The sequence below is a fragment of the Meles meles genome, chromosome 7 (assembly GCF_922984935.1).
Source record: "Meles meles chromosome 7, mMelMel3.1 paternal haplotype, whole genome shotgun sequence".
NCBI lineage: Eukaryota > Metazoa > Chordata > Mammalia > Carnivora > Mustelidae > Meles > Meles meles.
Window position 1 is genome coordinate 103,243,516 of NC_060072.1, and position 72,089 is coordinate 103,315,604.

Consider the following 72,089-nt stretch of genomic DNA (forward strand, 5'->3'; position numbering starts at 1 on the left):
GGGCTTCTTCACACTCCAATAAGCTTAAAGCACTAGATTACTTCTTATGAAAATTTCTGAGAATAGTAAATCAGATCGAAAATTTAATTTTTGAAACAACATTAAGTAAAGACCAAATATCCATGTTAATCAATTAAGCCCAGTTGTATTTGGCTCAGTGGTCAAGCAATAAATTGCTTTCTTTGCAACACTAACTCATTTGTGACAAGATAGCATTAAGTGTAAAGTAATTGATGAAAGCAAATTACAAAAAAGGGGGCCAAGAAAAAGAAAAAAAGAAGAAGAAGAAGAAAGATCCAACAGAATCAGAGCAGCAAATGTTCTTCCCTGAAAGGCACTACTATGGTTGTCTCTTCTGAGGATTGCACTTACCCCGGATCTTCCCAGTCAAACCTACTCTTTCACATCTCAGCTCCAAAGCCATGATTCCAGTAATTATTCCCTGATGTCTTACTTCCTCTTTGCTCCTTTAGTTAATAGATAACATTGTTTTTTCCCTTTAATTTTGTTTATGTTTATCAGCCCCACAATGTAGATGCATTGAGGATGTAATGGTGCACCTTAGAACTAGATGAAACCTTAAATATTCTTTGGCCCAATACTTTAGGAACAGGGTTCAGCAGATCCTAGACTAGAAATCAGGATTAGTGCAGAGTAATTGAACTGATGGTGGTGCTGAATGGAAAGAAGGCTGCTCTGCAGACCAAATTAAAAAGAACTGAACCATTCATAATTTGTATTTCTCCATAACTAGATAAAAAATTACATCTATATTCACATGGGGCTATGTCAAAAATCTCTGGTTTGTACCACTGTTTCCAACAGCCTTGGGGAAATGAAGTGACATCGTGGGTGGCTATTTTAATCATAGATAGTGAATGGTATAAAGGTCTGGGATGGGGGCGCCTGGGTGGCTCAGTGTGTTAAAGCCTCTGCCTTCAGCTCAGGTCATGACCTCAGGGTCCTGGGATCGAGCCCCACATCGGACTCTCTGCTCAGCGGGGACACTGCTTCCCTTCCTCTCTCTCTGGCTGCCTCTCTTCCTACCTGTGATCTCTGTCTGTCAAATAAATAAATTTTAAAAAAGGTCTGGGATGACTTAGATTATAGGATTGATGGGCACTATGTGATATGACACATATAGGATGTGAGGGGACCATGTTGGAATTAAGGATAATAGCAATCTTTTATTCTTTTACATATCCTAGAAATAACTAGACATAACTAGTGAAATCATTCCTTTACAAATTAGTGTTGACTATCTATATAACCTCCTTACTGAGCAGAGACTGCCTGCAATGATCAATTCTTTTTGAATCATCTGTGTGTCCATGAGTTCCTGGGTAAGTTTGGTTTTTGTCTTGGATGGGAGAGGTTATGAAAGAAGAATGAAAGGTGAGGTGAGAGACAGGAAGAGGTGAGAGACAGATGGTGAAGAAGGATGGAATAACAGCCAGCTGCTAGTGGTCTCGAGAGCTGGATTTGATCCTATGTGGGGGTAGATTCTTAAGAAGCTAATTTAATGAAAGGCTTCATGAGTCTAAGAGCATATGGAGAGTACATTTTGTGTTGTGTTAACAAAATGTTGAACAGCACTTGTAGAAGGCCATGACTGATCCTCACTCTACCTTGCATGGGCTTAGTGCAGTTTAGGGTACCCTGAGGACTCAAACATTACCAATGGATGGTCTGGGAATCATCCTTCTCAAGAAGGGCACTGGCAAAAGAAGCATTGTTAAAGCACCTTGGCAAGAAGAGATCATGGAAAACTAGAACAGAGTTGTTGAAGAGGACATCTGAGACGTCTTCCCACTTCACCACTTGGGGATATCAGAAATAATAGGCCACAGAGACTTTGCAGGGTTGCAGACTAGGATCCTGGAAGAGCAAGGGATGATAAGAGCCATCATAATTGGAGAATTCATGTGGCTTTGTTTGTGCTCTTGGGTCGGTAAGAGCATTTGGGTTATGTCCTTATTCAAAGTATAATAAGACAGTGGTCAAAAGATCTTAAATTGCCTGCCCAGAATTTCATAGCAAGCTAACAACAACTAGAACCAATTTCTCCCCTGATTTCCTGGGAAGCTATAGCCTTACTATGGGGTTGCCATATAGGGTACAATGATAATTTTTTCCTCTATAAGAGTGTTCATATTGTAAGGGCCTATTTAGCCAGAATGACCCCATCTCGGTAGAACAGCCATTTTGTTGTTTATGCAGTGAACTTAGATTGACCCTGCCCCCCCCCCCGGAACTTACTTAGAAACAAGTCTGGGAAACCAATAAAATATAGCCAACCACTCCCTGATAAAAGAGCCCAGATACCATGACATGTCAGGCAAGGCAGAGATAACAGAGCCCAGATGCAAGGACGGGCCAGGCCAGGTGGAGGCATTCAATCAGTAAAGCACACCTACTACCTCCCTAACCACCAAAGAATATAAACCCCACCTTTTGGGCACCAAACTAAGGCGCCAATTCTGACCAAAGTGATAGGCTAGTTCAAACAGCTACTATAGGGTAAATTGTAATCCAATTGGCCACCCATGTGTGACCTAGCATGACTGTGCAACTTTCTCTGTGTGTTACAATCTCATTGGCCAGGTTCAACCACATGGCCTTTGCTCTATAAAAGCTGGCCAGTGAGGCTGGGAGGGGTCGCTCTCTCTGAGGAGACACCCCAACTGGTCGGTTTGATTCTCAGTGCTGACACAAAATAAAGCTTTGCTTGACCTTGGCTTCATAGCATCTTGATCCTTTGTTCATGGACCCCATCAATATAAATCACTAAAGGCTAATAAATACTTTGCTTTTCTACTATGAAGAGCTAGAAGCCATTGTTCAAAATGGATTAGCAAATTAACATAACACTTCACGGTTGACATTCAGAAAACTTTAAAGATTTTTTTTTTTATTATTTGACAGAAAGAGATGGATCACAAGTAGGCAGAGAGGCAGACAGAGAGAGAGGAGAAAGCAGGCTCCCTGCTGAGCAGAGAGCCTGATACGGGGCTCAATCCCAGGACCCTGAGATCATGACCTGAGATGAAGGCAGAGGCTTAACCCACTGAGCCACCCAGACACCCCGAGATTCAGAAAACTTTAAATAGAATTCCTGACCTTACTGTTGACACAATATTTAAGTAAATCAACTAATATTCTGTTGATGACTCAGTAGCACACCATGATCAAGGAACAAACAATTCTTTACATTAATTTTAAGTGATATTGTCGTGTGTTTCTGTGTTCTTTTATCTGAATTTACAATCTTTCCTTCCCCTTTGGCACTGTGGACCCATAGCAGCTATTTGATGCTTTCAGCAGGCCTCCAGCTGCTAGCTTTCCTTAAATTGCTTCCTAGGACGCCGGGGTGGCTAAGTCAGTTAAGTGTCTGCCTTCTGCTCAGGTCATGAGTCCAGAGTCCTGGGACTGAGTCCCACATCCAGCTCCCTGCTCAGTGGGGAGTCTGCTTATCCGTCTCCCTTTGCCACTCTCCCTGCTTGTGCTTTCTCCCTCTCTGTCAAATAAATAAAATCTTTTTAAAAATTAAATAAGAAATTAAATCTCCTCCAAATTTCCCACTTTTTATTTCTTAAGAAACAAATAAGAAAAGTAGTTGAATTGCACACAAATGGAAAATGAATGGTGTCTGAGAAAGCACCTATACACTCAGAAGCTGAATATAGTAGCTTTGGTGCTTAGATTGAATGGTATCATCTTGGGCTGCTCAAAAATTTTACTGAGGAATTCCTACCCCTGGATTGCATTCCAGAAGGTTGAATTGCCAAAATAAGTGATTTTCACTTAAGAAAAGTAATTGCCCTAGGGACAGAGTACCGTACACATAAGGTATGGGTTTGGTTGCTAAACATTACAAGGATTCTAGATTAAGAATTAAGATAATTCTGATTTATACACATAGGCCACTATAATGTCATGTAAAACAAAATAAAATTTTGAAGATCATTTAAATATCAAAAAATAAAAAATGGTTAAATAAATTATATAACATTCACACGATGGATAGCCATACCTTAAAATACATTTATAAGGCATTAGTTATAACTTGAGGAAATATTTTTGTTATCAAATAAAGTTAAGAGAGAGGATTTAAAACAGCATATGGCAATAGCAATAGTTAATCATTACTGAATATCTATGTCATATCAAGTACTGTTCCAAGTGCTTTATATTCAGAAGTGTCTCAACTATAGGGGGGAAATGTACTTAGAAAAATGGAGCCAGACATTCACTGAAAATATTTTTTTTAATTTTTATTTATTTATTTGTCAGAGAGAGAGAGAGAGAGTGCACAGGCAGACAGAGTGGCCGGCAGAGACAGAGAGAGAAGCAGGCTCCCCGCCGAGCACGGAGCCTGATGTGGGAATCGATCCCAGGACGCTGGGATCATGACCTGAGCCGAAGGCAGCCACGTAACCAACTGAGCCACCCAGGCATCCCATTCACTGAAAATATTAAAAAGTAATTGTCTCCAGGTCACACAGTTATGAATAATCTTATTTGTTCTTTTTGCTTTTTAGAATTTTTCAATTGTAATACCTTTATTTAATGAGTATGCATTACTATACTAATGAGGAAAATATCTACATTTTATAGTTGATTACCATTCAAAAACATACGGACCATAAAAAACCCCAGAACAGATTTTTATCTCATCTCCCCTTAATATAGGACACAAGGCATAGAGAAGACAAGTTTGCAATTTCTTACATGTATTTTGGTACTCCCAGGGCAACTAATCAACAAAGGCATGTCCTTATTATATTTCCTTATATTATTTCCTCTACAAAACCTGGTGTAGTAATAATCCCAGAGATCTATTTCATATTATGAAAAATTATATGCCAACAGATTGGACAATCTAGAAGAAATGGACAAACTGCTAGAAACATTTAACTTCCTAAAACGGACCCAGAAATAAATAAAATTTGAACAGACCAATTCTTAGCAATGAAATTGAACCCATAATCAAAAAACTCCAAGCAAACTAAACTTCAGGACCAGGTGACTTCACAAATGAATTCTACCAAACATTTAAAGAAGAGTTAATACTTATTCTTCTCAAACTGCTCCAAAAAATTGAAGAGGAAACAAACCTTCCCAATTCATTCTATGCGGAAAGCATTACCCTGATATGAAAACCAGGTAAAGACATCACAAAAAAGAAAACCAGGTAAAGACACTGAAAAAAAGAAGAGAACTACAGGGTAATATCTATAATAAACAAAGATGTAAAAATCCTCAAAACAAAACAATAACAACCTGAATCCAACAATACATTTTAAAGGTCATTCATTTAGGGGGGAGGAGTCAAGATGGCGGGGAAATAGCAGGCTGAGACTACATCAGGTAGCAGGAGATCAGTTCAATAGCTTATCTAAACATTGCAAACACCTACAAATCCAATGGGAGATAGAAGAGAAGAAGAACAGCAATTCTAGAAACAGAAAATCAACCACTTTCTGAAAGGTAGGACTGGTGGAAAAGTGAATCTAAAATGACGGGAAGATAGACTGCGGGGGGAGGGGCCAGCTCCTGGCAAGCAGCGGAGCAATGGAGCACAAAATCAGGACTTTTAAAAGTCTGTTCCACTGAGGGACATTGCTTCAGAGGCTAAACCGGGTGAAGCCCACGCGGGGTCAGCGTGGCCCCAGGTCCCGCAGGGTCACAGAAGGATCGGGGGTGTCGGAGTGTGGCAGAGCTCGCAGGTGTTACAATGGAGAAGCAGGCTACAGAGACAGAGCCGAGGACTGAACTCTCAGCTCGGGGTTACCTTGAACTGGTCGCGGGCTGGATGAGCTTGGAGCGTGGCTGGAGGCTGGGGATACAGGAGTGATTGGGTGCTGTCCTCTGCGGGCACACTGAGGAGTGGAGCTCCAGGCTCTCGGCTCCTCCGGGCCGGAGAATAGGAGGCCTCCATTTTCATTCCCGTCCTCCAGAACTCTACAGAAAGCGTTCAGGGAACAGAAGCTCCCAAAAGCAAACCCGAGGGGATTACTTAGTCCGGCCCCTGGGAAGGGCGGTGCAATTGCACCTTGGGCAAAGACACTTGAGAGTCACTACAACAGGCCCCACCCCAGAAGATCAACAAAATATCCAGCCAGGACGAAGTTCATCTATCAAGGAAAGCAGGTTCAATACCTAGGACAGCAGCGGAATTCCAGAAGAGGAGAAAGCAAAGCACGGAACTCATGGCTTTCTCCCCATGATTCTTTAGTCTTGCAGTTAATTCAATTTTTTTTTCAATTTGTTTTCTTTCTTTTTTCTTCTTCTGCTAAATTTTTTAGAACTTTTACCCTTTTCTTTTTTAAGTTTTTTTGACTAGTTTATCTAAAATATATATTTTCTCTTTCTTTTCTATATTTTTTCTTTATTTGTTTTATTTTTTAAATTTTTTTCTTTTCTTTCTGAACCTCTTTTTGTCCCCTTTCTCCCCCCCCCCACAATTTGGGGTCTCTTCTGATTTGATTACAGTGCAATTTTCTGGGGTCTTTGCCACCCTTTTAGTATTTTATTTGATCCTTCATATCCTCTTATCTGGACAAAATGACAAGGCAGAAAAAACCACCACAAACAAAAGAACAAGAGGCAGTACCGAAGGATACAGACTTAATCAACACAGACATTGGTAATATGTCAGATCAAGACTTCAGAATGACGATTCTGAACGTTCTAGCCGGGCTCGAAAAAGGCATGGAAGATATTAGAGAAACCCTCTCTGGAGATATAAAAGCCCTTTCTGGAGAAATTAAAGAACTAAAATCTAACCAAGTTGAAATCAAAAAAGCTATTAATGAGGTGCAATCAAAAATGGAGGCTCTCGCTGCTAGGATAAATCAGGCAGAAGAAAGAATTAGTGATATAGAAGACCAAATGACAGAGAATAAAGAAGCCGAGCAAAAGAGGGACAAACAGCTACTGGACCACGAGGGAAGAATTGGAGAGATAAGTGACCCCATAAGATGAAACAACATTAGAATATTGGGATTCCAGAAGAAGAAGAATGAGAGAAGAGAGCAGAAGGTCTATTGGAGAGAATTATTGGAGAGAATTTTCCTAATATGGCAAAGGGAACAAGCATCAAAATCCAGGAGGTGCAGAGAACCCCCCTCAAAGTCAACAAGAATAGGTCCACACCCTGTCACCTAATAGTAAAATTTACATGTCTTAGTGACAAAGAGAAAATCCTGAAAGCAGCCCGGGAAAAGAAGTATGTAACATACAATGGTAAAAATATTAGATTGGCAGCAGACTTATCCACAGAGACCTGGCAGGCCAGAAAGAGCTGGCACGATATATTCAGAGCACTAAACGAGAAAAACATGCAGCCAAGAACACTCTATCCAGCTAGGCTATCATTGAAAATAGAAGGAGAGATAAAAAGCTTCCAGGACAAACAAAAACTGAAAGAATTTGCAAATACCAATCCAGCTCTACAGGAAATATTTAAAGGGGTCCTCTAAGCAAAGAGAGAGCCTAAAAGGAGTAGATCAGAAAGGTACAGAGACAATATACAGTAACAGTCACATTACAGGCAATACAATGTCACTAAATTCATATCTCTCAATAGTTACCCTGAATGTTAATGGGCTAAATGCCCCAATCAAAAGACACAGGGTATCAGAATGGATAAAAAAACAAAACCCATCAATATGTTGCCTACAAGAAACTCATTTTAGTTGCGAAGACACCTCCAGATTTAAAGTGAGGGGGTGGAAAACAATTTACCATGCTAATGGGCATCAGAAGAAAGCTGGGGTGGCAATGCTTATATCAGATCAATTAGACTTTAAGCCCAAGACTATAATAAGAGATGAGGAAGGACACTATATCATACTCAAAGGGTCTGTCCAACAAGAAGATCTAACAATTTTAAATATCTATGCCCCTAACGTGGGAGCAGCCAACTATATAAACCAATTAATAACAAAATCAAAGAAACACATCAATGATAATACAATAATAGTAGGGGACTTTAACACTCCCCTCACTGAAATGGACAGATCATCCAAGCAAAAGATCAACAAGGAAATAAAGGCCTTAAATGACACACTGGACCAGATGGACATCACAGATATATTCAGAACATTTCATCCCAAAGCAACAGAAGACACATTCTTCTCTAGTGCACATGGAACCTTCTCCAGAATAGATCACATCCTGGGTCACAAATCAGGTCTCAACTGGTATCAAAAGATTGGGATCATTCCCTGCATACTTTCAGACCACAATGCTCTGAAGCTAGAACTCAATCACAAGAGGAAAGCTGGAAAGAACTCAAATACATGGAGACGAAACAGCATCCTTCTAAAGAATGAATGGGTCAACCAGGAAATTAAAGAATCGAAAAAATTCATGGAAACAAATGATAATGAAAACACAACGGTTCAAAATCTGTGGGACACAGCAAAGGCAGTCCTGAGAGGAAAATATATAGCAGTACAAGCCTTTCTCAAGAAACAAGAAAGGTCTCAAGTACACAACCTAACCCGACACCTAAATGAGCTGGAGAAAGAACAAGAAAGAAACCCTAAACCCAGCAGGAGAAGAGAAATCATAAAGATCAGAGCAGAAATCAATGAAATAGAAACAAAAAAAAAAATAGAAAAAAATCAATGAAACTAGGAGCTGGTTCTTTGAAAGAATCAATAAGACTGATAAACCCCTGGCCAGACTCATCAAAAAGAAAAGAGAAAGGACCCAAATAAATAAAATCATGAATGAAAGAGGAGAGATCACAACCAACACCAAAGAAATACAGACAATTATAAGAACATACTATGAGTAACTCTACGCCAACAAATTTGACAATCTGGAAGAAATGGATGCATTCCTAGAGACATATAAACTACCATAACTGAACCAGGAAGAAAAAGAAAACCTGAACAGGCCCATAACCAGTAAGGAGATTGAAACAGTCCTCAAAAATCTCCAAACAAACAAAAGCCCAGGGCCAGACGGCTTCCCAGGGGAATTCTACCAAACATTTAAAGAAGAACTCATTCCTATTCTCCTGAAACTGTTCCAAAAAAAATAGAAATGGAAGGAAAACTTCCAAACTCATTTTATGAGGCCAGCATCACCTTGATCCCCAAACCAGACAAGGATCCCACCAAAAAAGAGAACTACAGACCAATATCCTTGATGAACACAGATGCAAAAATTCTCACCAAAATACTAGACAATAGGATTCAACAGTACATGAAAAGGATTATTCACCACGATCAAGTGGGATTTATTCCAGGGCTGCAGGGTTGGTTCAACATCCGCAAATCAATCAATGTGATAGAACACATTAATAAAAGAAAGAACAAGAACCATATGACACTCTCAATAGATGCTGAAAAAGCATTTGACAAAGTACAGCATCCCTTCCTGATCAAAACTCTTCAAAGTGTAGGGATAGAGTGCACATACCTCAGTATTATCAAAGCCATCTTTGAAAAACAAACTGCAAATATCATTCTCAATGGAGAAAAACTGAAAGCTTTTCCGTTAAGGTCAGGAACATGGCAGGGATGTCCATTATCACCACTGCTATTCAACATAGTACTAGAAGTCCTAGCCTCAGAAATCAGACAACAAAAAGAAATTAAAGGCATCCAAATTGGCAATGAAGAAGTCAAACTATCCCTCTTCGCAGATGATATGATACTATATGTGGAAAACCCAAAAGACTCCAATCCAAAACTGCTAGAACTTGTACAGGAATTCAGTAAAGTGTCAGGATATAAAATCAATGCACAGAAATCAGTTGCATTTCTCTACACCAACAACAAGACAGAAGAAAGAGAAATTAAGGAGTCAATCCCATTTACAATTGCACCCCAAACTAAAAGATACCTAGAAATAAACCTAACCAAAGAGGCTAAGAATCTATACGCAGAAAACTATAAAGTACTCATGAAAGAAATTGAGGAAGACACAAAGAAATGGAAAAATGTTCCATGCTCCTGGATTGGAAGAATAAATATTGTGAAAATGTCCATGCTATCTAAAGCAATCTACACATTTAATGCAATCCCCATCAAAATACCATCCATTTTTTTCAAAGGAATGGAACAAATAATCCTCAAATTTATATGGAACCAGAAAAGACCTCCAATAGCCAAAGGAATATTGAAAAAGAAAGCCAAAGTTGGTGGCATCACAATTCCGGACTTCTAACTCTATTACAAAGCTGTCATCATCAAGACAGCATGGTACTGGCACAAAAACAGACACATAGATCAAAGGAACAGAATAGAGAGCCCAGAAATAGACCCTCAACTCTATGGTCAATTAATCTTCGACAAAGCAGGAAAGAATGTCCAATGGAAAAAAGACAGCCTCTTCAATAAATGGTGCTGGGAAAATTGGACAGCCACATGCAGAAAAATGAAATTGGACCACTTCCTTACACCACACACGAAAATAGACTCCAAATGGATGAAGGACCTCAATGTGAGAAAGGAATTCATCAAAATCCTTGAGAACACAGGCAGCAACCTCTTCGACCTCAGCCACAGCAACATCTTCCTAGGAACATCGGCAAAGGCAAGGGAAGCAAGGGCAAAAATGAACTATTGGGATTTCATCAAGATCAAAAGCTTTTGCACAGCAAAGGAAACAGTTAACAAAACCAAAAGACAACTGACAGAATGGGAGAAGATATTTGCAAACGACATATCAGATAAAGGGCTAGTATCCAAAATCTATAAGGAAGTTAGCAAACTCAACACCCAAAGAACAAACAATCCAATCAAGAAATGGCCAGAGGACATGAACAGACATTTCTGCAAAGAAGACATCCAGATGGCCAACAGACACATGAAAAAGTGCTCCACGTCACTCGGCATCAGGGAAATACAAATCAAAACCACAATGAGATATCACCTCACACCAGTCAGAATGGTTAAAATTAACTAGTCAGGAAATGAGAGATGCTGGCGAGGATGCGGAGAAAGGGGAACCCTCCTACACTGTTGGTGGTAATGCAAGCTGGGGCAACCACTCTGGGAAACAGCATGGAGGTTCCTCAAAATGTTGAAATAGAACTACCCTATGACCCAGCAATTGCACTACTGGGTATTTACCCTAAAGATACAAACATAGTGATCCAAAGGGGCCCGTGCACCCGAATGTTTATAGCAGCAATGTTTACAATAGCCAAACTATGGAAAGAACCTAGATGTCCATCAACAGATGAATGGATAAAGAAGATGTGGTATATATACAGAATGGAATACTATGCAGCCATCAAAAGGAATGAAATCTTGCCATTTGCGACGGCGTGGATGGAACTAGAGGGTATCATGCTTAGTGAAATAAGTCAGTCGGAGGAAGACAACTATCATATGATCTCCCTGATATGAGGACGTGGAGATGCAACATGGGGGGTTAGGGGGATAGGAGAAGAATAAATGAAACAAGATGGGATTGGGGGGGAGACAAACCATAAATGACTCTTAATCTCACAAAACAAACTGGGGGTTGCTGGGGGGAGGTGGGGTTGGGAGAGGGGAAGGGGGTTATGGACATTGGGGAGGGTATGTGCTATCGTGACTGCTGTGAAGTGTGTAAACCTAGTGATTCATAGACCTGTACCCCTGGGGATAAAAATACATTGTATGTTTATAAAAAAAAAAAAAAAAGGATGAATACCCAACTTTTGTAACAACATGGACAGGACTGGAAGTGATTATGCTGAGTGAAATAAGTCAAGCAGAGAGAATCAAATATCATATGGTTTCACTTATTTGTGGAGCATAACAAATGACATGGAGGACATTGGGAGATGGAGAGGAGAAGGAAGTTGAGGGAAATTGGAAGGGGAGGTGAACCATAAGAGAATATGGACTCTGAAAAACAACCTGAGGGTTTTGAAGGGGCGGGGGTGGGAGGTTGGGGGAAACAGGTGGTGGTTAGTAGGGAGGGCACGTATTGCATGGAGCACTGGGTGTTGTGCAAAAACAATGAATACTGTTTTGCTGAAAAAATAAATAAATAAATTTTTTTAAAAAAAACGTCATTCATTTATCTACAATAGCCAAATTATGGAAACAGCCCAAGTGTGCATCAACTGATGAATGATGGATAAAGATGCTGTATATATATACACACACACACACACACACACACACACACACACACACACACTGATCCCAAGGGATTGATCTCACAGCCTTGAGATCATGACCTGAGCCAAAACCAAGAGCCTGATGCTTAACCAACTGAGCCGCCCAGGTGCCCTGGGCAGATTTCTAGGGCAGCCTGCTCAGTCTGACATTTGAAGGAGGAGTCATTTACAGCAAAGGACAACAGGCCACAACTTCTGAAGCCAAAGAGATGAAGGGAGTTGGCTCAGAAAAAAATATAACCAACAGATGTAAGTTGTTCCAGAAATCTGTCCTTGGATAACCTTAATTTCCTATTTATGCCACACCAACATTTAATGCCAACAAAGCTACCAGGAAAACAGCCAACTGGAACCCAACTCTAGACGGACCATGTTGACAACATCCGAACCCACTCAACTGAAACTGATCACTTTATGCCTCCTGATTTGTTGTGATTGGAAGTACCACCTATAAAGTATTCTTGCCAAAAGTCAAACCTGAATCTGATCTCTATTCTTGTATGTCTGAAATTTTCTGTAACGAAATGTTGGTAAAGAATTTTGGTGAGTTGACTGAGACATTGAGAGGACTTGAAGCAAAGCTGCCAACACAATGCACAAGCTCCCCAGAGCTGTCTGAGCAGGAAACAGCGCTGCCACCCCAACCCCAAGCTGCTCCCTTCACAGCACTCCAGCTTCTACACCGGCACTTGGTCCACTACCACCGCCATTTCCTGCAGCCTTGCTCTTGCTCCAAATGAAAGAGAGCTCCTGACCCTTCTTTTCTATGGCACTAGTTTCTGAGATAAGGTCTGATGTCGTGCAGTAGAGGGTGGGTCACATAACTGCGTACACTGTAAGAGAGACTGGAAAAGCAAATAATTAACATTTATATGAAGTATTTGCCCTTCACTAAGACCCATAAGGAAGAGCATTCCCCAAAGAGAAAAGGGTCCAAGTACTAGGCAGCCAAAATGAACAACAAATGCCAGCTACTTTTTTTTTTATTACTACTTCTCAGGTTATGTACAAACTCTTGTCTTATTATTCAAGTTCCTCCAAAATATGGCTCAAGCAAGTTTTTAAGACTTGTCTCCACTCTTCCTCCACCCATTCTCTGTAGTTCAACCAAGCTGGATGATCATGGCTGGTTTTAAAAACTGACTTTTTTTCTCTACTCATTCTTACTCTGGATCATCTGCAACATTATGCTCCTGGAAATCTGGCTCATTCTTGAAAGTCTGTCTTACTTATTATTTCCTTCATAAAAATTTCATGATTTGCACTCTAAAATATTAAATCTTGAAATATGAATCCTATTGCAATCCCACTTTACTTTATTTGGACTTTCTCCTAATGTTCATTATATCCTCTCTGGTGTTATAGTTACATTCTTGCTCAGAGTTCTCCACACTCTATGCATCTTTAAAAGGTATTTTTGTATATTTTATGATCTTTGTTGCTCTTGTGGTATTTAAAAGAGAATCTTGATCAAAAACTTCTGCACACAGATACACACACACACACACAAAAGCTTCTGCACAGCAAAGGAAACAGTCAACAAAACAAAGAAGCAACCCACGGAATGGGAGAAGATATTTGCAAATGACAGTACAGACAAAAGGCTGATATCCAGGATCTATAAAGAACTTCTCAAACTAAACACACACAAAACAGATAATCATGTCAAAAAAATGGGCAGAAGACATGAACAGATACTTCTCCAATGAAGACATACAAATGGTTAACAGACACATGAAAAAATTGTTCATCATCACTTGCCATCAGGGAGATTCAAATCAAAGCCACATTGAGATACCACCTTACACCAGTTGGAATGGCCAAAATTAACAAGACAGCAAACAACGTGTGTTGTAGAAAATGTGGAGAAAAGGGAACCCTCTTACACTGTTGGTGGGAATGCAAGTTGGTGCAGCTACTTTGGAAAAGTGTGGAGATTCCTTAAGAAATTAAAAATAGAGCTTCCCTATGACCCTGCAATTGCACTACTGGGTATTTAGCCCAAAGATACAGATGTAGTGAAAAGAAGGGCCATCTGTACCCCAATGTTTATAGCAGCAATGGCCATGGTCACCAAACTGTGGAAAGAACCAAGATGCCCTTCAACAGATGAATGGATAAGGAAGATGTGGTCCATATACACTTTGGAGTACTATGCCTCCATCAGAAAGGATGAATAACCAACTTTTGTGTCAACATGGACTGGACTGGAAGAGATTATGCTGAGTGAAATAAGACAAGCAGAGAGAATCAATTATCATATAGTTTCACTTATTTGTGGAGCATAAGAAATAACACGGAGGACCTGGGGAGATGGAGAGAAGGGAGTTGAGGGAAATTGGAGGGGGAGATGAACCATGAGAGACTACAAACTCTGAAAAACAATCTGAGGGTTTTGAAGGGGCAGGGGGGGTGGAAGGTTGGGTAGGCCTGGTAGTGGGCATTATGGAAGGCATGTATTGCATGGAGAATTGGGTGTGGTGCATAAACAATGAATTCTGGTACACTGAAAAGAAATTAAAAAAACAAAAAAATTTTAAAAAAGAATCTTGAACATAATTATAGTTTTATTAAATAGAATTGAAACATTTTTTTTAAAAAAGAATTGGGGCGCCTGGGTGGCTCAGTGGGTTAAAGCCTCTGCCTTCGGCTCGGGTCATGATCCCAGGGTTCTGGGATCGAGCCCCGCATCAGGCTCTCTGCTCTGCGGACAGCCTGCTTCCTCCTCTCTCTCTCTGCCTGCCTCTCTGCCTACTTGTGATCTCTGTCTGTCAAATAAATAAATAAAAATCTTTAAAAAAAGAATTGAACCATGCTTATGAATAAAAGATAATATTATTATTTTTAATTATTTCAAATATAAGGTCTTGGTAGAATGGATCAAGAATGGCCTGTATACTGGAAGGAAGGAAAGAGGGAAGGAGGCCCAGTATACAGTAAATTTGTACAGCTTTTTGTATGTCAGTTACATGGTTTTAAAAATCCAAATGGTTTAAAAAGAAGAGAATGGGAGCACCAGGGTGGCTCAGTTGGTTTGGCGGCTGACTTTTGGTTTTGGCTCAGGTCATGATCTCTTGGTCATGGATTGAGCCTCACATGTGGCTGTGTGCTCAGTGCATAGTCTGCTTCAGATTCTCTCTCTCTCTCCCTCTCCCTCCAGCTCATGCTCCCTCTTTCTCTCTCTCTATCAAATAAATAAAATCTTTTTTAAAAAGGCTGGGGGGAGAGAATGCCCAAAAGGCTTTAAAAATTTATCAGACTGGCAGTTTTCAGCCATGTAAGCCATACTCATTCCCATTTCTCTTGGCAGCATCCATACCTCATTTGATTTCTGTCTGTTCCATATCTAACCCCAACCTCCTCCATCCAGCTTTCTTTGTGGTAACAGCCTTTTCTCTAATGTTGTTATCTCAGGAATTATCACTACTATAAAATCCCAGAAGAGAAAACAATTTTATGTGTGGAGTTAAGGAAGGTTTTCCAGGAGAGAGGATATTTTGACTGTTTTTAGGGCTGAAGTAGTCATTCACTAACTAAAAAATTGGCAGAGGGAATTTTAGACTGAGAAAGAACTGAATGTATATTCCATAATCAAAATGCAGTATTTTCTGTGTGCTGAATCATTCACATGAGAAGATGAGACAGGAGAAAATATTTTTGGATCCAAGTAGGAAGGAATATTCCAGTTGCTTGGATTTTATGTTCTAGGACAGCTTTTCTACCCTTTCAGCATGCACTGATGGATTAATGAATCTGAGAAACTTTTTGAACTCTTACCCTAGAAAATTACTTGCCATAGACAGAAAATTCCAAAAAAACTCCAGGAGTTTCAAAAAACCCATAAAGCCCATTTGGGGGCATGGGTCCACAGACCCTTCGTTTAATGACCTAATTTTTAATTACAAAGAAGTTATCAAATACAAGAAAATTACTTATATTTTTTTTAAAGATTTTATTTATTTATTTGACAGAGAGAGAGATCACAAGTAGGCAGAGAGAGAGGAGGAAGCAGGCTCCCTGCGGAGCATAGAGCCCGATGCGGGGCTCGATCCCAGGACCCTGAGATCATGACCTGAGCGGAAGGCAGCGGCTTAATCCACTGAGCCACCCAGGCGCCCCTTACTTATATTTTTTGTTCAAAATTCACATTTCTTGTTTTCTCAGTCTTCCTCAATCTCTGGTTCATCACTGCCTAACTGCAAAGACCATTGATCCTTGGGATCAGTCTGTATCAGAGACTGCTGGTTATCTACCCAATATCCATTCTCACTTTTTTCTAGTTTTATTCAGAATAGTAATGGGCCTGACAAAAGACTACATTTCCCAGCCTTCTTTGTAATTGGTTGGTTTGTGTGTGTGACCCAATTTGGCCAGTGACATGTAAACAGAGGTTATTGGACAGGCCCTTTTTGCCCCTCAATTATTCCTACTTTCTGCTCCATGGAAATGTGGATATAATGGCTAGAGATCCAAGGGCTGTCTGGACCATAAATCTATTTTATAGAAGAAAGCCATGCACTAATGTGGGTTGAAAATGTTCAAAGAAAGTGGGGTCTTTGAAGACTTCAGGAAGCTGCCTCACCAGCACTGTAATATCAATTTCTGGAGTTTTTTATATGAAAGAAAAAGTATTCATGTGTTTACATCACTATAGTCCGTTCTCTGTTACCAGCAGCTAAAGTGAAAATTCTTTCTAATTCTTACAGTGGTCAACAAAACACCTAGGTACTTATCATCCTAATCCTATTTTATGGCAATGGAGGTATGTGGGAAGAAATCCTCTTCTTTTAGAAAACCCTATGAGTGACCATTTTAGGATGGTTGCCCCAAGTCCATTAGATTAGTTCTCAGTCAAGCAAGAGTATAGAGAAAGTTTCCCCAAAAATGTAAGGCACAGGTCCCTCATTAACTAAAATATAATGACTGTATTTAGTCCTCAGAACTCTCCAGAGAAATGATGAATATCTCTCTTTGTCCACAATGAGAAAAGGTGTCTGAGCAAAGCCTAATCACATTCAGCCACAGATTCCTTGGAAATTTGTTTTCCTTTTGGGGCTATCGAGAGCAGAGGCTCTTATATCAGAATGTTTCTGGTTCTGCTCTTCACTTTTAGTGGCTGGAGTCAGGGGTCTTCCAACCACGTCCATTTCTATCCCACAGATACTTCAATTTCAGTCTGTCAAAAACGAAACCTACCTTCCCCCCAACCCCATGACTGAATGAATGGTACTGGAACCAGAAATCTGTGGATGATCCCACACTGTTTCCTCTACCTCCCATTGGTTGCTATGTAGCTGTGATCCTACTACCTGCATTTTCCTTCTGTCCTCTTGCTCTTTCCCCGTCTTCATCTCTCATCCAGACAATATCAGTTCCTAAACAACTACTGCCTTGTCCCCATCTAAGTCATATTCTGTAATGTAATTGTATTAATCTTTCAAAAATGAAAATACAGTCAGTTTAAAATTCAAATGTCTTGGCAGAATTCAGAGACCTATTAGGACCTAATTCGCTTTTGCAATGTCATCTTTTGCTACTTTACCCCATGCCATACAGAGCAGCTGAACAAAACTACCAGCAATTTACTGAGTGAGTCATACTCCATCATATCTCCATAGCTTTCCCTTAAAAGCTTTTCCCTATCTCTCTCACCTGGAAAACTACTATTCATGTTCAATACTTAACCGAGACATTAACACCTGTAGGTATCCTACCTTGATTCTGTCTTCAAGAAGCAATATATGGGCACCTGGGTGGCTCAGTGGGTTGAAGTCTCTGACTTTGGTTCAGGTCATGATTCCAGGGTGCCGGGATCGAGCCCCGCATCGGACTCTCTGCTCAACAGGGAGCCTGCTTCCCTTCCTCTCTCTCTGCCTGTCTCTCTGCCTACTTGTGATCTCTGTCTGTTGAATAAATAAATAAAGTCTTAAAAAAAGGAAAAAAGGAAGCAATATAACATGGTATCAAAGAACATCGCTCATGAATTCCAACTATTGGATCTGTGATCCTAGTCAAGTAATTTAACCTCTCAGTGCCTCAGTTTCCTCTTGCGTAAATAGGGGATAATTTCTCATAGGATTCTTGAGAAAACTGAGCAAGATACTACATATAAAAGTTGTTTGAAGTATTCATAAAATATGGTAAGCACTCAATATAGGTGAGCTATTTTTCTTGATTGAGTTAAATTCCTTAGTTTTGTGGTCCCAGCCTTCCATGAAGTTGAGAAATGTGTGGAAGTCTTATCCATTTGCCTTGCGGCTGAAGAAACCAGAAAGCTGAAATTATTACTCTTGACTCCCTTAGACCTAAGGCTTTGTGTGCAGACTATGACAGTGGGCAAGATTTGAAGGACAGAAACCAATCAGAGGTCATCATCCAGTCAATTCTTGGCAGTCTGCTAGCAAATGTTACCTTGGAAATGACTGTTTCGGATTCCTAGCTATTTATAATTTATTTTAAAGATTTTATTTATTCACTTGACAGAGAGAGAGAGAATGAAAGAGCACAAACAGGGGGAGCAGCAGAGGAAGAGGTTGAAGCGGGCCCTCCCCTGAGCAGAGAACCTGACACCAGGCCCAATTCCATGACCCTGGGATCAAGAACTGAGGCTAAGGAAGATGCCTAACCATCTGAGCCACCCAAGCGCCCTGCTTCCTGGCTATTTAAGGCAATTTGGCTGAGACAGCAACATCTTGAGCTGGATCCCTAAAGGGAGAAGATTTGCATATCTATGTGTATCCATTTTTTTGGTTTCTTAAGTATCCAGAGGCAAAAGCACAGCGTTAGAGATGACAGTCTTGACTTTGGGATAGCTTTTATGTGGCCTCATGCTGGTAGCTCCCCTGTGTGCCAGTTCTCTATTATTCTAAAGACATTCCTGGAGACCCAGGCTGCTATCTTCTCTTGACTCTTCTTAATTAATTCCCTATATTAAATTCTTTACAGCTTTGATTATCTAGGATGGTTTCTGTTTCCTACACTGAACCCTAACTAATGATTTAACTGGCCCCATTAATAGCTTTCATTTCTTTCAACACAAGCTTTGCAAGGCAGTCAGGGGCTAACTCCCTGCTTCCCAGATACCCCATGCTTTCTGCACATCTCCACTTTTCTTACACAGCTCTACCTGGTTCCACTCTTCGCTGGAATCATCTTCTACTTGAGGCTACATTTTTAGAAAGCTCCTTAGTCCACATAAACAATTTTTATTCTGCAACTTTTGGCAGAAGCACCTACAACAAGAAAGTAGAGATTAGAAAAGTTTGCATGCATAAACTCATAACCTAGCCAAGATTTAATGAATCGTTTCCAGGTTTTCATAGACGTCATAATGTACCTCAGAGATCTTTTTCTCAGGACTTTGTGGGGCTTTTCAATATCTATTTAATGCCTCTTACTCTGGTAAAAGAAATTTCTATAGTCCCAAGTTCAATATACAAATAGCATTAAGCTAAGTTATATTACCCTTGGGAAAATACAAGATTTTGAATCAAAAGAAGCCCCTTTAGACCAAAATATATAATTGCTTCAATATAAAAAATTTTTAAGTAATGCTGGATTCCAACACCTTTCAATGTGAATTAGGGCATGAACCCAAGTCTATACTCAGATCATATATTTTAAGGTTCGGAGATACAGATTTTGATATCCTCTTGTTCAGTAATTTTAGTTTATCTGAGAAAATTATATAACTTAAGTAAAAGCAGCATGGGCCACCTGGGAGGCTCAGTCTCTTAAGTGTCCAACTCTTGATTTTGGCTCAGGTCATGATCTCAGGATCATGAGATCAAGCCCCACAGGGTGTCAGGCTCCAGGCTCAGCACAGTGTCTGCTTAAGACTCTTTCTCCCTCTCCCCTGCTCTCACTCTCTCTCTAAGATAAATAAATAAACCTTTACAAAAATAAAAAATAAAAAACAGGGAAAAAAGTAGCATGGGGAGCTTCAGGGTCTTGTGCAAATTTTTGTGAAATACCTCTTTTTTTTAATTACTTTTTTATTGAAAACTAAGGTTTAATTTTTTTTTAAGATTTTATTTATTATTTGTGAAAGAGAGAGAGCATGAGCAGAGGGAGGGGCAGAAGGAGAAGCAGGGGCACACCGCTGAGCAGGGAGCCCAACACGGTCTTGATCCCAAGATCATGACCTGAGCCAAAGGCAGCCGCTTCACCAACTGAGGCACCCAGGCATCCCTGAAAACTAAGGTTTAAGTGTGAGTCCAAGGAGCTGAGTTGGCAAGCTATTTGAGTAGATACACAGATAGATACACAGATACACTCACAGATACATTGATGCTAGGCATCAATGTTGTCTTGATCCTCTGCCACTGAAACACTGCCAAAGGAAAACTCTGAGTACTCGGACTCTCTCTTCTGTTAAACCCAGTTCATTCTTAGAAGGCAACTTAGTCATGACATCTCCAGTCACTATCTCTCCAACCTCCATATATGGCCAGTGCATTTGTTTCTTATTGCCGCTATAACAAATTACCACAAATTTAGTGAGTTAAAACAAAACCCTTTTATTTTCTCACAGTTAGGAGGTCAGAATTCCAAGGAGACTCAGATGAATCCCTAAGTTAAAGTCTCATGAAAATGCTGGCTGGCAAACTATGGAAAGAGCCAAGATCCCCTTCAACAGATGAACGGATAAAGAAGATGTGGTCCATATTTACAATGGAATATTATGCCCCCATCAGAAAAGATGAATACCCAACTTTTGTATCACATGGATGGAACTGGAGGAGATTATGCTGAGTGAAATAAGTCAAGCAGAGAAAATAATTCTAATACAGTTTCACTTACTTGTGGAGCATAAGGAATAACATGGAGGACATTAGGAGAAGGAAAGGAAAAGTGAATGGGGGAAATCAGAGGGGGAGACGAACCATGAGAGACTGTGGACTCTGAGAAACAAACTGAAGGTTTTGGAAGGGAAGGGGGTAAGGGGATGGGTGAGCCTGGTGGTGGGTATTAAGGAGGGCACATATTGCATGGAACACTGGGTGTGATGCATAAACAATGAATCTTGGAAAACTGAAAAAATAAAATTAAACTATAAATAAATAAATAAATAAATAAGCAAGCAAGCAAGCTGGCTGGTGTGGACTCTTTTCTGGAGACTGAGGGAGAATCCATGTCCAGGCTCATTCAGTTTCCTGACACAATTGTCCACATTTCCCTGCTGGTTGTCAAGCAGGTGTCATTCTCAGCTTCTAGAGAGTGCCCACTGTCTTTGGCTTGTGCTCTCTCCTTCAAATCCAGCAACAGTGTTCCAAATCCTTCTAGAGTTTCAACCCAATCTGACTTCTCTTGCATCTCTGACTTCCTCTTCTGTCTTCTTCTGGATCAAGGGTTCATGTGCTTATGTTGGATCTACATAGAAAATTGAGAATCTCCCTTTTTTTAACATCAAATGATTAGTAACCTTAATTATATCTGCAATTTCCCTTTTGCCATGTAAGGTAATATATTCATAGTTCCAGGGATTAGAGACTGTGAATCTTTTTAGGGGCCATAATTCTGTCAACAACCATCACACATGTCTGGAACTGAGGCTTTCCAGCTAGAGTACTTACTTCTTATAGAACTCAAAGACCGGGGCACCTGGGTGGCTCAGTGGATTAAGCCACTGCCTTCGGCTCAGGTCATGATCTCAGGGTCCGGGGATCAAGCCCCGCGTCGGGCTCTCTGCTCCGTGGGGAGCCTGCTTCCTCCTCTCTCTCTGCCTGCCTCTCTGCCTACTTGTGATCTCTCTCTCTGTCAAATAAATAAATAAAAAAAAAAAATCTTTGGAAAAAAAAAAAAAAAGAACTCAAAGACCAAGGAGGAAAAATCTCTTTATTCACAGATGTCCACTTCAAATTCCTAAAAGATAGCACTTATTTGTTAAATCCTATAATCATTGCCAAGCAATAAATATATTTATACTCTCCTGTCCAATGACTTTTACCAAAAAATATGGAAAGTAGTTTGGTCATATGTGAATTATTATTACATGATCATTATTCTGGATAAGGCATGATGTGTGTTTGACAATATGTGACTATGTGTGACAATCAGAATAAAGTGAATTTTTGTGTCTCTGTGTGTGTATGTCTGTATGTGTATATATATATATGTATTTTTTTTCTTTACCCAATCATCTGTTGATGGATGTTTAGCTTGTTTCCATGTCTTGGCTAATGTCAGTAATGCTACTATGAACATGGGGTGCAGATATCTCTTTGAGTTAGAGACTTTGTTTCCTTTGGATAAATACCAGAAGTGAAATTACTAGATCATATGATAATTCATTTTTTTTAATTTTTTGAGGAACCTCCATACTGTTTTCTATAGTGGGTATTCCAACTTATAGTCCCACCAACAATGCACAATACTAGAGTGGAATATTATGCTGCCATAAAAAAGAAGGACATCCTGCCATTTGCAACAACGTAGATGGAAATTGAAGGCATTATACTAAGTAAAATAAGACAGAGAAAGACAAATGCTTTATGATCTCACGTATATGTGGGATCTAGAGAAGAAGAAGATGGGGAGAAAGAGAGGGAGGAGGAGGAGAAGGAGAAGAGGAAAGAAGGAGAAGGAGAAGAAGAAGAAGAAGAAGAAGAAGAAGAAGAAGAAGAAGCAGCAGCAGCAGCAGCAGCTCACTGATATAGAAACAGATTAGTGGTTGCCAGAGATGGGGGTGGGAGGTGGGGGATATGGGTGAAGATAGTCAAAAGATACAAAGTTTCTGATAAATAAGGCCAAGTGCTATAATGTACAGCATGCTGACTATAGTTAACAATACTGTGTTGTATATTTCAAAGTTGCTAAGAGAGTAGATCTAAAAATTCTCATTATAGGAAAAAATATGTAACTTCATGAGGTGATGGATGTTTACTAAACTGATTCAGGTAATCAGTTTGCAGTATATACATATATCAAACCATTATGTTGTACACCTGAAACTAATACAATGTTATGTGTCAATTATATCTCAATTTGTTAAAACTTCTGTGAAGTATTTCTCATTTCTTCCTCAGAAAAATCACCGATTTTGTTCCTCATTCATGTCATCTCACTGCCAACAAGGGGGAATTTGCAAGTTTACAAACCTGCTCCTCAAGAAACAAAATAAAATTTAATTGTAAAAACTTTCCACATCTCAAGATTCATATATATCTTAATGGAAAACAGATGGTTATCAACAGTTCTTCCTAAGATGGCAACATCAGCAGAACAAATCCTGCAGAAGATTTTAGCCTTCATTTTCTTCCTGTGAGGAATTCTGATGAGAATCGCTCCTCCTCTGACATCCACAGCAAGTTCCCTTTGCTCCAGAGACAGTGTCTGTTTTCCAGCACACAAGTGATTGCACAAAACATATTTTTAGTAAAACATACGTAATATGTGCTTTGGGTACAAGAAGTAATGTCAGCTATTACTCATGGACCTAAAGCCCACATCATATGAATAATGTTGATTGAATGTGGTGAAAAGTATTCACAGTAACAGAATCTCAGATTTTGGGTTTTTTCCCCTGAAAGGGATCAGGGCTCAAAAACCTTATAAACCAGATCATCCTACAAGCTTACATTTGAAATGTACATGAAAAAATTTATAGATAATGGGTTATTAGAGGAGTAATTACAGTAAGTATTTTTATCTTACTTCCATGAGCAAGTTCAGACTAGACATTGTCTCAAATATACTCACCAATAGGGGTCACCCTCCTCTATCTCTGACTTTTGCAAAGGATAACAATACAATTATCCTAAACGTTTTTGAGATTCGAGCTTGATTGTAAACCGCTTTTATTCTGGGTTTTAAGCAAGACTGAGCCTATTCTGAGGTCTGATGGAAATTAAGGTAAAGAGATCTACTAAGGATGAAAAAATGAGTAGAGGATAAAGGGGCTATGGAAAAATGGCAGTGATGACCATATTTTGGAGAGTCAATGGATACCACGCCAGCAGTATTGGCAGTGACAAAAGACCCCATAGCAAAGATATTAGTAACACCTATTGCAATACGGCAGGGCCGTCTCAGTGTAGACATCTCCCAGAACCAGTAGTGAAAGCACTGGGCCTTGTCCAGTGCTGCACACAGAAGGCATCATCAGCAAACCAGTGAGACAGGAGGCAAATAAATATCATAGTGTATCACATGTAAGCCACTTTTCAGAGATAAGCGTCCAGGCAGACTGGATGGTGGCAAAGCCAGAGAAATCGTTCTTCTTTTTATTTTTTTTTTAATTTTTATTTTCGTTCTTCTTTTTAAAGTGTTATTATTATTCAGTTTTGCACCCCAGATCGGAGTAACCTCGGAAAAATGGTTTTCTCATGAAAGAAACAGTTCTGAATGTAATTATCTTTAATCACAAATCTAGAATTGACCCTGTGGCATTCTTTTCCTCTGAGCAACCAATTCACAGATACAGAAACATGTCATTTTATGTGTAATACAATTTTTTAATGAATATGCTCATTTATATTAGTATATATCAGAAATCTCAAATACAAAAGCAGTTGCATTCATATAGTTAAAATTCTATCTGCAGCGCCCTCCTCTGGTCACTTTCTTTAAATGCAGTTTCCTTTCTGTCTTACTTTGGCAGTATTTGTTTATTCCAAAATTTTCAGGAGATTTTCTTTGGAGAACTCCATTTCTGTTACCTAAAATTATTTCTTTTTGCTAAATTAAGCAGCTATAATGTCAGAGCAAGGAGCACAAAATCTATTACAAAGATTATTTAAATTCCTTTCATCAACATTTATTTTAATCACAAGATACATTTCAAGCCTATAATGTTTTTAGTTTAAACTGGAAAGTTGGCCCAAATCATTCAGATGTTGTTTTCTTAGGCTGACTGTTAAGTATCTTTCACATAGTTCCATACCCATACATACTTGTAGGATGGATTACACCACCAACACTTGATCAAAACTTTCTCACAGTAAATTTCAAGGCAATAAACAAGAATAGCCCTGTCAGAAACTGTTGAGCTGGCTATGCTTGTATTACCACGGTGTCTGGGACGTGGCTTGTCATCTAGACACAAGGAAGGTCCATTTGGGCAAGAACTCATTTTGCTCACAGCTGGTGTCATCACTAAAAATAGGGAGGAGCACTGAGTCAATGGCCAATACGTATTTGTTGAATGAATAAATGAGTGCTTAAGACCATTCGCCAGATTCCTGCTGCTTTCAGGATAAGGATAAAACTCTTTGATTTGAATACTTTGTTCTCAGGGTCCTCTCTACCTATATCTCTTGAGGAGACTACTAATCCCTGTCCTGTGAAGCAGAACTGCTTTGCCCAAAGACAGTTCTTGGATATTCCAGAAGACACTTACAATCACTTGCTTGACTACCAAAATAGATGAATCACCACACTGTGGATAGATTTTACCAGATTAATTTCCTGAAGGCAAACAAACTCCCAAGATCTTATCAGACACTTCTCCAAACATCACTGTATCAGTTAGGAGAAGGTAGGTAGTGCTGAGGTAACAAACAATCCTAAACTCTTAGTGGCCTACAACACCTGAGGTTAGTTCTTCTCACAACAGCATATGTCCTCAACTGATCAACGGTAGGGACCTGCATAATAGTCACACTCAGTCCAGCAGCAACCAGGATGAGGGCAAAGAAACCCTCCAGAACATGCCAGTCAGGGTGACAGAGGGAAGAGAATGGCAGGGCACATGCTGCCTCCTAAGCTTCTGCCTGGGAGTCCTGCACGATGCTTCTGCTCAAAGTTTTATTAGCCAAAGCCAATTGTATTCACAGGGCAAGAGTATATATTCTCCTCTGGGGAAGGGATACAAATATTGGTTAACAACAATACCTTCTACTACCACCATGTACTGAAAAATAGAATGTAGAATGTTAAATCAGTCATTCAGTGACATCTGAGTCTAAACCCATGTTATTCTTACAAAAACTAGGAAGAAGGGAGCAAAATATGTCATTTATTTTTTTCTTTGACAACTGTAGAAATATATGCTAAAAATTATTTTCACTAAAAACAACAGTTATGAAAACTATTATGAAATTAAAAACAGTTACAGAATTGCTTCCAAATCGGAAAAGATAAAAACGAATTTAAGAAAATCTATATGGCAAAGATAAAAAACAAAAGAAAGAGCAAGGCTAAATAAAAGATATAAAGCAAGACACCAGACGACTATATATAGAAATTATAACCACATACAAAAGGCTTAGAGTCCCATGACAAAAAGCAAATACTATTTAAAAAGTAAAAACCAGGGGCGCCTGGGTGGCTCAGTGGGTTAAAGCCTCTGCCTTTGGTTCAGGTCATGATCCCAGGGTCCTGGGATCTAGCACGTGCATTGGTCTCTCTGCTCAGCCTACCTCTCTGCCTACTTGTGATCTCTGTCTGTCAAATAAATAAATAAAATCTTTAAAATAAAATAAAAATAAAAGTAAAAACCGACTATGTACTACTTGAAGGCACAAACCTGAAGTAAAGTAAAACAGAAAAGGTAAAAATAAATGAGGGATTTAAATTGTAAACACAAACAAAAAGAAGGAACAGAAATGGTATGGCCAGTGATTTCCACCTGCACTATAAGGTAGAGCATAAGGGCAAGTTTGGACATGAGTTTCTGGACAGAAAGCTTAGGTATGCCAACAACAGCAGTTACAGAAATGGTGTCATGACCGGAAAGAAGGCTTACATGCACAAGAATATAAGGGAGGAACTGAAGAGAATTATTGATGATGGTGAAATTACAGAAGAAGATGATGCTTTGTGGCCTCCCTCTGACAGAGTTGGCCAACAGGAGCTTGACACTGTAATTGCAGGGGCACCCAGGGGACTCAATCTGTTAAGTGTGTGTCTTTGGCTCAGGTCACGATCTCATGGGTCCTGGGATGGAGCCCGGAGTCAGACTCCCTGCTCAGTGGGGAGCCTGCTATTCCCTTGTCCTCTGTGCCTACCCCTGATTATGTTCGCCCTCTCTCTCAAATAAATAAAATCTTTAAAAAAAAAAACTGTTATTGGAGAAGAATATATTTCTTTTACTCCATCTAAAACAGGTTCTCTTACTGATGTAAATCAGTCCAAGAGTCCTGAAGGCCTTCAAGTATTTTACTATTTGGGAGTCCCTGGTTTTCAGCACAGGGTATGATCTCAGGGTTATGAGATGGAGCCTGCATTGGGCTCTGTGTTCAGCAGAGTGTCTGATGGAAATTCTCTCCCTCTGCCCCTCCCCTTGCTCCTGCTCTCTCTCTCTCTCTCTCTAAAATAAATAAATCTTTAAAAAACAAAAAACCTATAAAAGATATGCAAATTTTATGGATAAAGTTATAATGGTTTTTTGGAACACATTAAGTTGGGCTTAAATGGCATCTTACTGTACACTTCCTTTTGTGCTTCATTTTTGTCCCTCAGTATTATGTTCTTCACATTCCTCCATTGACATGTATATATCAGGAGCTGTGCCCCAAAACACATCACACATGGCTATAAGGGGACAAACACTACAGTATTGCTTCTAATAGACTTAAAGTGGGCACAATTTGAATCCCATAAATAGACTTAAAAAGTCAATACTTCATAAAAAGTCAATTATCCCTAGATTATTCTATAAATGCCATAAAATTCCAATTACAATTCAAGAGGGTTTTTTAGTGAAACTTTACAGGCTAATTCTAAAATGTACAGAGAAAAGCAAAGGGCCAAGAACAGCCAAGACAGTTTTTTAAAAAGAGAAGAACAGATTAGGGAGACTTGCCCTATAAATGTGAAGACTTAACATAAAGCTGTAGTTCTGAGAGAGGGAGTATGTAGTAACGGAGATGGTTACAGATCTAGTAAATGACACAGGAAAAGCAGAGAAATCAGAAATAGAGCGACACACAAGAAAGCCTGAAGTTGCAGAAGAAGCATTACAGATCAGTCATTTAAGAATGGTCTATCCAGGGGCACCTGGGTGGCTCAGTGGGTTAAAGCCTCTGCCTTCAGCTCAGGTGATGATCCCAGGGTCCTGGGATCGAGCCCCGCATCCGGCTCTCTGCTCAGCAGGAAGCCTGCTTCCCCCTCTCTCTCTGCCTGCTGCTCTGCCTACTTGAGATCTCTCTCTGTCAAATAAATAAATAAAATCTTTAAAAAAAAAAAGAAAGAAAAAACTAGGGAAAACGTCAAATAAGAAAACAGAAGGGAGAAAAAAATAATAATGTACAATCTAGTAATTGCAAAATAGAAAAAAAACAGAACTGATAAATCTAAAGATGGCTGGAAAGGGAGAGGAAAGCAAATAATAAAATAATCAAATATAAAATCTGAAAATTTAAATATAAAATAAACTTCCCCAAAAAGAAATTGTAAATTAGAAAAGGGATATGTCTGAGTATTTTTCAATCCTAATGATGTAAATTGTTCTCTTGGAAAATTAAAATCGCCAAAACAGACTCATGATGTATTACAAACATGAGTAAGCCCAATGAAATGTTATTAAAGAATTATCTCTAAAAATCGTTCTAGGCCAGTGAATATTAGCAGAAAGTACAATGAACCTGACAAGGATTAGGTATTTTCTATGCTGTATAAACTGTTCTAGGTCCTAAGAAAATATGGACTGCTATCGAATCCATTTGTGGTAACTAGCAGTAACCCCCGGTATAAAACAAACACAGTCAAGTTTGTAAAAAATAAAAGTAAACTTCAGACTGTTGGATGTGCAGTATTAGTCTGTAGTGTCTATTTTGTTGGGAAAGAAGAGATCGAGGTGAGTTAATAGAAATACAAATGTGTGAAGTTGATGAATTTAAAGGAAAATGAACCAGCCATCAAGACCTTGTGAGGGGAGGTCAAAATTGAGGAATTGACCGAATGTCAACATTCTTACAAGCACAAAAATGAGAGGAGCAAAAAACAGAAGGATTTAGCTAATAACCACTAAAAGCGGTTGAAACAGTTATATCACACTTAGGGCTCTTCAGTGGACTTCTCCAAGCTATTATTAGGAAACTAACAAATGCAAATGAAATGAGTGGGAAATTAGAGATGGAGTCCTATGGGTTCTAGCTGCTATGAATCACTCTCAGTGGCTATGAGGCCCACCCAGAGAGCTCGTAGTAAGATAGGGTCCACAGATATCCGTAGCATTTATGCATATAAAAGTAATCATCTTTAATAGCTTTTGATTAAAGCTAGCAGATTACATGTCATACACAAACAAAAATTGTAATGAAACATTGCAGCAGTGATGAAATTGTACATCAGTGTGAGAGGTTGCTGGGGGTGGGGGCGGGAGGGAGAAAAAGATGGGCAAAAAAGCCATGTTTCCACAGAACCTGTGTCTATTCATCTGCCTTCCATATCACCTCATGGTTCTGCTGTCTCTAACCTTTATATTCTAATTGTGTTTTTTGGCTTTTGTTAATTATCTAGTCGGCTGTTTAAAAAAAAATTACAGGGGCACCTGGGTGGCTCAGTCAGTTAAGCGGCCTCTGTTAGCTGGGGTCATGATCCCAGGATCCTGGGATTGAGCCCCAAATGGGGCTCCCTGGTCAGTGGGGAGCCTGCTTCTCCCTGTCCCTCTGCCTGCTGCTCTGCCTACTTGTACTCTCTATCTCTGTGTCAAATAAATAAAACCTTTTAAAAAATTAAAAAGAGGGGCACCTGGGTGGCTCAGAAGGTTAAGCCTCTGCCTTCAGCTCAGGTCATGATCCCAGGGTCCTGGGATCGAGCCCTACATCGGGCTCTCTGCTTAGTAGGGAGTCTGCTTCCTCCCCCTTCTCTCTGCCTGCTTGTCTGCCTATTTGTGATCTCTCTCTGTCAAATAAATAAAATCTTTAAAAATAAATTACAATTTGGGGTGCTTGGGTGGCTCAGTCAGTTAAGTGTCTAACCCTTGATTTCAGCTCAGGGTGGTGATCTTGAGTGTGTGTGTGAGGGGGATAAGGTAATGAAATTAAGCCCTGACTCTGGCTCCATGCTTGTAATTTTCTCCCTCCCTCTCTCTCCGCCCCTCCCCACCCGCTCACTTGCACTCTCTCTCGCTCTCAAATAAATAAATCTTCAGAAGGAAAAAAAATTACAATTTGCTTATTTCCCAATGTCAATAAATTTCAGTAGACTTTCTTCACTTATTTGTGTCATCACCATACTTATACAGGAAAAAATGTATCTTATTGGGATTGATTCTTATAAATTTAATATAGCTATATAGTTAATGACTTATAATTTGTTACATGGCCAACCCCTACCAGAAGTATCTGAGTGTAAAAAAAAACAAAACAAACAAAAAAAAACCCAAAAACTTTGTTTGAAGCAAAGACTTTTGGCCGACCAAGCCATAAAAAAAAAAAAAATCTCTTAAAGTAGTTAATACATTTCTTAAGTATTACTGAAATATTGATAAACTTAGGGAAGAATTTTGGCCAGGCATCTCAAAATATTTGTATTGTGGATTTCTAAGAATAAATGTGTATTATTTCGAGGCAGCTGGCAGAAGGCATTAGGACTTCTTTCTTAACATTTTGTTGATTAATAATTTTTCCTTTTGCAGACAGAGAAGAAAATTTCACCAAAGAAAATGTTTAGACTTGCTTTAGTTTAATTTATCTCATGTTCTTTTATCTATATCTTCCCTCCAACCTTTTACCTTCCCAGGTCTGGTTCCCTATCCCAGGAGCTCCAAACTAAAAGTTATTTACTTGGTCTCTTTTTACACACTGCTTCACCTCCCCACCAATTTTCTTTGTCTTTCCTTCTCTCTCCTCTCACCCATCCCAGCCTGAGGAGATTCCAGTAATATACAGAAAGTAGCTCTCAGCCTTAGCACACACATTGAAAGCAAAGAGAAAGAAAAATGAATACTGCTATATTGAGATCAATTCAAAGATATATTCCTTTGTAACCTAAATACATCAGCATAATTTATTTTCAAATTATACAGTCATTTGTAGTTTGAAGCAAAACAAAACTTCCATATGTATGGTCCTCTTCCCTATTCAAGACAACCTCAACTCCATATTAGTCGTAACTTGCATGTCATTCTCTATAGTAAAATCATTAGTAGCACTTGAGTGTACATTGATACAGTGGGTGTTTTATGTAAGCTATAAAATAAATACTCTCTATCCTTAAATAATTGTCACTCCCACAGAAAAATGGGCCAAGCAAAAATATACATACAACAACCGCCATCTCCCCCAAGAGACCACCAGAATAACCTGGTGGTTAAAGAAAGCTAAATTTATTAAGTCTACTACAATAAGGGAGACCAGGGCTTCCACATGAACTTAGAAGCCTCAGAAGGAGGAAGATAGCAAGTGATACTTTATAGGTTATGGGCATCTGAGTAAAAATGGCTTAGGACAACTCTTTTAAGACAAGGAATTTGGGGGGGGATTGAGCGGAGTTTTTGACATAATATCTTAGGGCTGGTGGTATGGCAGCCAATTTGTCCTTGGTTTTCTGGCACTTTCCCAGATTTAGCATTGAAAACCCCACATACCAGGGACCTCTTCAGTTCTGGGCAAACAAAGACAGGTGGACACCCTAATAGGTGGGCACACCATTACAATGATTTTGAAACAAGTCTTGATAACCAAGATGTTTTTCCTAAGAATTTCGTAAGTTTCCTAAGTGAAGTATTTGCCCAGATAAACCATTTATTTCAGTTAAACAATAATTGCCATGAAGATTGAGCTCTTTGTTCAGATTAACTAGTTTGCAGGAATTAGCTAAAATAAACAGTGAAGTTAGTTATTAATTTATGGCCTTAGCCTCTTTGGCAAGAATCTACTACAAAAGAAAAGTCATGGTAGTATAGATGGTCTGAGTTCTCAGTTCTGATACTTAAGCTATGTGGCTACAGGTGGTCTCAATTTCCAGTAGATCTACCTAGTATTTTTTTTAAAGATTTTATTTATTTGATATAGAGAGAGAGATCACAAGTAGAGAGGCAAGTAGAGAGAGAGGAAGAAGCAGGCTCCCTGCTGAGCAGAGAGCCCGATGCGGGACTCGATCCCAGGACCCTGAGATCGTGACCTGAGCCTAAGGCAGAGGCTTAACCCACTGAGCCACCCAGGCGGCCCCCTACCTAGTATTTTTTTTTAATTTTTATTTATTTAACAGACAGAGATCACAAGTAGGCAGAGAAGCAGGCAGAGAGAGAGGAGGAAGCAGGCTCCCCTCTGAGCAGAGAGCCAAAGGCAGAGGCTTTAACCCACTGAGCCCCCAGGCGCCCCCTTAGTATTTTTTTTAAAGATTTTATTTATTTATTTGACAGAGAGAGAGGTCACAAGTAGGCAGAGAGGCAGGCAGAGAGAGGGAGAAACAGGCTCCTCACTGAGCAGAGAGCCTGATGTGGGGCTCGATCCCAGGACCCTGAGATCATGACCTGAGCCGAAGGCAGAGGCTTAAACCACTGAGCCACCCAGGCGCCCCCCTAGTATTTTTTTAATACTAATGTGATTTCAACCAGAAGGGGTGCCTGGGTGGCTCAGTCAGTTTAGCGCCTGCCTTTGGCTCAGGTCTCGATCCTACGGTCCTGGGATCAAGTCCCATATTGGGCTCCCTGCTCAACAGGGAGTCTGCTTCTCCCTCTGGTTATGCCCCTTCCCGCCTGCTCTCATACACTGTCTCTCTCTCAAATAATTAAAATCCTAAAAAAAAAAAAAAAAAAAAAAAAAAAAAAAGAATTCAACCGGCAAATATTTACTAAACACCTAAAATATGCCAGAGCCTGTAATAGGTGCCAGCGATACCAGAGATACTATGGAAAGTAAATCTGTAGAGTGATCCAAGTCTGGTGATGCATTATCATCTACAAACACATATTAAGCATCTATTAGCCTTCAGGTGATACACTAAAGATTAGTCACTGAAGACAAGGCACCCCTGCTACTCTAGTCTCATCTAATCCTGCTAATAAACATTTCATTTTCACCTAAATTACTGAGTTGCCTTTAAATTTTACTGGGGAAAAAAAAAAAAGACAAATCATCCACCTCTAAGAAAATGGCTCTCTATCTCGTATATCTCGTATTTTCCTTCTACATCAGTAGTAACAGTGGGCGCACCTGGCTGGCTCAGTTGGTAAAGCAGGGGACCCTTAATCTCACCCCACATTTGGTGTGGGGCCTACTTTAAAAAAAAAAAAAAAAAGTCACACCATCCTTCCAGCTAGAAAATTACCAAGTTTTCTTTGATTCCTCACTATGGCTCAGAGCTGATACTTACTTCCTCAGTATTGTGTCTTAACTGCTTGAAAACAGTAACACCTTCAAATTCAAATCATTGAGTTTATTTCTATTCAAAAATGCTTTGTTTTCTTTTTAAAATATTACTCTAAAGATTCTTAATGACAACAACAAAAGCCAAACCTGAAACAAAGCAAAACAAAAAGCACATCATATTTCTCTGGAGAAAGACCAAAAATGAGAATCTGTAAGTAAAGGAATTTTCACCTCTTCACTTAGTGGCAGTTTTGAGTAAGAAAATAGCTTGGTTGGATATACATAATTATCCTATTGATTGTACTCAAAGTACTTTGGGAATTTCTTTGTTCTCCCTTTTTGTACTACCTTATTTTATATGCTCAGTTGTGGTACAGAGTCATTCTTTGATAATATATTTAATTTAGAGGAACAAATGAACATTATTCAGAGTCAAATTGGAAATTGGATCATTAAGATCTATGATTAAATTCAAGCAGTTTGTTATTAGGATCTGATATTGTTAAGCAAAACAAAACAAACAAATGAAAAAAAATTATAAAAAAAAAAAAAAAAAAAGGATGTGATGAGGGACCAGAACATAACTACGATAATGTCAGGAACACAGAACTGAGAACAGATGTAGGAATTTTAGTCAGATATCAAAAAAAGTATGAGCTGTTGGTCAAGTCACCTCACCCCTCTGGACCTAAATTTCCTCCCAGCCATAAAATTTTTCTTATCAAATTATCTACATGTCAAGATAGAAGACAGAGATCTGACCCCAAGAACATAAAATTCTGGAAAGGTAAGTTTTTTGCTAATGGAGGAGATGGACCCTTTATCCAGAAATGTTAAGAAGAAGACTGAATCAGTTTAGAGGGTTGAATCAGTCAAGACACAGCCAGTGGAAGGCTCTGACGACCCACTCCACACTTGTGTTCTACAACTCTCTAGCTACCAAGACTCCCAAACAGGTTGAAGGACAAAGCAATACTCAGGGGTACCTGGCTGGCTCAGTGGGTAGATCATGTGACTCGATTTCAGGGTCATGAGTTGAACCCCATGTTGGGCAAAGATATTACTTTAAAAAAAATACTAAATGTAACTGACAAAAAATTGTAGCCCAACTTCACAAGGACTTGACAAAGAAAGTTTATTAACAGGATTCAATTTTACAGCCTTAATTTGACAAAAGACTACATGCCTGTGAGCACTCAAGTCTTATCAGTAATAAAACTTAATTTTCTCAAATACTGTAGGAAGATATACATAACAAAATTTGCTATTCTAACCATTTCTAAGTGTCCCACTGAGTGGCATTAATTACATTGACAATGTTGTGCCACTGTTACCACTTAACTTCTTTTTTTAAAGATTTTATTTTTGAGCAACCTCTACATCCAGCTGTGGGGCTCGAACTCACAACCTGGAGCCCATGTTCCACCAACTGAGCCAGCCAGGCACTCCACCACTTAGCTTTTTAAAATAGACATGCATATCATTCATCTGTAATGTGGCAGGCCCTCTGGTAAGCTCTGGGAACAAAAATTAGAATGGGCCATGCCTTCACATGGACGTCATGGATCATGGATCATGGTGGTGTTTGGGTTTGTTGTTTTTTGTTTTTTTTTTCTTTACAGCCAGATAACAGGTAAGCTTTTTTTTTTTTTAAGATTTTATTTATTTGACAGAGAGAGATCACAAGTAGGCAGAGAGGCAGGCAGAGAGTGAGAGGGAAGCAGGCTCCCTGCCAAGCAGAGAGCCCGATGTGGGACTCGATCCCAGGACTCTGAGATCATGACCCGAGCCGAAGGCAGCGGCTTATACCACTGAGCCACCCAGGCGCCCCAACAGGTAAGCTTTTATGCACATGGGGAGGCGGACAGGGTTGAAAGTGGCCATCAGTAAACTTAAGATGCGATCTCCCAACGTCCAGTTCGGAAGACCCGACGCCAACAGGTCCTAAGACCCGGAAGAAGTCACGCCTAAGGCGGGGCGGGGCGGGGCGAGGCAAAGCCCTAGGAGAGGCTTGGGAGGGGCTGAGGGAGGGGCCTGAGCTGGGCCGGCGCGAGGGGAGGGGCGGAGGCGCCGGGGCAACTCCGGGGCGGGGCTTGAAAGGAGGCGGGGTTATTTCTGGTTACTCCGCCCCCGCCCCCCCGCCCGCCCGGCCTGGACCTGCACCTGAAGCCGGCCGGGCCACGGCCCCGAGCGGCGGCTTCTCCTCCCGCCCAGGGTGGTGGTGGCGGACGGGAAGCCGGAGTGGGATGCGGCTGACGCGGAAACGGCTCTGCTCGTTTCTCATCGCCTTGTACTGCCTCTTCTCCCTCTACGCCGCCTACCACGTCTTCTTTGGGCGCCGCCGCCGGCCGCCGGCCGCGTCTCTGCGGGGCCTAAGGAAGGGGGCGGCCGCGGCGCGGGAGAGGCGCGGCCGAGGTAGGACACTGGGCGGCAGCTGACCCGGCTCGCGGGTCCGGGGGTGCCCCCGGGCTCCAGGGTGCGCCTCGCCTCTTCCAGCTCTCGGTAGCCGGCCCTGGGCTCGGGCTCGGGCTCGGGCTTGAGCTCGGAGCGTGTGCGGCTGTCTCAGTCCTCGCCCGAATCTCACACGCCGGCCCCACTCCCCACCTTCAAAGCGGGCTGGCGCGCACTCTGTGAAACACGTCTTGAACCTGCAAGGTGTTGTCACGGAATGCCGGAGATTCTTGGGAAGGCCGCTGGGCTGAAGACCTCTATTTCCTCATTGAAACAAAGAGCCTTCTCTAATTTTGTCCTGATTTGGGAAGGCCTCGGTGCCTTACCTCCAGATGGTGGTCATCTGTCCTGTATTTTGACTTATGTCAGAATCGGAGTCAGACTTATCTCTCCCTTTTTTCAGAATTTTTCTCAATAGTATCCAGAACTGTTGGACACTTTACATTCTGAAGTCAAGTTTTTATGTATAGCTTACGTATACATAATCTATAAAGAATAGCAAATGTTAAACTTATAACGATACCTATTATCCAGTTATTTTAGAAGGTCTCATTTGTGAGAGATAATTTTGTCTCCTATTAACATTTTAAGATCTTTTAGAATAAAGATTTAATAAAAATTAAATTCTGATTTCCTGTTTTTAATTGTATGTGTTTAATCAGTTCAAATTCAGTTGCTTTAGCTCTATGAAAAGCTGGAATTAGCACTCCCTGACACCTAATTTAAATGGCTTGAATTTATCTACAACTACAGCTCTACCTTACTGATAAACATTGTTCGTTACTCTTTTTAAAACACAGAACAGTCTACTCTGGGAAGTGAAGAATGGAATCCTTGGGAAGGAGATGAAAAAAATGAGCAACAACAGAGATTTAAAACTAGCCTTCAAATATTAAATAAATCCACAAAAGGGAAAACAGACTTCCATGTACAAATCTGGGGGAAAGCTGCCATTGGTAAGTTAATGTATAGAGTTAAGACATGTAAAAAGAATCCTAAATGTACTTTATTAATATTAAATTCAATTCATTTTAATATGTTGTTTATTTCATTTGTTAATTAAAGCATCATGACACATTTTCTTTTCCTGAATATTTTCATTTCTGACTTCTGTTAGACAATATCTATGTAAATACACACACGTACATAAAAATCTGTTGTGGATCTTTAGAAGATTACAGCTTTATGTGTAGATACAAAGTAGAATATAAGCATCATTATATAGAAATGCCTATGTCAACTGAATTTTTTTGAATTTATGTATTTATTGGACACTTGACACACAAGTATAAGATGTGGCCCCTCCCCTTGATGGCCAAACAAGTTTGGGAAACATTGAAATGAACAAAGTTAAACAAGGTTCTTTATTCCAGGCCATTCTCAGAGCCCTTAATATGCCTCTTTCATTAAAATTTGTATATATAGTTATAGATATATATAGTTATAGTTATAGATATAGTTAATAATATAGTTAATTATATAGTTAGTTAATTATATAGTTATAGATATATATAGTTATAGTTATAGATATAGTTAATTAAACTTGAATATCCATAAAAGCATCCTGAGTATCTAAGTATCTAAGTATCATGAGATTCTAGAGTTCCAAGTTACATATTATGCTTAGAGAATGGGACCCTAAATAAAGGTTACAAGAGTCAGAAAGAATTTAGTGAATTAAAAAGGGTTTTGTTAGGCCTTTAAACATGAGTTGGATTTATCTATAATAAGGGATAGTGGTAGAAAGGACCAGATGAGAAGGAAGTAAGCAGAGAATGATGCTTTGACCTTAGCGTTTCATAAATTCATTCATGCTTGCATACAAATATGCATCCCTGAAGATTACTACTGACCTCCAAATTTCAAGTACCTAGACCCAGGTTCTAATCATCAGGTTCTAGCAACGTTTTTCTTTATAAAATCTCTAATATTAATTTCATCCTTTAAATTCCTACTTCCCCATTCTAGTTTTTAATTAATTCTACATCTTAACAGGTTTTCATGTTTCCAGCCTTTTCTCTTTGCAATTCAGTAAGCACAAAGTGACAAGATGAGTTTTATCAAACACTATTTTTCATCAATCTATTTCCCAGGCACATGGGATTCCAATTCCATTCCTATTCAAAAAGGAGGGGAAAGGGGGCACCTGGGTGGTGCAGTCAATAAAGCATTGGACTCTTGATTTCAGCTCAGGTCCTGATCTTTGGGTCGTGAGATCAAGCCCGGTGTTTGGCCCTGTGCTCAGTGCAGAGTTCTCGCCACTTCTGCCCCTTCCCTACTTGTACTCTTTCTTTCTCTGTCTCTTTCTTTCTCTCTTGCTCTCTGTCTCTTTCTTTCTCTCTTGCTCTCACTCTTGCTCTCTGTCTCTTTCTTTCTCTCTTGCTCTCACTCTTGCTCTCAAATAAATAAATAAAATCTTAAAAAAAAAAAAAGGAGCGGGGAGGGTGGGAATGAAATCACTGGTCCAATCAATTCTAAATTACAGCCAGGCAAACTGTTAGGTTCAAGGCCTGGGAATTATGGCTCAAAACTTTGCCTCTGGTCTTGCAGCTCTACCTTTGCAGTCATCCTTTCTTTGTCATGAACGGTAGCATGTGCTTGCAGCTGGGTGGTTTTATCAGCCAGTATCCTGCTGGTAGGATTTAGGAATCAGCACCTTTCTTTCATTTCAACATCTCTCTATCTCCTTCAGTCCAAGCCAGCAGTGTTTCTGCTGATAAAACATTTTCAAGAAGCTTGTGGGTCTCCTATGTATGTCACAAGGATTAACTCTATTAAACAAGAACTCTTCCAGGTCTTTCCTGGAGAATCTCATCTCTGTTTCTGGCTTCTGCTGAGATAGCTGAGAAGACCCATGAATTACACACCTAATATCTATGACTGAATATTTTAACCTTCTTTTCCTTTTGAGGCACTAGCAAAAAGATACTCAGCTACATCCTTCACCTTCTTTCAGAAACATGCCTTCCTGACAGTGAATCTCCTAGTTTTCCACCCTTTGCAATTGAACAAGCTGAGACTTTCCCAAATCATCAAGTCCCGGCTCCTTCTTGCTTAACAATTCCTCCCTCAATCACTCTTTCCTCTTACATTTACTATAATTAGCAAGAAGAAGCTAGACCACAGCTTCAACACTACCTGGAAATCTCTTTAGCTAAATATCCAAGTTTATCACTTACACATTCCACTTTTCATATAACTTCTGGACACAATTCAGCTAAACATTCCAGTGCTGTTATAAGCAGGATTCCCTTTTCTCAGAGTTTCTAATAATATGTTCCTCATTTCCTTCTGAGCCCTCACCAGCAGCACTTTTAACCTGCATGTTTCTACTCACAGTCTGCTTAGATGTTTGTAAAAACCAATATGGGGTTTATTTCTACTGTGCTTTTTCTCTTCTGAGTTCTCACTAGCTGAGTCACTAGCACCCATACTTCTACCTATAACCTGTCTAAGGCATTTTAAAATCATGCTCCTCAAAGTTCTTCTAGCCTCTCCCCATTGCCCAATTCCAAAGGCACTTCCAGATTTTAAAATATTTGTTATAGTAGTATCTCATTTCCAGATACCGCAATCTCTGGTTTCCTTTAGCTGCCATAACCAGTTACCAAAACTTTAGTGAATTAAAACAATACAAATTTATTATCTTTTTTAAAATTAAGATGTAATTGACATATGACATTATATTAGTTTCAGGTGTACAACATAACGGTTTGAGATATTTGTATTTTGTGAAGTTATCAACATAATAAGTCTAATTAGTATCTATCACCACACACACTTATACTTTTTTTTCTTGTGATGAGAACTTTTAAGATCTACTCTCTTAGCAACTTTCAAATATATAAAACAGTATGATTAACTATAGTCACCATAAACTTAAATCTTACATTTTTGAAGGTAGAAGTCTAAAATGTGTCCACAGGGCTGTATTCTTTTTAGAAGCTCTAGAGGAGGATCTCTTTCCTTGACTTTTGCAGCTTCTTGCGATCTGTTTCCTTGACTTCTATGACATTGCTTGACTCGTGGCCCCGCTTCACTCCAACTTCTGTTTCCATCCTAATACCTCCTCCCCTCACTCTGACTCTCTTGCATCCTTGTAGGGACTCTTATGATTGCCTAGGGCCCATCCAGATAATCCAGGATAACCTCCCCACCTCAGCATCCTTAATCACACATAGAAAATTTCTTTCAGGGGCGCCTGAGTCGCTCAGTCAGCTAAGAATGTGCTTTTGGCTTGAGTTATAATCCTAGGGTCCTGGGATCGAGCCCCACATTGGGCTCTCTGCTCAGTTGGGAGCCTGCTACTTCCCCTACTTGTGCGCTCTCTCTTTCTCTCTCTCTCTCTCTCTCTCAATCTGTGGGTCAAATGAATAAATAAAATCTTAAAAAAAAAAAAGTTTCTTTTGCCATGTAGGATGATAATGTATTCATAGATTCTAGAGATTATATCTCTGGACATCTTGGGTGGACAGGGAAGCATTATTGGGCCACCACACGTGGAAAGCTTTATCTGTTTGGCTAGATATTTAAATAGTTATTTTGTGGGTGTCCTTTAGTACTGGGGCATAATGAGACTAGAACAAAGCACTTCTGACAATGTAAGTAAAACAGGGCTCCCAGATTATTTCATTCTACTTTCCTCTACTCTCAGAGCTTTCATTCCGGTGAAATGACAGTAAAATATCAGGAGCCGCCCTAAGGAGATACACGCGAAAACATTTGTCTGCAGAGGGCATGATGCCATGAGGGGTGTGTGTTCAAGTGAGGAGGAGTTACTATCTCCCTAATGTATTCACTGTATGCATATATAGATGAGCTTCTCTGGTGGTGTTTGGCAAAAAATGGTGAATTCCCCTAGTTTATTATAATACAGAAAACATTCTAATCATGTAGTAACTTACATTATAACACATGTTGGGATAAAATAGGTAGTAAAAGTCCAACAATAATCAGAGGTTTCTCAGATTTAGAGTAAGAGAGGTTATTTTCTTTAATATAACCCACATTCTGCCACATTTCACACTGACGACCTCTGAATTCTGTCATATATTAACCGCCATATTGATGATTTTGAGCTATTGCTTGGCAGAACTGCCTGCCAGGGGACCAAAAAGGAATACAGTCTGTTTTCCTGGTCAAATTATATAAGTTATATAAATTTATAAATTATATAAATGAGCATAACATAAACTCATCACACACCAGAGTAAACCAGACAGTAAATGGCCTTGTTCTTGTTTTTTTTTTTTTTAAATTACCAGGTTTGTATCTCTGGGAGCATATTTTTGAAGGCTTACTTGATCCCACTGATGTGACTGCTCAGTGGAGAGAAGGAAATTCAGTTGTAGGAAGAACACATTACAGGTATTAATTGTGTAACGTTAAGGTTTGCTGTGTTTCTATACAATGTTTTATGTAAATATGAGGAGAAAGATAAGAGGAAAACTTATTTAAAGACAATATTTCCACTTCCACTTGTGAATAGAAAAATGAATCTCATGAATATATATTGTAGTTACAGCTTACCTGAACATTTTACAGATACTTCCTTTTTTTAATTTTGCCTGTTTCATTTTTATCAAAACATTTCTGATTATATGGGAAAGTTCATGCTCCAAATTTTATAACATTTGATTGTTGATAAGCATTTACTAGTCCATATCTTGAAGGAATAATATATAATCTTAAAAATATTTTCATTTTTCTCTTTCATATATTAGTCATGTCCACATACTTTATAATACTCAAGTGGTAGCAAAGTTATTGTTAAGAGTTGTGAAAATTTTATAAAAATGCTTATATATGAATTCTTTCATGATTTGATGGTATAGATTGCCATTTTAATGCAATTACTCAGAAATCTTTTTTTTTTTAAGATTTTGTTCATTTATTTGAATGAGAGAGCACAGAGGGAGAAGTAGACTCCCCACTGAGCAAAGAGCCTAATTCAGGACTCAATCCCAGGATCCTGATCGTGACCTGAGCTGAACAAACCCAGACACTTAACCAACTGAGCCACCCAGGGTCCCCCAGAAATCTCTTTTTTTTTTTTTTCATGATTCAGTAAAACCAAAGTATCATTAAGATATCTTAAATTGTTATTTTTATAAAACTTTTACCTATGACTCCACATTTTCTAAATATTTTTACGTAGGTAGAATTATGATTATTTTCTTTAGGAAAAAATGTGGTAATTTTGCTCAATGAAAGAGTGCTATTTTCTATTAGATTCTGCTTTCTTATTGAAATAAAAATTATTTTAAATGCTTATTTCAGGGGCATCTGGGTGGCTCAGGCGTTAAGGCCTCTACAGCTCAGGTCATGATCTCAGGGTCCTGGGATCAAGCCCCACATCGGCTCTCTGCTCAGCAGGGAGCCTCCTTCCTCATCTCTCTCTGCCTGCTTCTCTGCCTACTTGTAATTTCCGTCTGTCAAATAAATAAATAAAATCTTTTTTAAAAAAATGTTTATTTCATGTAACAATTGCACTGTTAGGGGGAAAAATGTCAACTAAAGATTCAGGTTTCTATAGGATTCCACTTATTGCCTTCAGAAATCAAAAAGAAAAGCTATGGTTAATCTCAATTTCATTTGAAGTTTCTCTGCTCCTTTAATTCTTGTTTACTTTTTACACACGTGGGAAGCAATTTCATTTCATATATCTTTTCAAAGTAATTGTTCTTGAAAAGTAAACAGGTTTTTATATTTTTTAAGATTTTATTTATTTAAGTAACCTCTATCCCATCATGGGGCTCAAACTCTTGACCCTAATATCAAGAGTCACACACTTCTCCAACTGAGCCAAAATGGGTGAATTTTATGAAATGTAAATTAAAACTTACTCTGTCATGATCTTTAAAAATAAGTTCACTTTTTTTCAACTTTTTCTTAAAGCAGCAGATGCTAATTGAAATACCATAATTGAGCTCTGATAATAATAAATAATGTGGCATCCAGCTTTTGTTTTATTAAATGGATGGACAGTTAGTTACATATCTTGTGATAATTCCTGCATATGGACAATACAGGACTCAGAAAGCAGTCTTTTAAGGATAAGCAAAGGCCATGATGAGCGAAGTAAGATTCCTCCTAAGAAATTAAAAATGAAGTTGCCCTATGGATTAAACTGTAAATCAATATACGATAGATATGAGTAGAAATAGGCAAAGTTCCTTCAAGAGACAGAATGAGTCCCAGGCTTGCTTGTAACCTAACTGAACATACTAATATAAAGAATGTATCGATAAGGTTTCTGTGAAGGTACATGAAGGAGCGATAATATTCATTTCTGGAAACAGAAAGGAGAAGGGAAGGTAGGGAGATGTTGCAGTACCTATTTAAGTAATAGTAAAAGTAATAAAACTAATAACAGCAGCAAGACTCCTATAGTGATTCCTTTGTGCCAGGTTCTGTTCTAAGCACTGTACATCTGTTAATGCATTTAGTCTTCAAAATAATCCTGCGAGGGGGTCCTGGCTGGCTCAGTTGGTGGAGCACGTGACTCTTGATCTCGGGATTGTGAGTTTGAGCCCCAGGTCAGGTGTAAAGATTACTTAAAAATAAACAAACTTCTGGTAGTGCCACTGCTGCAGGGTCACAGCCACTCACACCCTCCATGGAGACATGGCAAGAATGTCCAGCCCTACCTAGTGCATCAAGTCTCTGATTGCTGGAAAGGGGGGTAACAACTGCACAGTCTCCAAGACAGAGTTCCTAACATTTATGAATACAGAACTGGCTGCCTTCACAAAGAACTGGAAGGACTCTGGTGTCCTTGACCACATGATGAAGAAAATGGATGATGGGCAGCTAGATTTCCGAGAATTTCTTCTTCTTTGATGGCCTGGCCATAGCTTTCCATGATTCCTTTACAAGGAAGTAAATCTAAGGGCCTCTTGGGCCTGCCCTCCAGACCACCCCCTTTCCTTCAAAGCAGCCTCCCAATCCTTACCTCCTCCTCACATCCTACTCAGACCCTGAACCCAGAGCATCCACTGCCCTTTGCAGGCCAATCCTGCTGGTATTTAATAAAGTGATAGCATTGTTTAAAACAAAACAGAGTTTTTATTACATCTTTCTTTTTTTAAGATAGGTTTATACTTTAAAAGACTAATAAGTGGTTATTATAGTAACTTGGAAAAGTCAGAAGACATTTTCATCACTCAGAATTCCACTGTGCCCAGAATTCCAAAAACAGGGTTAGACAGCATTTCGTTATGTCAACTTCCGGTCTTTTTTCTATGTCTATTATTGTACTATAGATGCAATATTGTTTCTTGCTTTTTCACAGAGAATAGTAGAACATATTCTCATTTACCCATCATGGAGAACCAATAAATTCTAGCTCTCTGTCATATTTCCTTTAGACATTTAACTTCCTCCTTTTTTTTTTTTAAGATTTTATTTATTTATTTGACAGACAGAGATCACAAGTAGGCAGAGAGGCAGGCAGAGAGGCAAGCAGAGAGAGAGGGTAGGGAAAGCAGGCTCTGCGCTGAGCAGAGAGCCCGATATGGGGCTCGATCCCAGGACCCTGAGATGACCTGAGCCAAAGGCAGAGGCTTTAACCCACTGAACCACCCAGGTGCCCCAACATTTAACTTTCCTCTTAAAAGAATTAAATATTCCCAGTAATAGGGAAGCTTTCTTTGTACTATACCCTAGTTCCTTTTCTCTTGCTCCTCCTCAAAGGCAACCCCTGTAATGAATCTGGTGTGTATGTGTATCCTCCCATTCATATTTTTATATTTATACTTATACTAGATTTAAGCACAATTTTTTATATTGTACTTTCAAATATACATAGAATTATCATATATTTCGAGACTTAATCTCCGTGGATGTTTATAATGCCACCCTCCATCTCTCACTTAACCTCCATTTCTCACCTCCAATTAAACTATACAGAGGAGAAACTATACAGAGTTTCACATGATTCAGCTGTGAATAGTTTAACAGGTCACACTCTAGCCACCACGTATTTTTTTTCCAAAGATTTTATTTATTTATTTGACAGAGATCACAAGTAGGCAGAGAGGCAGGCAGAGAGAGAGAGAGAGAGGAGGAAACAGGCTCCCCGCCAAGCAGAGAGCCCAATGCGGGGCTCGATCCCAGGACCCTGGGACCATGACCTGAGCTGAAGGCAGAGGCCTTAACCCACTGAGCCACCCAGGTGCCCCTAGCCAGCACATATTTTGAATGTGGTTAAAAGTAACAACAAAGCTACCACATTTCTGGTTATCACATGCAGTTGATCTTACTACAACCAAAGCTTCCCATTGATTTACATCCATGCTCTATCATTCAGACCTGTTTGGGAAAACTTGCATTATGGAAATTATGTTTCTAGAAAGAATACAGATTACATTCCACTGTAGATTTTATGTAAAATGATTAAAAACTTCCGATATCAAATACCTTTGTTCTTTATCTCATGCTCTTGTTTTGTTGTATTGTTTTAACAGCTTCATCACTGGCCCAGCTGTAGTCCCAGGGTACTTTCCCATTGATGTGAATAACGTGGTACTCATTCTAAATGGGAGAGAAAAGGCTAAGATCTTTTATGCCACCCAGTGGCTACTTTATGCACAAAACTTGGTGCAAACTGAAAAACTCCAGCATGTCGCCGTCGTGTTGCTTGGAAATGAACATTGTAATAATGAATGGATAAACCAGTTCCTCAAAAGAAATGGAGGCTTTGTGGAGCTGCTTTTCATAATATATGACAGCCCCTGGGTTGATGATGTGGATATCTTTCAGTGGCCTTTAGGAGTGGCAACGTAAGTACAAAATACTATTAGGTACTTATAGACTCTAAGACCTGAATTTCTGAATCAGGAAGATTGAACTTTAAATTTGTAATAAATGTAGTTCTGGGATCATCTGGGAGGCCAAGTACAATCTTTCCCATGGAAAAAATCTGGTTTGGTCTCATGCTTCAATAATAATAATGATATTTTTAGAGTCCTTTAGGCTTTGTTTGTTTGTTTTATAGAGAGTGAGTGGGGTGGAAGGGCAGAGGGAAATGGAGAAAGAGAATCTTAAACAGTCTCCATGCCCAGCACAGAACCCAACTTAGGGCACGATCTCACAACCCTGAGATCATGACCTGAGCCAAAATCAAGAGTCAGCCCTTAACCAACTGAACCACCCAGGCACCCCCAGAGTATTTTAGCTTTTTATAAGAAGAGCAGATAAGTTAGCTTTTTGTATTTTAAAACTCCAAGGCATAGGATGAATTTCAAGTTTATCAGTAGTGCACTAAAGAGATGTCTGACAGAGAATGGCAGAGAGGCAGACCTTCTTAAAACAACTATACAATCTATATAATTCATAGTAAAAACAAACAAAAAAACTTACTTGAATATTAAGGGGTGCCTGGGTGGCTCAGGTGGTTAAGCCTCTGCCTTTGGCTCAGGTCATGATACCAGGGTCCAGGGGATTGAGCCCTGCATCGGGCTCCCTGTTCATTGGGGAGCCTGTTTCTCCCTCTGCCTTCTGTTCCCCCTGCTTGTGCTCTCTCTTTCCATCTTTCTCTGACAAATAAATAAAAATTTTTTAAAAAATTTAGAAAAGCAGTATTAAATCAGAAGGATTCCATACCCCTGGATTTGAGAGGATCATAATATGCTCAGATCTGCCACTGAGACTTGTTGAACTTGCACAAATCTCTTCTTTAATAAGAGGGGTTAATTAAGTAATAACAAAGCCTTCTAAATATGTCTGTAACATCTTTCTATAAAATTGAAGCTTATTTTTTATCTTTCTGTTAATGAAGTGTGTTTAGTTGACTTTAAGAGAAGTTAAACTTATTTCCAGCACTAGTGTATAAACCCCAGGGGTTCTGTCTCTTGTTCACTGTATTGGCAGAGTCTAAAACCAAGCCTGCACAGAGTAGACAATGAATAGTTGTCAAATGGTTGAATTACAAGAAATTTCATTAACATGCTTTCTGAATCAGATATTCCTTATTCACTCATCACTTGTTACCAGATGGGACCTTAAACTATTGCTTAGTTGGGTACACAAATATTACCAGAGAAGTGTATTAACAAGACATATTTGAGGGCCCACCCTACAGTATTCCAATCTAGTAGATTTGTGGTAGCATCAGACAAAAAGGTTTATATTTGGTATAGCAAGATACAAGACTTTGAAAATTCTATCCCTTGAGTAGAGCTCATACTTGTAAAACGCTCTGAAACAAAATTACTCTTTCACAGTAACTCTATGTAGCCTATTCATACAATTTCCATACATTGGATGAAAACCCTTTGTAATTCTGTTATTGTTGGACTAGACCAATACCCTTTTTACAGATCTGGTGGTTTTCAACCAGAAGCAGTTTTGCTGCCCAGGAGACATTTGACAATGTCTGGAGATAATTTTTGGTTGTTACAGGTGGAAGGGGGAGGCAACAATAGCATCTGGGACGCTGCTAAATGGCCTACATGGTAGAGAACAGCCTCCACAACAAAAAATGAACTAGCCCAAAATGCCAGTAATGCAAAGATTGAAACAACCTGTTATAGAATATTATATAAAGCTTCTCCCTTATAGGAAGGTTGTATCTCAGGCACAGAGTTAGGTCTCTAATATTTCCAAATGCCCGTAAGAATAGGTCAATTGCAAAAGGCCTCTTTGGTATGCCATGAGAGGTTTTAAAAATATTTTTTGTTATTTTTTTAAAAGATAGGGTTTTTTTAAAAAGATTTACTTATTCATTTGAGAGAGAGAGACTGTGTGGGGAAGGGGCAGAGGGAAAAGGAGAGAGAGTCTTAAGCTGACTCCACGCTGAGTGCAGAGCGCAACTCAGGGCCCTATCTCAAAACCCTGAGATCATGACCTGAGCTAAAACCAAGAGTCAGAGCTTTAACTGACTGTGCCACCCAGGCACCCCAATTTTTTTTAATCTACTTTAGAGGTACCTGGATGACTCAATTGGTTGGCCATCCAGCTCTTGATTTCAGCTTAAGTCATGGACTCAGAGTCCTGGGATTCAGCCCTGTGTTGGACTTCTGTGCTCTGTGCACAGAGTCTGCTTGGGATTCTCTCTCTCCCTCTTCCTCTGCTCCCTCCCTCCCTGCATGCATGCATCTCCCCCAATAAGTAAATAAATTAAAGAATAAAATCTTTTTTAAAAATCAGCCTATAGGGGCGCCTGGGTGGCTCAGTGGTTTGAGCCGCTGCCTTCGGCTCAGGTCATGATCTCAGGGTCCTGGGATCGAGTCCCGCGTCCGGCTCTCTGCTCTGAAGGGAGCCTGCTTCCCTCTCACTCTCTCTGCCTGCCTCTCTGCCTACTTGATCTCTCTCTTTCAAATAAATAAATAAAAAATCTTTAAAAAAAAAAAAAAATCAGCCTATAAGGGTGCCGGGGTGGCTCGATTGGTTGAGCGACTGCTTTCAGCTCAGGTCATAATCTTGGAGTTCCAGGATCGAGTCCCGCATGGGGCTCCCAGCTCCATGGGGAGTCTGCTTTTCCCTCTGACCTTCTTAGCTCTCATGCTCTCTCTCTCTCTCTCTCAGAAGAATAAATAAAATCTTAAAAAAAAAAAATCAGCCTGTAAGAGTTCTTTTTAAAAAATCTACTTTAAAAGCCTTTGGGAAATTGGAGCTCTTTGCTATAGAAATGTGTATCCTGTAATCTTTCCATCATTAAAACATTCATTAAATCATCATCATTATGAATGTGGATTATTTATACTTCGAAGGTCTTGAATTCAACCTTCCTTATAACTACAAGTGTATGGAAGTTGAAGAGTATTTAAAAAACCATTTCAGACACTTAATCTCTATGGCAGTTTTGTAAAAGATGTCAATGTAAGGTTATTTTTTTAACTTAGTAGATTCAGGGACTTTTCCAAAGTAAGCGTGGAAAATTACAGTTTGAGGTTTAGAAAATCATACTTGAAATCTCTCCTGTCTGCATCATCATGCTACCTAAGGTATTAGGTAATACAATAATTTGCCAATCCTACTGTCATATACTATTAACTCATATGTACTTATTTTTATAGATACAGGAATTTTCCTCTGGTGGAGCCAAGTTGGTCAATGCTGCATAACGAAAGGCCCTACTTATGTAATTTCTTAGGAACCGTTTATGAAAATTCATCCAGACAAGCACTGATGAACATTTTGAAACAAGATGGGAACGATAAGCTTTGTTGGGTTTCAGCAAGAGAACAGTAAGTTCTATGTTTACTTGATTCACCCATTTTGTTCTCCAGTCCATGAGTTGCTTTATGCAGCAGAACAGGTCTCCAAAGAGACATCGTTAGCTTCATTAATACCAGTCTTCCTGCAGAAGATATATCAGTAAATAAGGCTCTGTAGAAACTGGGTTGTATGCATTTAAAATTGGGAGAATCTGCTATAGCTAGAGTCCATCCTTTAGAGGAATGCTAGTAACTATCCTATGCAAATGTCAATTCTTCAAGATTCCCCAATATTTGTTAATTAGACCTGACACATAAGTGATTATGAGTGCCAGTAAGACCTTAGGTTCATCCCTGAGATTTGGCAGACCAGTTTCAGTGTTCCAAGAGTGGCATGAAGTACTCCTTACAACTTACAGAACTGACAGTACCCCGAGGACAGAACAAGACACACTATTCTCTGAATCCCCAGATCTAACATAGGACCTTACACAAAATAGGCCTAAGATAAATGGGGAGTGGATGGTTGGGTGGATGGATGAATTTAACTTTCTTCCATCTTTTTCACGGTAATCATGAAAACAGGTGTTCATGGAGTGAAGGAGAAATCCTAGAATTATTCCTTTTGTTTTTAAATAAATGCAGTTTCATGTGTAGAGTCATCAGAGAAGAAATGCCTTAAAAACTTCCCTCTAGATCTAGAAATATATTAATTGTAGCAGATACTCTCTTTTTGAAGTCATAACTGCCAACTCAGAAAACAGAGTTAGAGTTAGTGTAACCATACTGTATCCATTCAGTCACCAACTGTTTTGCAAGCAACTGCTATATGCCTGAAACTCTCTCAGTCCTGAAGGATATAGCAGGGAACAAAACAGTGAAAAGTCCATGCCCTCCTAGAACTGAAATGTTTGTTGGAGGAGACAAGCAAGTAAAATATATTGTGTGTCAGAAGAAGATAGATGCCATGTAAAAACAGCTGAGCAGAGGAGGGATGTAGAGAGGACTAGGGATCAGGAGTGGAGCATCTGCTGTTTTAGAATGGCCGAGGAAAGCTCCAGTGTGAAGCACAGGCCGGAAGAAGCTGCAGGAGTGAACCCCATTTCTATTTAGGAGAAGGATAGTCTAGGCAGAGGGAAAGCAAATGTAAAGAGCCACAGGGGGACAGTATACCAGGAAAGGGATGAATGAGGGCAGTGTAAAATATCAAAGTTTATTGTAGAAATAGAATTATGCTTGTAATTCCTCTTATAGCATTGAGCCTGGAGGTCAAGTAGGTGTCCTCCTTGCTTCTTTCTCATTGCTGCTTCCAGACCCTTCTCCTTTTTCCCTCCCTAAAACCTCTCACTTTGAATATCATATCAGTGGACAACCACCCAACAAAATCATCCATTGTTCTTCCTCTTTGAAGTCATTTACGGACCCTGGGGTTTATCTCCTTAACTCTGTGAAGAGTTTAGTTCTGGCACACTCTCACTCTCTCCCATGTTACTCCAACCTAATTCTTGGTGATTCCCAATCTACATAGATGGTCCTTCTTTCATCTTTGTCTTATAGTCCTTTACCCCCGTCTTCCAATGATCTGGTCCTCCAGTTGGCCTTGGCCACTCAGTGTCATGCTCATTTCTTAGACTTCATCATTACACATACTTCATCTTCTCTCTGATCTCAGGTTCCAGCATCTCTCTCTGTAACCACCATTTTCTGTCATTCCAGCTCACTCGCTGTAAGTATCTGACTCCAGCAGGTTAGCTGGGATTTATAAGTCATTGTTCTTACTACCTTTTCATTGGCCTTTGCTCACCTCATCTTTACTTTCTTCTTCTCCCCACTTAAATGTCATAGTCAACTATGACTGATACACATAGTTCCTTGTTCCCTAATGGAGCAAACCCTAACTCTAGTTAAATCCAGCTCTCTTAACCTGCGCCATACCTGCACCATGCAGCCAAACACACACACACACACACACACAGAATCGTGCCAATAGACCTTGCTTTAAATACACGATCTTGACTTTCAGGTGCCCAGCAATCAGATGTTTCCCTTATCCATGTATTTCCCCCCCTCCTACAAGACTGTTTTATACCTTCTTCTCTTCTTCTCTCTTCTGACCCTATCACTTACTTCATGGAGATAATAGGAACAGTCGGGAGAGAATGTCAAGCTTTTTAGAGGTCTCTCAACTTCTACCCTTGCTCCTGTATAGTCTATTCTCAACACAAAGGCCAGATTAATTCTGATAAAATGTGGGTCAGGTCAGTCACCCTGTGATCACAGCCTTCCACGATGGATTGCTCTGACTTTATCCTCCATCCCTCTCCCCCTCAGTTACCCTGCTTCAGCCAGCCTGGCTCTTCCTTGTTCTTCCTTGACCTTGACCTTGGCAGGCACACACTATCTGTACTTATACTGCACTCGGTTCTCCCCTGAACTGTCTGCATGGTTTGCTGCCTCACATCCACTGTATGCTCAGATGCTCCTGCATTGAGATGTTCCTTGCTTACGTATTTAAAATCGCAACTACTAGTTCAGAAACCCCCTCCTCACTTCTCTGCTTTGTTTTTCTTCATCAACTCTTCTGAACACCTAAATAACATACTGACTGACTGGTTTACCATCCATCTCCATCACTGGCACCAGAATGTAAGCTTTGTAAGAGCACAATGTTGGAGGGTGGGTTAGAGAAAGAAGACCTGGCCCTCAGAAGACATTTAGCTGGCTCAGTTGGTAGAGCATGAGACTCTTGAATTCAGGGTTGTGAGTTCAAACCCCACGCTAGGTATAGGGATTACTTAAAAATAAAATCTTTAAAAAATATATATATTGGCTGGATTAACGTTCGTTCAGAAATGTTACGGTGACTATTAGATTTAAACATATGCTGCTGTAAACTTCTCAAATTCTTAAAGATTTTATTTCTGTCTTCTGTCTGTCATCTCTATAATGTGTTCACCATTTCCTGTAGCTGACATTTTCCCTCACAAAAGACATGCTTAGTAAAGTGAAAATGACAGTTGTTTTTCTGGTTTTTTAGGTGGCAGCCTCAGGAAACAAATGAAAGCCTTAAGAATTATCAAGATGCTTTGCTTCAGAGTGATCTCACATTGTGCCCGGTAGGAGTAAACACGGAATGTTATAGAATATACGAGGCTTGCTCCTATGGCTCTGTTCCTGTGGTAGAAGATATAATGACAGCTGGCAGCTGTGGAAATACATCTGTTTACCATAATGCTCCTCTGAAGTTACTCAAGTCCATGGATGCTCCCTTTATCTTTATTAAGAACTGGAACGAACTTCCTGCTGTTTTAGAAAAAGAGAAAACTCTCATTTTGCAAGAAAAGGTTCAAAGAAGAAAAATGTTACTTCACTGGTATCAGAACTTCAAAAGAGAGCTAAAAAGGAAATTTACTAATATTTTAGAAAGCTCATTTTTAATGAATAATAAAGGGTAACTGTTAATTATCTTGTTGAGCTAATATCTGCTTTTTAAAGTCATTTCTAATACGTGTGTGTGTGTGTATGTGTATAAATGTTCTTTGAGGTACTCTCGTAGACCCTAGATTATGTATGTGGTATCAACTAAGTGCTCTGTTGTTGGGTCACTCCTGAAAACAAAGTTAAAATGTTACTCAAACTCACTTTTACTAAGTCAGATGATTTAACATTTATCAACTCTTCTGAACTATTCACATCCACTCTAGGGAAGCAGCGTTCTGTGGTGGAAAGACAGATTTAGAGTCAGATTGAACCTGGGTTGAAATCTTGCCTCTACACCTACTACCTGAGCAAGCCATCTAAGTGTCCTGAGTCTTGGTTCCCTTCAATGTAAAATGAAGACAATGGTACCTCATAGGTTAAGTTTTAAATATGAAATGAAATAATATATAAAGTATCCAATATATATAGTAAATGCTAAATAAATACTAATTTCTAATTCATTTTTCACTCCCTACTAGTTGATAATAAGATTAAATTTAAATATTTTAATACATGTTCAATTACATAATTTAGGAATAATCATATACCATGTCAAGAATGTATGTGGATAAATCTTACAGCGTTAGACCTTTAGATCACTCAACTTTTCTTGGAGTAGGCACCTGGATATACAATTTTGTCATAATTCATACATAATGGCCCTAGGTATTCAACAAGTCTAAATTTCCCCCATGCTTTCTTAGACCTAGAATTCCTATAGAGGTGTCCACACCATCAGGTCTGGCAGCCTGGATATGAAGGACATCACCTCTGCATTACATTGGAGCATCATGGTGCCGGCACGCCGCTATCCAATTCTGAGGAAACTACCCCACCTACACCCCCTGCTAATAGTCCTGCACTCAGGGAACCATAGTGTACCACCTGGTCTTCCCTTGTCCCACACTTCAGGTGACAGCTAACAGCACATTATTCAAGGACACTCTGTTGATAGGCTTCCTGATGATCCTGAACATTAGTACCCAAAAATAATATTAACAACAATAACAATAACAACAACTAAGGCAAATAGCTAGTTCAAGGCTTGTTGAACTAGGAAACACTGAGAACCTGACAGTAAACTGGAGGAGCAGAAACTGAAAGGCTGTAATGGAATAGGAGCCATAACCTGGTATGGGGATGACAAAGAAATGCTCGGGACAAGCTCAAGGAAAGAGAAATCTGAACCCAGAGCATTGCGGTGGTTCTTAATGGGTTTCTAGCTCCCGCTCCTATGGATTTTGAGATTGCTTTTTTATTTCACCTTTGTGCATCCTCAGAATTACCTCCTTTCTTCAAACTTCATCCCTCCTTGGCCCTGGTTGCTTGAGCTGACTTCCAAACCCAAACAGCCTACCCAGAACAAGGACCATATGTTTCATCTCTCAGAGTCCGCATTTGCCTCTCTCTTGAATAAGAGTAGATGATAGATTCGACGTTATAACATGATCCTCCTTTGCCTCAATTAACGAAGTCTTTGTATTATGTTTTATCAACAAGATGACACCATCTTTCTTTCTGTGGTACTTAGTGCTGCCCATAATCCTTGCAAAGAACGCTTTCTGCATCAATATATTTGTTGCTAGTGAGGCCTTTGGAAAGGCAAGACCACGGGGCAACAGACAAAAATTTCAAAAGATATTTTTCAGAGGCACCTGGGTGGCTCAATCATTGGAGTCTCCAAACTTCGTCTCAGCTCAGGTCATGGTCTTGGATCATGGGATCAAGCCCCATGTCAGGCTCTGCGTTCAGTATTGAGTCTGCTGGAGATTCCCCCCGCCTCCTTCTCCCTCCCCCTCCACTTCTCCCCCTTTTGGCCCTCTCTCTCCCTCAAATAAATAAATAAATAAATAAATAAATAAATAAAAGCAACCTTGGGAAAAAAAAAAGAAATTTTCCAGTGTCTTCCAACATCCTTCCCTATTCTATGGAGTTTGTGGCTTACTTTTTAAGAGGCAACTCCAAGCTATCAGTTGCCTCTAGTATTAGTTGGGAATCTGCCTATAAGGTTCTGATGGTTTGCATTACAAAATTGAAGTCCCTAAAGCTTAAAGCTCCAGAACCTATCAAGATCTGAATGAAAAGTTTCACTAAACCAGAAATACAGGCTGAGGTCAATGCTGGAATGGAACTACACTATTTCAGATTGTTTTTCTGTCAATAACAGAATTTTCCACCTCAGGGGGTAACCAGGCAGCAGACTACATTCATACATTAAATATTTTGTAACATAACATATAGGAATTTACTTAAATGTTAGGAATTAAAAAAGAAAAAAGTTCTGTCCTCAAGGGCTCACAGCCTGATGGAAGAGAAAATTACATAGATATTACAGAATATTCATGCTAAGAATTCCAGTAGACATATTTATAAAGACCTGTCTGTCCAGGGGTAAAGCATCCAAACTTGTCTTGAGTGGAATTTAAAGGACAAATATTGGGGTTCCTGGGTGGCTCAATCAGTCAAGTGTCTGCCTTTGGCTCAGGTCATGATCCTGGAGTCCTGGGATGGAGCCCCAGATCGGGCTCCTGCTCAGTGGGAAGCCTGTTTCTCCCTCGGCATCTCCCTCTGCTGCTATCCCTGCTTGTGCTCTCTCACACTCTCTGTCTCCCTCTTTTTCTCAAGTAAATAAATAAAATCTTTTTAAAAAGTCAAAGATAAATAGATTTGTTGGCATCTCAGCACCAGTGAAAGGACATTTGGGGCAGCATTTTTCTTCTAAGATCAGCTGGAACTGAGACAGTCCTGGTGCATTGGTTGAGGAGGAGACAGGTTTCTGGGATGGTTATAAGCTACTCAGGTTAACTGCCACTGGGTCTATGGAACCATCCAACAGTGTAGGCAAAGGGTTTCTGTCTTCTCCATCCATTAAGTGAGCTCATCACTGAAAACTGGCTCACTGGGATAGTAGTTCTCAGAAGGAATTGGAATCCCACTTGCTGCAAGTTGTCTGGCTTCTTGCATGGGGTCTTCCGTGTGTCACCGGTCCTAAAGTGACTCTCTCAGTTCCTTTTAGATGTCTTTCATGCATCTTAAACTACACAACTAAAACTGTATTCATTGTTTTCCCTTCCAAAACACCCCTACACGTAACACTTTTCTCTCAAACCTTAATCTCAGTAAATGGTGTCATTAACCATGCTGTTTCTCAAGCTAGAATCTGTAAATTCCTATTTATTCCTCCCCATCCTTTCAGAAAATTACCAAGTTCTGTACTTTTGCTGCTCTTCAAACTTATACTTGGCTTAGGCAAAATTTTTAAATAAAATAACTTTTTTTCAGGTAGCAAATTTCTGCTGCAGAAATAATATATTACTGTGACTAATTGCAAATTTAGGAAATTATAAAGTATAACGTAGTAAACCTTACATATAAAATATATTATTTAATCAATAAAAGAATTTGAGTGAAAGCTGTATCTGGCAAGGAGAACTTCTGAAATATGAAGTTTAATATGGCATCAATAATTTTTTTAAGATTATTTATTTATTTATTTATTTGACAGAGAGTGATCACAAGTAGGCAGAGAGGCAGGCAGAGAGAGAGAGAGAGAGAGAGGAGGAAGCAGGCTCCCTGCTGAGCAGAGAGCCCGACGCAGGACTCAATCCCAGGACCCTGGGATCATAACCTGAGCTGAAGGCAGAGGCTTTAACCCACTGAGCCACCCAGGTGCCCCCAGCATCAATAATTTTTAATATAGACCTTATCATAAGAAAAAGATTTTGCAACTATGTATGGGGATGATGTTGACTTATTGTGGTGATCATTTCCTAATATATACAAATATTGAATCATTATGTTGTACACCTAAATGTAATGTTATATGTCAATTATACCTCAATAAAAATAATAATTTATTATATAAGTCCTCCATAAATATGGAATGATTTAAATGTCTATTGAGAATTAGTTTTCACAAATATCACCAATTATTGGTATTTGGTCATTAGTTATATTTGTTTCTAAGAAATGTAGTAGAAATATAGTAGTTAAAATAGTATATTAAAGACCTTAATTATTTTAATAAGCCGATTCAACAAAAATGTATCTTTGAGTTTTATATACTCTAGCTGGGTTGTTTTCTGTAGCATAAATACAGAATATATTTTTTAAAGTTATCAGTAGAAAGGAAAGTGTGTTCTTTTTTTAATTTGTAATCTCGGTTGCTAGGTGTCCTACATTTATACTAGAAGCCAAGCTGCTTCCCCAGCAGCCTCCCCATGGGAAATTACAGCCTAGGCCGTTCTACCATCAGGATGTACTTCTTTTGAAATCGTCTTATTGCAATGATTCTTATGTGTCCTCTTTTAAAGCTAAAGTAAGGAGTTTCAAAAAGGAGTAAATTATGTCCGTGAATATGTTTGACAGTCTGATACGTGAGTGAGTTTGGCAAAACTAAAACCCTTAACTGCTGAGTACCTACTGTGCTGCTGAGCAGTGGACCACAGAGTCTGTGAATTAATCTCCAGCAGCCTTTAAATTTTGCCAAGTTTGTCATACTAAAAAATAAAGCTACAAATTAAGCACTTAGAAATACTTTGAGTTGTTGCTGCCTTTGGCTTTGAGTGTTTCCTAGAGTTCACACTTGTCTGTTTCGTAATAACAGTGACGGTAAGTTTTAGTTTATCGATCCCAATGCAGAAGCTAGATTCTCAGCCTGTTTACTGAAAGAAGGTAGGCTTCTTTCAAAGCTGCAGTTTGCCCATCAGGCAGAATATCTGGATGGCTAAATCAACCTGCCATTTAAATTTATTTCAGGTTCAAGCGTGATTTCTACCGTCTATCTTGCTTAAAATATATTTGAATTGTTTTAAATATATTATCTTATTTATCTTTCCGAAATGAAAATGGAAAACAACTGTTGCAACTTTCCTTCCAGGATATACCTACGGGGAAGACTTGTTTTGGTTTCGCTTTCTTTTTTTTTTTTTTTTTTTAAATGTAATGTTATCCATCTGTCTATTTATCTGTGTATATTTTTATTTTAGAAAGATAGAACACCAGCAGGAAGGACAGAAGCAGAGGGAGAGACAATCTCAAGCAGACTCCAGGAGAAGCACAGAGCCTGACGCGGGACTCAATCCCAGGACCCCCAAGATCATGACCTGAGCCAAAACCAGGAGTCAGACACTCAACTGACTGAGAGCCACCCAGGTCCCTGGAAGCCGTGTTTTTTGAAAACCACGTAACCTAAGAATGTCCCTCGTCAGGCTGGAAGGGGCTTCCTTAAGGCAGCACCCTGCCCATTTTAGCCCCTAACCCTGCCAGGAAGGTACCCTTTGCACCTCAATTTCTAAAGTGCCTCTTGCTGGTATTCTCCCTTTTTGGTTTGTTCTTCTTTTCCAGTCCGTTGTTTGAGATATTTGTTTATTTAAACCTTTTTAAAACTCCCTAAAAACAAAGAAAGAAATGTGATAATGGATCAATTACTCAGAATCTGTTTTCTAACTGATGTTGACACTCATTCATTATGTCCTACCGGTTTTCTATTCCTTACCTGTTGCCGAACTCCAGCTGGGATTTGTTTTAGTTGTGTCAAAACCCTTCATAAAAGCAAAACAAAACAAAACAAACAAACAAAAAACTTCTTTAGTTCTTTAGTGGGCTTTTGCTAGGTTACTCTGCTCATTTTGTCTGTATTCAAATTTTGGATACTTTGTTCACTGTGGATTCTTCTGCATTTTGACATTTTAACACAAATATTGTATGAAAGTATCATTCATCTTTTTTTAAAGATTTTATTTATTCATTTGAGAGAAAGAGGGTGAAAACGAGGAGAGAGAGAGAGAGCGAGTGCAGGCACAAGCAGGGGGAGGAGCAGAGAGAGAGGGAGAAGCAGACTCCTCACTGAGCAGGGAGCCTGTTGTGGGGCTCCATCCCAGGATCCCGAAATCTGACCAGAGCTGAAGGCAGATGCCTAACTGACTGAGCCACCCAGTCTTAATTATTGAGTTGTTTGAAACCTTTGTGAATTTTGGACCCAAGGAGAGTGCCTTACTCCCATCAACCTAGTCCTGGCCCTGACAACAAACAACTGAATACCTTAGTGGCTTATAATAAAAAATGTTTATTTCCTGTTCACATTTCATTGGGGTTACAGGTCAGCTGCAACTCTGAAGGGCTCAGCTGGGCTGTGCTCAACTTGGCTGCACATGTCCTCTCTTTCCAGAACCCTGATGAAGGAGTAGCCTCTTTGTGGGACATTCTATTCTCATGGTAGAGAAGAAGAGGAAGGGTAGCTTAGCTCAGGTTGCCATAACAAAATGACACAAACTGAGTGGCTTAAACAACACAAATTTATTTCTCACAGCTCTGAAAGCTGAAAGTCTGAGATCAGGTGGCCAGTGTGGTCAGGTTCTGGTGAGAGCTCTCTTCCTGGCTGGCAGATGGCCACCATCTCCCCGTGTCCTCAGAGGCAAGAGAGAATGGGCTCCAGGCTCTCCCAAGTCTTATAAGGACACTAATCCCACCATGGAGGCCCCACCTCCATGACTTCACCTCAACCTAATTACCTCCCAAAGGCCTCAACTCCAAATATCATCACATTGAGGGTTAGGACTTTAATACATGAATTTTGCAGGGATACGACATTTGGTTCATAGCAAAGGAGCACTGTGATGAATTAACGCCCTGGGTCTTAAAGCTTCCAACCGGAATTGGCATCCTGTCACTCTTCCTGTGTTCCATTGGTCAAAGCAGTCACTGGGCCAAATATGAATTCAAAAAGTATGGAGTGTATAATCTGTCTTCTGAAAGAGAGAAAATATCAAGAATAGTCCAATTTACCACACTCGCTTTGGCAAAAACCTAAACTCTGGAATACATGACGTTGGAGTCCCTGGGCCGGTTGACAACTCTTTCAGCTCCCCTCTCCTGAGCACATTCTAGGATTGTGCTCACTCCCCCCGTTTAAAGATAGGTATAGCTATATGGGGGCACCCAGCTGGCTCAGATCGTAGAGCATGTGACTCTTGATCTTGGCGTTGTAAGTTTGAGCCTCCCACTGGGTGTAGAGGTTGCTTAAAAATTTTTTTTAATTAAAAAAAAATAGGTATAGCCATGTGAAGTATAGTGGAGGTGATGTTTCACTTCCAAGCAGAAGCATTAAGCGACAATGCATAATGAACCTCCTTTCCTTTTTGTACTTCATCAGTTATGAAAGCCTAGGTCATCAGGATGAGCCTCAGTCAGCCCGTGTCTTGAAGAACAGACCCCCTAACAACCCACTATGAACATGGAGAATGAGACCGATAGCCACTGGGATCTGAGGGTTCTTTGTTGTTCTACCTCTAGGGATGGATCCCCTTCCTACAGTCTGGCATATGCATTTCTAGGAAACAAATACCAGTCTTCCCTGAGAGGTTCTAAAACTTGTCAGTGAAAGTTTGAAAAGAAACAGGGAGACTTACGTAGTCTCAAAATATCTCCTTACAAAATATTTATTAATTACAGAAAAAAGAATAGTAAGTTTACAGTGGGAAACCTGACAGACACCAACTTAACAAAATGATAGAATTTTATGACGGGTAATGGGATCAGTAAGTATCATATGCCTCCTGAAAGGATACATCATGAAGGACAAGACACTTGTGTGGTATTACTGGTAAAAAACCCTGAATGTAATCCTGAAGAAACACAGAAAGGACCAAATTGAAGGACATTCTTTAAAACAACCAAGGGTTGGGGCGCCTGGGGGACTCAGTTGGTTGGGCATCTGCCTTTGGTTCAGATCACGATCTCAGGATCCTGGGATCAAACCCCGCATCTGGCTCCCTACTCGGCCAGAAGCCTGTTTCTCCCTCTCCCATTCCCCCTGCTTGTGTTCCCTCTCTCAAGTGTCTGCTTTTTGCTCAGTTCATGATCTCAAGGTCCTGGGGTTGAGCCCCAGCAGGGCCTCCACTCAGCAGGGAGTCTGCTTGAAGATTTCTCTTCCTTTATCTCCTATTAAATAAAAATAAATAAATAAAACAAATAGCAAAGGATCAGGAGTACCCAAGAAAATGTGAGTGAGTTCAGAAGTAAAAGGTAGAGCCTATGGTGAGTGCTGTGAAATGTGTAAGCCTGATGATTCACAGACCTGTACCCCTGGTGCAAATAATACAGTCTATGTTAAAAAAAAAAAGAAAAAAAGTAAAAGGTAGAGAAAGTTATATGACACAGGGACATTGCAGATCATTAGAAACAATGTACTTTCCAGTAAGTAGTTCTGGGATGACTATCCACATGGGGAAAATGAAATTAAGCCTCACAGCGTACCCCAAAATAAATTTCAGGTGGATTAAATATAAAAGTATTAAAAGTGGGGCACCTGACTGGCTCAGTTGTTGGAGCATGCAACTCTTGATCTCAGAGTTGTAAGTTTTGAGCCCCATCTTGGGTGTAGAGATTACTTAAAAATAAAATCTCTTTTTTTTTAAGATTTTATTTGTTTATTTGACAGAGGTCACAAATAGGCAGAGAGGCAGGCAGAGTTGGGGGCTCCAGAGCAGGCTCCCTGCTGACCAGAGAGCCCGATGCGGGGCTTGATTCCAGAACCCTGAGATCATGACCTGAGCCAAAGGCAGAGGTTTAACCCACTGAGCCACCCAAGCACCCCTAAAAATAAAATCTTAAATAAAGAAAGTCTGAGAAGCAAAATTATAAACTACAAACTCTTTAAATATATATATAGGAAAAATAACTGTATAACTTTGAGGTAGGAAAGGATTCCTTTTAAAAGGTACAGTGAGCAGAAGCCACAAGGGAAAGTTGATAAACTTGACAATATCAAAAGGTACCGTAAGGAGAGGGGGAAAAACCAACATAACACTGTATGTTAACTATACTGGAATTTTTAAACTGTAACAATAAACAAGTAGATAAATTAAAAATAGATCCTCAACAAACAGAAGATCTATGTAGTGAAAGTAACACCAAATATTAGAATTCAGAACATATGAATAACTGATTTTTTAAAAAGATTTAATTTATTTGAGAGAGAGCATGAGCGAGGAGAGGGGCAGAGGCAGAGGGAGAAGCAGACCCCCCCCCCACTCAATCTCTTTGAATCTCGGCTTTCTTATCTGTAAAATGGGAGTAAAGGCGGGGTACCCAGCGTGAAAAGGCAGAGCATGAAAAAGCTTGAGATGGGTTAGGATTAGAGATAGTTAGGCTAGCTCAGTTTCTTAATGCTAGCTGCCCATGAGGATGACCTTAAAACATAAGTCAAGGGTAAGTTACCAACTGATAACATTTTAAAATACTTTATTGAGGGGATTTCCGTACCACAAAGACTTAGGAGAAAAGGAAGAAAGCAAACAGGTCAAGCTACCGCCTACTTGCCTATTCCACTTGTGACACGTAAATTAGATGATAGATGATACACAGATAGTTGATAGATAAAATAGATGCATTTTGAATCTTAATATATTATATATATTTTGGTAAGCCTTGGTAACAGTAGAAACAGAAAAATATTATGTTAATTGTGATATGCAATGGAAAGCGGACTTCACGGTGCAAGTTCTTCCTTGTCCAGAAGAGGGAGATAGGAAACCACAAATGCCATACAGTTTTTCTAACATTTTGCTTCCGATTTCTCTGACTGAGCAGCCAGAGAACAGTCTGATTGGAGCCAGGGAGCTACGGGCATTTGGACAGACAAGCCTGAGGAGTGAGGGACTGTGTCCCACCCTGCCGCTCCCGGAGGCCAGAACAGAAGGCAAGGCCACCGATGCGCAGGCGTGATCCTCTGTCGGGTCCCTTTCCCACACAGCCTAGGAAACCAGGTGAAACACTTACTGTTCGCTTCCATCCTTTTCACATGCACGGGTTAGAATCCAGAATGTGGGACGCCTGGGTGGCTCAGTGGGTTAAGCCTCTGCCTTCAGCTCAGGTCATGATCTCAGGGTCCTGGGATGGAGCCCCGTATCGGGCTCTCTGCTCAGCGGGAAGCCTGCATCCCCCTCTATCTTTGCCTGCCTCTCTGCCTACTTGTGATCTCTGTCAAATAAATAAATAAAATCTTAAAAAAGAAAAATCCAGAATGTGTTCAGCGTTTTATGACAAATGGGGTCGTGTTACTGAAGTGTGCACAAGCAGAAATGTAAGAGTGGGACATTTTTGTGAAAAGAGCAGTGTTCAAGTTTCCCAGAACTTTGATAGTTTTTAATTCTTCTTAGTGGAAAAAGACAGATACAATTCCTGTTTTATTAAATGTGTTGCCGTCGTTAGGTCCTCATGCACATTTCATCTGAAGTTCCTTAAATCGACAAATCCTCCTTCAAGAACCATCAGGGCCTGTGCGGGTCCAGTTCTCTTTTCACTGGCATGTAGCATGGCCGTGGAGTCTGTGTCCTAACTTGTTTCATGTTATCCAGACAATTCAAGGAAGAGAAGAGACAATCAGCCAATAAACACATGTAAACATATTCATCCTTACTAGTCATCAGGGAAATCCAAATTGAAATAAAAAGGAGATACCATTTTAGACTCATGGTATTGGCGGAAATTTAACAGGTACCTTTGAATGCGTAGGAAAATGGGCACCTTCATGCACTGTGAGAGGAGTTTAAATCGGCAAGGCCACATTGGAGAGCAATTTAGCACATTTAATTAAGTTGCATGCTCCCCGCAATCCACCAATTCCACTCCCCTGAGGTTGAAAACCTGGCTGCACGTTAGACTCATTATCCCAGCAGGCTGTCAACCCACCGCCCCACGCGAAGCTCTTGCACGTGTGCATAAGGACACAAATGTGAAAATATTCACAGCAACATTGTTCATGACATCATAAAAAATGGAAACAACATGAATGTTCCTCAACAGATGAATAGTGAACTAAAACACGTGGGAGAGTCATTCAGCCGAAAACTAAAGAAATTACAGGGGGTGCCTGGGTGGCTCAGTCAGATAAGCCTCGGGGTCTTGATTTCAGCTCAGGTCACGATCTTGGGATGGTGAGATTGAGCCCTGCATGGGGCACCGTCCTGGATATAGAGCCTGCTTAAGATTCTTCTCTATTTCTCTCAAGCCTATATATAAGTCTTAGATTAGTTTTTTATGACTGCTATAAAACATTGCCAAAGACTTTTTAAAAAATTACCAAATACTTAATGGCTTAAAATAACACAGATTTATTACCTTATGTTTCTGGAGATGAGAAATCTGAAATGGGACTGACTAGTCTAACATCAAGGTGTCAGCAGGACTGGGTTCCTTTCTGAAGACTGAATGGGAGGATCTGTTTCCTGCATTTATTTTGTTATTCTCTATGCTCTCTCTACACCTGGAAGAGTTCATCATTTAAAATAAAATGACTACAGGAGTGCCTGTCTGGCTCATTCAGCAGAGCATTTGATGCTTTTCTTGGGGTTGTGGGGTTGTGAGTTCAAGCCCCATGTTAGGTGTAGAGATTACTAAAAAACTAATAATAATTTAAAGTAAATGAAATAAAATAAAATGATGATGATATGTATCCTATGACTATCTCAGTGGGATGCTCATGCAAACTGACCAATCCTGTGGAAATTTTATGTCAGTAAACTTGATTGCTTTAACCCTCCATGGGCTAACAGAAAACACACAAGACTTGGAGTCCAGAGGTCTGTGTTCGAGTCCCAGGGAATCCTGCTATCTATCTAACTGTATACAAGTCCCTTCACCTCTTGCTTTTCTGCCGCAAGGTAGATTTAAGAGTTAAAAGAGACAATGCAGGGGCATCTGGCTCAGTCATTTAAGCGCCTGACTTCGGCTCAGGTCATGATCCCAGGGTCCTGGGATCCAGCCCGAGTCTGGCTCCCTGCTTAGTGGGAAGCCTGTTTCTCCCTCTTCCACTCCCCCTGCTTGTGTTCCCTCTCTCACTGTGTCTCTATCAAATATATATATATATATATATATATATATTTTTTTTTTTTAAGAGACAATGCACATGAAAGCCCTGTGAAAGTGTTGAAACACAGAGGACACTGGGTGAAGGAGAGGAGAAGTGAGTTGGGGGAAATCGGAGGGGCAGACAAACCATGAGAGACTGTGGACTCTGAGAAACATACAGGGTTTTGGAGGGGAGAAGGGTGGGGGTTTGGGGGGGCTGATGATGGGTATTATGGAGGGCATGTATTGCATGGAGCACTGGGTGTGGTGCATAAACAATGAATTTTGGAACACTGAAAAAATAAAATTAAATTTAAAAAAACTAAAGAAAGAAACTGAGCTGCCACATCAGAAAGCAAACAGATAAACAAATACCTTCTAAATTGCTGATGCCACCCCCCACAATGGGGCTCAAGGAGTAACTCCCTAGGGGTGTGTCTGTTAGCCTTGTTAGCATTCATTGTGCTACAAATGCCAGAAAACCCAACTCAAGGGTGAGGAGAACTTGCTGGCTCACAGGAACAAAAGTCCAGTAATTTGGGTGAAGTCAGGTACAAACTGGTTCACAAGCTTAAACCATGGCACCTGGTACAGCGGCTCTCTCAGTTCTGTGCGTGTGTGTCTGAGCTTCATCTTTAGAATGGATCTCCTGAATCCATTCTCCTGAATCATTCTCAAACCACTGAATCCTGCAGAAGAAAAAGTTGCTCTTCCTCTCTTTCCAGTAAAATACAATCTTCCAGGAAACGGTCTGTCTTCTCTCATCACTAGATCTCTGGCATCTACATCAATGCCAGCATGTGGAATTTCCTCAGGATACCTTAATGAAATTACCAATAAATAAACCTCAACAATGGTAAATAAGTTAACCTTCATTCTTCTGCCTTTCTTTCATTTTTTAATTTATATTTAAAGATAGGGGCGCCTGGGTGGCTCAGTGGGTTAAAGCCTCTGCCTTCCGCTCAGGTCATGATATCAGGGTCCTGGGATCGAGCCCCGCATCAGGCTCTCTGCTCGGCAGGGAGCCTGCATCCTCCTCTCTCTCTGCCTGCCTCTCTGCCTACTTGTGATCTCTGTCTGTCAAATAAATAAATAAAAATCTTTAAAAAAAATCAATAAAGATAAATGTCTGTCCCACGCACATAAGCATGGTGTATATACCACGTATGTACCATATACACTAAGGATGTGTAATACTGAAATTATCCACCATAAACTCATCACGCTGAATAAGCTGCATCTACCAGTATGCTTCCCTATCTGATGCCTGTTTTCTCCTTTCAGAAGTGACCACAACACTGAATTTTATTTGTCACTTTGTTGTCTTTTTTTTTTTTAACTAGGCTCCATGCTCCACATGGAGCACAATGCAGGGCTTGAACTCACCACCCTGAGATCAAGACCTGAGCTGAGATCAAGAGTCAGATGCTTAACCAAGTGAGCCATTTTTTAAAAAAAAATTACACGTGTGCCTAAATACATATTATCAATGGTCCATTTCTGACTCTCTAAATGTGGTTTCGTTTTGCTTGTAGTCTTCTAGGATTTGCTTCTTTTGCTGTTGTTGCTTTTACTCAATCACCTGTTCCTGAGAATGATCTCTGCTGTTAAGTATAACTGTGGTTTGTTTTTCACTGCTGTATTAAATTCTATCACGTGACTAGACCAAACTCTGTTTATGCTCTCTCCAGCCGGGGGGGAACTTGCCTTGTTTCTAGTTTAGGGCTGGGGCAAACAGGGATGCTGTGAACATTCTTGGATGTGATGCGCATATGTAAGGGTTTCTCTGGACAGTGGTCGTCACCCCGGTACACCCTTGGTATTATCACAGAGAGTTGCAAGGAACTCGATTTTCGGATTCCCAGTTTCCACATACATTCTTCCCTGAATTCATTTGCCTGAAGAACATGACTGTTCTGGGGGTTCCGTTTTGCCAGTACCGTCTATCTTTTTACAGTTGCCCTCCAGCCAAAGGGGCGCTGACTGCTCTCATCCCGAATCTGGTGCATTGGTGCATATGCCCAGGACACCCGCAGGTCAGTTGCGTAAAAACCTCTGGCCAGAAGGGGGCACCAGAAGCACAAGTGCCGCAGCTGAGGAAGCAGATGATTCTATTGACTGGGGAGCAGCTGTCAGTTTACTGAACGTTCTGCTGATGACAAATTGTCAGACATTTCTTTTCTTTTTTTTATATATTTTATTTTATTTGACAGAGAGAAAGGACACAAGTAGGCAGAGAGGCAGGCAGAGAGAAAGGGAGAAACAGGCTCCCCACTGAGCAGAGAGCCCGATGCGGGGCTCGATACCAGGACCCTGAGATCATGACCTGAGCCGAAGGCAGAGGCTTAAACCACTGAGCCACCCAGGCGCCCCATTTCTTAAAGAATTCAAAGAAAAATCCATTTCATGTCCATACAGCTATTTATATGAAAAAGTTTCCTCAGCCCTTCCATTCATCATAAACAAAAGAAAAATGGAAAGAGAATCTATGCTACCTCCTGTCTTATTTTAGACATAAGTAAAGATCATCCAAAGAAATATGAACTGGTTGGGAAATTAAAGCCCTCCTCCGTTTTCCTAAAAGATGCTTCCCCGATAAAATTTTACCTTTTATGTTTAATAATTACTTGGTGAGATCTGTAGTATATTGTTTGATTGACTGTGTAATACTAATAACTTTAAAAATAACTGAGGACAATGTTTGCTAACACTTAAAGAGTCCTATGGTCAAAAGAAAGAAAATAAATTTTAATCAGTTAAAACTTATTTTATGTGTATTTTTATCCCGTGGGTTTATGATAAAAGAACACTTAGGACAAGAAAACATTTTCAAACATAAAATCTATTTTGTTAAGATAAAATTCTATGGAGAAAGTAGAATGGAAACATGGATCCAAAGAGATAAAGAATAATGTAAAATTTCTGTTAAAAAGAGCTCATCGGGGCGCCTGGGTGGCTCAGTGGATTAAGCCGCTGCCTTCGGCTCAGGTCATGATCTCAGGGTTCTGGGATCGAGCCCCGCATCGGTTCTCTGCTCCGCAGCGAGCCTGCTTCCTCCTCTCTCTCTGCCTGCCTCTCTACCTACTTGTGATCTCTCTCTCTGTCAAATAAATAAATAAAATCTTTAAAAAAAAAAAAAAAAAAGAGCTCATCCAGGGGCGCCTGGGTGGCTCAGTTGGTTAAGCCACTGCCTTCGGCTCAGGTCATGATCCCAGAGTCCTGGGATCGAGTTCCACATCGGGCTCTCTGCTCAGCAGGGAGCCTGCTTCTCCCCCTCCCCTCTCTGCTTGCCTCTCTGCCTACTTCTGATCTGTCTGTCAAATAAATAAATAAAATCTTAAAAAAAAAAAAAAAAAAGAGCTCATCCAGGAGCCTGGGTGTCTCAGTTGGTTATGGCGTCTGCTTTTGGCTCAGATCATGATCTTTGTGTCCTGGAATGGAGTCCCACAGCAGGCTCCCTGATCAGCAGGGAGTCTGCTTCTCCCTCTCCTCAGCCTCTCCCCTCACCCCTGTTTGTGCTCTCTCTCTCTCTCTCTCAAATAAATAAATAAAATCTTAAAAAAAAAAAAAAAGAAGCTCACCCAAGGACTTTTTTTTATAAAGGTGTATACCAAATTACTTTGGTAGTTAGATTCATTAGATGTGTTTTATTTATTTATTTATTTTATTTTTTTTTTTTTTTGAGTGTAGTTGACATACAATGTTATATTAGTTTCAGGTGTACAACACGGAGATTCAACCCACTGGGTATATGTTAAAATATGAAATAACAGTTTTCATACTTAAAATATGATAACATTTATCATTTAGACTGTTTATATCTAGGATAAAACATTTCAGATATCAATCCAAAAATGTTCAGGGGGTAGAGAGTTTTACAAGAATACCTTAGTTGGCACAGAAGCAAAAAGTTCTGAACACTTCTCTTCTAGGGTAGAAGTGCTTTCTTGGTCTTAAGGTACTGAAAGTATTAGTCTTTATGGTATGAAGTCAAATTATTTCGCGAGATGATTGTACCAATTTACACGCTCTCCAGAAATCCATTTTCTTTGCTAATAGGTCACTTGAATTTGCTAATGAGTTAGCTGAATTCCCCAGGAGTAGGAAAACATTTCTTCTTGCCAACTCTTTAGTGTTCATGGAGCCCTGTTCCTTGGTTAGTGCCAAAGGCAAGATCTTAGTCAGTTTCAACCTTCATGTATTCACCAAGTGTTTTTCAACCCACTGGCTTTGGTTTGCACTACTCCCTGTGCTTGGGATGCCCTCTCCACCCAAGTCCCACTAGTTTATCACCCATGCTTCTTCTGGTCTGAGCTTAAATGTCATTTGTTCAAAAAGTCTTTCCGCAGCCATACTACCCGAAGTGTCCTAATTCTCCACCACAGAACCCTGCAGAGTTTATATGGGTTAGGAATGATATTTGATATTTGCTTCTTTGCTCATATATTGTCTATCTCTTGCACTGGATGGCAAGCTCCTTGAAGGCAAGAACTGTACCTGTTTTATTCACCTACATATGCCCAGCATTTAATATAGTTCCTGATACATAGTGAAATCTCCATAAATATCTACTAAATAAACAAATGAACAAATGACTTTTTTTTTCAGGCTGTAACAGAAAAACAGACATCATCCATAATCTAGTCATTGGTGGATTTGAGCAGGATGTGACAGGTGTTTCCATGAATAAAAAGGTTATTCAGGCTTTAATGCTTCATTTTCATTTTGACCTGTTTAAAAAAATTCTAAAACACCCTTCATATGACCACACCTCCTCCTTTTTAAATTCCTTTTTCCCCTGCCTCCTTTTTAAAATCCCTTTCTTTTTTTTTTTACTCCCCTGTAATATATTTAATTCTAAGAAGATGGATAAATTTGGTAATTTTGCAAATGAAAAGAGAACATTTCTCTTTGATTTCCCCCCAATCTCCAGCTCCACGTTTCCAGGTGAATTTGGACTCTCAGGGATTGTATACACAATCACTAGTGATAGAGTTCAGCATGTGTGACCCCAAAACAGGGCATCTTGGCATACTAAATATTTTAAGCTGAAGGAAGTTGAAAAATGGTAGGTACTGGAAGGATTCTCTGATCGTCTCATAAAGCAGACAATTAGACTTCCATATGAGAGACGCCCTCCCCTTACTGGAATCCTTATCCCCCCAAATGGAAAGGAATCTGAAGGAATAGACCTTGCTGAGGGTCCCCCAATTTATTACAATTAGTTCATACCATTCTGTCTACATTTTCCCACCACTTTTCATTCTTTATCAAATCTAGCATAAAAATCCCCTGGGTGGCTCAGTCAGTTAAGCAGCTGCCTTGATTTTGGCTCTGGTCATGATCTCAGGGTCATGAGATCAAGCCCTCATTGGGCTCCACGCTCACTGGGGAGTCTGCTCTGTCCCTCCTCCCACTCTCATGCACTTTCTCTAAAATAAATAAATAAATCTTCTTTTAAAAAAATGCCCAGGTCTTATTTTCCTAATGAAGACTTCCATGTCATACAAAACTTGCTTTAAGTAGATTTGTAGGCTTTTGTCTTATTAATCTGTCTTTTGATACAGAGCTCTCTACCCAAGAACCTAAGGGGTGGAAGGCTAGGATTTTCTTCCCCTCCCCTTCAATAACTAAGATAAATTACCATAAAGTCCTCTGTAATCAGACAATACTTCTCTTGTCTGTAATATAAGTTTCTTAAGTGAGCTCTGTCATTCTATGCCCACATTTTATTTAATTTATTTATTTTCAAGAGATTTTCTTTTTAAGTAATCTCTATACCCAACATAGGGCTTGAACCTACAACCTTGAGATCAAGAGTTGTGCACTCTACCGACTGAGCCAGCTAGATGCCCAGCTAAGGCCACATTAAAAAAAAAAAATTATTCATGAGAGTGAAAGAACAAAATTTTAAGTCTGTCTAAATCTAATTTCCAATTGTGTTTATATATATATCCTTGAACCTTCCCTTTATGTTGTTGTGACTTTATATATTCTAAGCCTAATTTAATGTGGATGATAACCATGACAACTTTATAAAGAGTTTCATGTTCATTAGCTCATTAAGTATGATTAATATTAGGCAGATGACTTCTGGGCATGCCCACGTACATCCCTGCAGGAAGAGAAACTGGCAGCAGCCTTCCCTGGAACTGAGGACGTGTCTTCTCCACAGGGCTCTAGTCCTGCTGTTACCACCCAGCACCCACCAAGCCAAGAGTCTCCCTGCAGCTGTTCTCACAGGCAAAGAGCTGCACCCCAGATATGTCCTGGCCTGGAAGGCTAAGTTCACTCTTTCTGCTTGCCTGGGACCTCCATCTTCTCCCGTCCTCAGACATCAGTGCTCCTGGTTTTCAGGCCTTTGTGTTTGGACCAGACCTTCAGCACTGGCTGTCGTGGGTCTCCGGCTTGCAGATAACAAGCTGTGGGACTTTTGGGCCTCCATAATTGCCTGAACCTTTCCCTCATAATACATCTTTTTCTGTATTTATGCCCTATCGCTTCTGTTTCTCTGGAGAACCCTAATACAGGGACCATGTATTTCAGAATCTGCCCGAGTTAGGGGTAGCTTCCTACACAAATCCAGACTTGACTTTGATTGTTTTTCAATTATAATTATTTAGAAATTAAGGGACATAAAAAGGCAGATACTAGCCAAAAGGTTTCTGCTTCCCTTTATTTCTTGAACTAAGACACCAAGAACCCTGGGTATTACCTGCTCTTCTCCCGCTCTCTGCCTGCAATGGCCCAAATGGTCCAGGGTTCGGAACTGGCTCCCTTTGGGTGGTCTTCGGGGGCAGAGGACTGAGAGGCTCTCCTCCACCTGCCCCTGAGCCACGGTATTCACAAGAGGGTGATCACTCAAAAAAAGCCAAACTGTTTTTGCGGGAACGGCCTGGGAGATGTTCAGACCTCTTTTTTGCTTTCTTCAGAGACTGTGGGGTAAATATCTATAATGATTCCCTGACCTTACAGGGGGCACTGGCCAGAGGGGTTATTTCCCCTTATTCTATGATAGTGACATTCAGAAGAATGTAACACAATATATTTTTTTAAATTCATTTAAGTAATCTCTCCACCCAATGTTGGGCTCAAACCCACAACCCTGAGATCAAGATCTAAGAACTCCACCCAGTGAGCCAGCCAGGCCCACCCCTCAACTTGTTATTGTTATTGTGCTTGTTCTGGGAAAAAAACCCCCACAGATCCTTGTGGAGACTTAGTTAAGAATAACAGAGAGTAGTCACAGTTTTATTATTCCAAACTGGATGTCAGGCCCCATCGAAGAGACTGAGTAATGTAGGAATCCCAGGCACCAAGGAAAGATCAGTAAGGGAGGCTTTTTTGGCTGAAGAGCTTCTCAGCGGGCCCTCCAGTCATACCACTGGGGCAGTTCCCTGCTCTGCGTCCTCATATCCTGCTGTGCTCTCTGGCACTACTCCACATATGGACTACTCCACAGCATATGGCTGTGCCCATAGTCCATAAACAGATGGTTCTGGAAACCCCATTTCCACATAGATAGCCTTAGATAGCCTGCCCTGGGTTTGCGGGACGTGACTGGAACTTTCAGGAAACCAGCAGTTTCAGTTGACATTTGGTGAGAGCATGCCAAGCTCGGGCGGATGGCTGCAGGGTCTGATGCCCCATCCCCTACCCTCACAGGAGACGCTCCCACTGCCCGGCCCCGCAGGTGTCCCTGTCTGATTCAGTCAGGCTCTCCCAGGCCACTCTCACCAATCACACTTTGTCCAGGTCTGAAGTTTACGACGCCATTTCAAATACATTCTCCTTTTCCCGATGGCTCTG

General features: G+C 40.0%; 1 protein-coding gene across 1 annotated transcript; it reads left to right on the forward strand.

Annotated features, from left to right (window-relative positions):
- Positions 1 to 35,480: 35,480 nt before the first annotated feature.
- Positions 35,481 to 52,412, forward strand: RXYLT1 (ribitol xylosyltransferase 1). Its single transcript, XM_046012496.1, has 6 exons — positions 35,481 to 35,754; positions 36,591 to 36,746; positions 41,055 to 41,157; positions 45,258 to 45,572; positions 48,810 to 48,980; positions 51,988 to 52,412. The coding sequence occupies exons 1-6, from the start codon at positions 35,586 to 35,588 to the stop codon at positions 52,403 to 52,405; spliced, it is 1,332 nt and encodes a 443-aa protein (XP_045868452.1). The 5' UTR covers positions 35,481 to 35,585; the 3' UTR covers positions 52,406 to 52,412.
- The last annotated feature ends 19,677 nt before the right edge of the window (positions 52,413 to 72,089 follow it).

Bases quoted from the DNA above. Each gene is read 5' to 3' on its own strand.
- RXYLT1 (XM_046012496.1), top strand. From the start codon at position 35,586: ATGCGGCTGACGCGGAAACGGCTCTGCTCGTTTCTCATCGCCTTGTAC. The intron at 35,755-36,590 runs GTAGGACACTGG...TTTAAAACACAG, and splicing joins GCGGGAGAGGCGCGGCCGAG to AACAGTCTACTCTGGGAAGT. The intron at 45,573-48,809 runs GTAAGTACAAAA...TTATTTTTATAG, and splicing joins TGGCCTTTAGGAGTGGCAAC to ATACAGGAATTTTCCTCTGG.